Below are 72,089 nucleotides of genomic sequence, written 5' to 3'. Positions count from 1 at the left end.
CAGAGGCCAACTTTGACATTAAAATGTGCAAAAACAAGTACAATATATTTACAATAAGCAGACCTCAGTGCAAGAAAGAGTCTTTCCAAAACTGAAAAAGCACAGAGGCCAACTTTGACATTAAAAGGTGTTCAAACAAGTACAAGATATTTACAATAAGCAGACCTCAGTGCAAGAAAGACTCTTTCCAACACTGAAAAAGCACAAAGGCCAACTTTGACATTAAAACAAGTACAAGATATTTACAATAAGCAGACCTCAGTGCAAGAAAGAGTCTTTCCAAAACTGAAAAAGCACAGAGGCCAACTTTGACATTAAAAGCTGTTCAAACAAGTACAAGATATTTACAATAAGCAGACCTCAGTGCAAGAAAGACTCTTTCCAACACTGAAAAGCACAAAGACCAACTTTGACATTAAAATGTGCAAAACAAGTACAAGATATTTACAATAAGTAGACCTCAGTGCAAGAAAGAGTCTTTCCAACACTGAAAAGCACAAAGGCCAACTTTGACATTAAAAGGTGTTCAAACAAGTACAAGATATTTACAATAAGCAGACCTTAGTGCAAGAAAGACTCTTTCCAACACTGAAAAAGCACAGAGGCCAACTTTGACATTAAAAGGTGCAAAAACAAGTACAAGATATTTACAATAAGCAGACCTCAGTGCAAGTAAGAGTCTTTCCAAAACTGAAAAAGCACAAAGGCCAACTTTGACATTAAAATGTGCAAAAACAAGTACAAGATATTTACAATAAGTAGACCTCAGTGCAAGAAAGAGTCTTTCCAACACTGAAAAGCACAAAGGCCAACTTTGACATTAAAAGCTGTTCAAACAAGTACAAGATATTTACAATAAGCAGACCTCAGTGCAAGAAAGACTCTTTCCAACACTGAAAAGCACAAAGACCAACTTTGACATTAAAATGTGCAAAACAAGTACAAGATATTTACAATAAGTAGACCTCAGTGCAAGAAAGAGTCTTTCCAACACTGAAAAGCACAAAGGCCAACTTTGACATGAAAAGGTGTTCAAACAAGTACAAGATATTTACAATAAGCAGACCTCAGTGCAAGAAAGAGTCTTTCCAACACTGAAAAAGCACAAAGGCCAACTTTGACATTAAAATGTGCAAAAACAAGTACAAGATATTTACAATAAGCAGACCTCAGTGCAAGAAAGAGTCTTTCCAACACTGAAAAAGCACAGAGGCCAACTTTGACATTAAAAGGTGTAAAAACAAGTACAAGATGTCTACAATAAGCAGACCTCAGTGCAAGAAAGAGTCTTTCCAACACTGAAAAAGCACAGAGGCCAACTTTGACATTAAAAGGTGTAAAAACAAGTAGAAGATATTTACAATAAGCAGACCTCAGTGCAAGAAAGACTCTTTCCAACACTGAAAAAGCACAGAGGCCAACTTTGACATTAAAATGTGCAAAAACAAGTACAAGATATTTACAATAAGCAGCCCTCAGTGCAAGAAAGAGTCTTTCCAACACTGAAAAAGCACAAAGGCCAACTTTGACATTAAAATGTGCAAAAACAAGTACAAGATATTTACAATAAGCAGACCTCAGTGCAAGAAAGAGTCTTTCCAAAACTGAAAAAGCACAGAGGCCAACTTTGACATTAAAAGGTGTTCAAACAAGTACAAGATATTTACAATAAGCAGACCTCAGTGCAAGAAAGAATCTTTCCAACACTGAAAAAGCACAAAGGCCAACTTTGACATTAAAACAAGTACAAGATATTTACAATAAGCAGACCTCAGTGCAAGAAAGACTCTTTCCAACACTGAAAAAGCACAAAGGCCAACTTTGACATTAAAACAAGTACAAGATATTTACAATAAGCAGACCTCAGTGCAAGAAAGACTCTTTCCAACACTGAAAAAGCACAAAGGCCAACTTTGACATTAAAACAAGTACAAGATATTTACAATAAGCAGACCTCAGTGCAAGAAAGACTCTTTCCAACACTGAAAAGCACAGAGGCCAACTTTGACATTAAAATGTGCAAAAACAAGTACAAGATATTTACAATAAGCAGACCTCAGTGCAAGAAAGAGTCTTTCCAACACCGAAAAAGCACAAAGGCCAACTTTGACATTAAAAGGTGTTCAAACAAGTACAAGATATTTACAATAAGCAGCCCTCAGTGCAAGAAAGACTCTTTCCAACACTGAAAAAGCACAAAGGCCAACTTTGACATTAAAATGTGCAAAAACAAGTACAAGATATTTACAATAAGCAGACCTCAGTGCAAGAAAGAGTCTTTCCAACACTGAAAAAGCACAGAGGCCAACTTTGACATTAAAAGGTGTAAAAACAAGTACAAGATATTTACAATAAGCAGCCCTCCGTGCAAGAAAGAGTCTTTCCAACACTGAAAAGCACAGAGGCCAACTTTGACATTAAAAGGTGTTCAAACAAGTACAAGATATTTACAATAAGCAGCCCTCAGTGCAAGAAAGACTCTTTCCAACACTGAAAAAGCACAAAGGCCAACTTTGACATTAAAAGGTGTAAAAACAAGTACAAGATATTTACAATAAGCAGACATCAGTGCAAGAAAGACTCTTTCCAACACTGAAAAAGCACAGAGGCCAACTTTGACATAAAAATGTGCAAAAACAAGTACAAGATATTTACAATAAGCAGACCTCAGTGCAAGAAAGAGTCTTTCCAACACTGAAAAAGCACAAAGGACAACTTTGACATTAAAACAAGTACAAGATATTTACAATAAGCAGACCTCAGTGCAAGAAAGACTCTTTCCAACACTGAAAAAGCACAAAGGCCAACTTTGACATTAAAATGTGTAAAAACAAGTACAAGATATTTACAATAAGCAGACCTCGGTGATAGAAAGACTCTTTCCAACAATGAAAAAGCACAAAGGCCAACTTTGACATTAAAATGTGTTCAAACAAGTACAAGATATTTACAATAAGCAGACCTCAGTGCAAGAAAGAGTCTTTCCAACAATGAAAAGCACAAAGACCAACTTTGACATTAAAATGTGCAAAAACAAGTACAAGATATTTACAATAAGCAGCCCTCAGTGCAAGAAAGAGTCTTTCCAACACTGAAAAAGCACAAAGGCCAACTTTGACATTAAAATGTGCAAAAACAAGTACAAGATATTTACAATAAGCAGACCTCAGTGCAAGAAAGACTCTTTCCAACACTGAAAAAGCACAGAGGCCAACTTTGACATTAAAACAAGTACAAGATATTTACAATAAGCAGACCTCAGTGCAAGAAAGAGTCTTTCCAACACTGAAAAAGCACAGAGGCCAACTTTGACATTAAAAGGTGTTCAAACAAGTACAAGATATTTACAATAAGCAGACCTCAGTGATAGAAAGACTCTTTCCAACAATGAAAAAGCACAAAGGCCAACTTTGACATTAAAATGTGTTCAAACAAGTACAAGATATTTACAATAAGCAGACCTCAGTGCAAGAAAGAGTCTTTCCAACAATGAAAAGCACAAAGACCAACTTTGACATTAAAATGTGCAAAAACAAGTACAAGATATTTACAATAAGCAGCCCTCAGTGCAAGAAAGAGTCTTTCCAACACTGAAAAAGCACAAAGGCCAACTTTGACATTAAAATGTGCAAAAACAAGTACAAGATATTTACAATAAGCAGACCTCAGTGCAAGAAAGACTCTTTCCAACACTGAAAAAGCACAGAGGCCAACTTTGACATTAAAACAAGTACAAGATATTTACAATAAGCAGACCTCAGTGCAAGAAAGACTCTTTCCAACACTGAAAAGCACAAAGGCCAACTTTGACATTAAAATGTGCAAAAACAAGTACAAGATATTTACAATAAGCAGACCTCAGTGCAAGAAAGAGTCTTTCCAACACTGAAAAAGCACAAAGGCCAACTTTGACATTAAAAGGTGTTCAAACAAGTACAAGATATTTACAATAAGCAGCCCTCAGTGCAAGAAAGACTCTTTCCAACACTGAAAAAGCACAAAGGCCAACTTTGACATTAAAATGTGCAAAAACAAGTACAAGATATTTACAATAAGCAGACCTCAGTGCAAGAAAGAGTCTTTCCAACACTGAAAAAGCACAGAGGCCAACTTTGACATTAAAAGGTGTAAAAACAAGTAAAAGATATTTACAATAAGCAGCCCTCCGTGCAAGGAAGAGTCTTTCCAACACTGAAAAGCACAAAGGCCAACTTTGACATTAAAAGGTGTTCAAACAAGTACAAGATATTTACAATAAGCAGCCCTCAGTGCAAGAAAGACTCTTTCCAACACTGAAAAAGCACAAAGGCCAACTTTGACATTAAAAGGTGTTCAAACAAGTACAAGATATTTACAATAAGCAGCCCTCAGTGCAAGAAAGACTCTTTCCAACACTGAAAAAGCACAAAGGCCAACTTTGACATTAAAATGTGCAAAAACAACTACAAGATATTTACAATAAGCAGACCTCAGTGCAAGAAAGAGTCTTTCCAACACTGAAAAAGCACAGAGGCCAACTTTGACATTAAAAGGTGTAAAAACAAGTACAAGATATTTACAATAAGCAGCCCTCCGTGCAAGAAAGAGTCTTTCCAACACTGAAAAGCACAAAGGCCAACTTTGACATTAAAAGGTGTTCAAACAAGTACAAGATATTTACAATAAGCAGCCCTCAGTGCAAGAAAGACTCTTTCCAACACTGAAAAAGCACAGAGGCCAACTTTGACATTAAAACAAGTACAAGATATTTACAATAAGCAGACCTCAGTGCAAGAAAGAGTCTTTCCAACACTGAAAAGCACAAAGGACAACTTTGACATTAAAACAAGTACAAGATATTTACAATAAGCAGACCTCAATGCAAGAAAGAGTCTTTCCAACAATAAAAAAGCACAAAGGCCAACTTTGACATTAAAATGTGTTCAAACAAGTACAAGATATTTACAATAAGCAGACCTCAGTGCAAGAAAGAGTCTTTCCAACAATGAAAAGCACAAAGGCCAACTTTGACATTAAAATGTGCAAAAACAAGTACAAGATATTTACAATAAGCAGACCTCAGTGCAAGAAAGACTCTTTCCAACACTGAAAAAGCACAGAGGCCAACTTTGACATTAAAACAAGTACAAGATATTTACAATAAGCAGACCTCAGTGCAAGAGAGAGTCTTTCCAACACTGAAAAAGCACAGAGGCCAACTTTGACATTAAAAGGTGTTCAAACAAGTACAAGATATTTACAATAAGCAGACCTCAGTGCAAGAAAGACTCTTTCCAACACTGAAAAGCACAGAGGCCAACTTTGACATTAAAACAAGTACAAGATATTTACAATAAGCAGACATCAGTGCAAGAAAGACTCTTTCCAACACTGAAAAAGCACAAAGGCCAACTTTGACATTAAAACAAGTACAAGATATTTACAATAAGCAGACCTCAGTGCAAGAAAGAGTCTTTCCAACACTGAAAAGCACAAAGGCCAACTTTGACATTAAAATGTGCAAAAACAAGTACAAGATATTTACAATAAGCAGACCTCAGTGCAAGAAAGAGTCTTTCCAACACTGAAAAAGCACAAAGGCCAACTTTGACATTAAAAGGTGTTCAAACAAGTACAAGATATTTACAATAAGCAGCCCTCAGTGCAAGAAAGACTCTTTCCAACACTGAAAAAGCACAAAGGCCAACTTTGACATTAAAATGTGCAAAAACAAGTACAAGATATTTACAGTAAGCAGACCTCAGTGCAAGAAAGAGTCTTTCCAACACTGAAAAGCACAAAGGCCAACTTTGACATTAAAAGGTGTTCAAACAAGTACAAGATATTTACAATAAGCAGACATCAGTGCAAGAAAGAGACTTTCCAACACTGAAAAAGCACAAAGGCCAACTGTGACATTAAAATGTGCAAAAACAAGTACAAGATATTTACAATAAGCAGACCTCAGTGCAAGAAAGACTCTTTCTAACACTGAAAAAGCACAAAGGCCAACTTTGACATTAAAACAAGTACAAGATATTTACAATAAGCAGACCTCAGTGCAAGAAAGACTCTTTCTAACACTGAAAAAGCACAGAGGCCAACTTTGACATTAAAACAAGTACAAGATATTTACAATAAGCAGACCTCAGTGCAAGAAAGAGTCTTTCCAACACTGAAAAGCACAAAGGCCAACTTTGACATTAAAAGGTGTTCAAACAAGTACAAGATATTTACAATAAGCAGACCTCAGTGCAAGAAAGACTCTTTCCAACACTGAAAAAGCACAAAGGCCAACTTTGACATTAAAACAAGTACAAGATATTTACAATAAGCAGACATCAGTGCAAGAAAGACTCTTTCCAACACTGAAAAAGCACAAAGGCCAACTTTGACATTAAAACAAGTACAAGATATTTACAATAAGCAGACCTCAGTGCAAGAAAGACTCTTTCCAACACTGAAAAAGCACAAAGGCCAACTTTGACATTAAAATGTGCAAAAACAAGTACAAGATATTTACAATAAGCAGACCTCAGTGCAAGAAAGAGTCTTTCCAACACTGAAAAAGCACAGAGGCCAACTTTGACATTAAAAGGTGTAAAAACAAGTACAAGATATTTACAATAAGCAGCCCTCCGTGCAAGAAAGAGTCTTTCCAACACTGAAAAGCACAAAGGCCAACTTTGACATTAAAAGGTGTTCAAACAAGTACAAGATATTTACAATAAGCAGACCTCAGTGCAAGAAAGAGTCTTTCCAACACTGAAAAGCACAAAGACCAACTTTGACATTAAAAGGTGTTCAAACAAGTACAAGATATTTACAATAAGCAGCCCTCAGTGCAAGAAAGACTCTTTCCAACACTGAAAAAGCACAAAGGCCAACTTTGACATTAAAAGGTGTAAAAACAAGTACAAGATATTTACAATAAGCAGCCCTCCATGCAAGAAAGAGTCTTTCCAACACTGAAAAGCACAAAGACCAACTTTGACATTAAAAGGTGTTCAAACAAGTACAAGATATTTACAATAAGCAGCCCTCAGTGCAAGAAAGACTCTTTCCAACACTGAAAAAGCACAAAGGCCAACTTTGACATTAAAATGTGCAAAAACAAGTACAAGATATTTACAATAAGCAGCCCTCAGTGCAAGAAAGAGTCTTTCCAACACTGAAAAAGCACAAAGGCCAACTTTGACATTAAAATGTGCAAAAACAAGTACAAGATATTTACAATAAGCAGACCTCAGTGCAAGAAAGACTCTTTCCAACACTGAAAAAGCACAGAGGCCAACTTTGACATTAAAACAAGTACAAGATATTTACAATAAGCAGACCTCAGTGCAAGAAAGAGTCTTTCCAACACTGAAAAAGCACAGAGGCCAACTTTGACATTAAAAGGTGTTCAAACAAGTACAAGATATTTACAATAAGCAGACCTCAGTGATAGAAAGACTCTTTCCAACAATGAAAAAGCACAAAGGCCAACTTTGACATTAAAATGTGTTCAAACAAGTACAAGATATTTACAATAAGCAGACCTCAGTGCAAGAAAGAGTCTTTCCAACAATGAAAAGCACAAAGACCAACTTTGACATTAAAATGTGCAAAAACAAGTACAAGATATTTACAATAAGCAGCCCTCAGTGCAAGAAAGAGTCTTTCCAACACTGAAAAAGCACAAAGGCCAACTTTGACATTAAAATGTGCAAAAACAAGTACAAGATATTTACAATAAGCAGACCTCAGTGCAAGAAAGACTCTTTCCAACACTGAAAAAGCACAGAGGCCAACTTTGACATTAAAACAAGTACAAGATATTTACAATAAGCAGACCTCAGTGCAAGAGAGAGTCTTTCCAACACTGAAAAAGCACAGAGGCCAACTTTGACATTAAAAGGTGTTCAAACAAGTACAAGATATTTACAATAAGCAGACCTCAGTGCAAGAAAGACTCTTTCCAACACTGAAAAGCACAGAGGCCAACTTTGACATTAAAACAAGTACAAGATATTTACAATAAGCAGACATCAGTGCAAGAAAGACTCTTTCCAACACTGAAAAAGCACAAAGGCCAACTTTGACATTAAAACAAGTACAAGATATTTACAATAAGCAGACCTCAGTGCAAGAAAGAGTCTTTCCAACACTGAAAAGCACAAAGGCCAACTTTGACATTAAAATGTGCAAAAACAAGTACAAGATATTTACAATAAGCAGACCTCAGTGCAAGAAAGAGTCTTTCCAACACTGAAAAAGCACAAAGGCCAACTTTGACATTAAAAGGTGTTCAAACAAGTACAAGATATTTACAATAAGCAGCCCTCAGTGCAAGAAAGACTCTTTCCAACACTGAAAAAGCACAAAGGCCAACTTTGACATTAAAATGTGCAAAAACAAGTACAAGATATTTACAGTAAGCAGACCTCAGTGCAAGAAAGAGTCTTTCCAACACTGAAAAGCACAAAGGCCAACTTTGACATTAAAAGGTGTTCAAACAAGTACAAGATATTTACAATAAGCAGACATCAGTGCAAGAAAGAGACTTTCCAACACTGAAAAAGCACAAAGGCCAACTGTGACATTAAAATGTGCAAAAACAAGTACAAGATATTTACAATAAGCAGACCTCAGTGCAAGAAAGACTCTTTCTAACACTGAAAAAGCACAAAGGCCAACTTTGACATTAAAACAAGTACAAGATATTTACAATAAGCAGACCTCAGTGCAAGAAAGACTCTTTCTAACACTGAAAAAGCACAGAGGCCAACTTTGACATTAAAACAAGTACAAGATATTTACAATAAGCAGACCTCAGTGCAAGAAAGAGTCTTTCCAACACTGAAAAGCACAAAGGCCAACTTTGACATTAAAAGGTGTTCAAACAAGTACAAGATATTTACAATAAGCAGACCTCAGTGCAAGAAAGACTCTTTCCAACACTGAAAAAGCACAAAGGCCAACTTTGACATTAAAACAAGTACAAGATATTTACAATAAGCAGACATCAGTGCAAGAAAGACTCTTTCCAACACTGAAAAAGCACAAAGGCCAACTTTGACATTAAAACAAGTACAAGATATTTACAATAAGCAGACCTCAGTGCAAGAAAGACTCTTTCCAACACTGAAAAAGCACAAAGGCCAACTTTGACATTAAAATGTGCAAAAACAAGTACAAGATATTTACAATAAGCAGACCTCAGTGCAAGAAAGAGTCTTTCCAACACTGAAAAAGCACAGAGGCCAACTTTGACATTAAAAGGTGTAAAAACAAGTACAAGATATTTACAATAAGCAGCCCTCCGTGCAAGAAAGAGTCTTTCCAACACTGAAAAGCACAAAGGCCAACTTTGACATTAAAAGGTGTTCAAACAAGTACAAGATATTTACAATAAGCAGACCTCAGTGCAAGAAAGAGTCTTTCCAACACTGAAAAGCACAAAGACCAACTTTGACATTAAAAGGTGTTCAAACAAGTACAAGATATTTACAATAAGCAGCCCTCAGTGCAAGAAAGACTCTTTCCAACACTGAAAAAGCACAAAGGCCAACTTTGACATTAAAAGGTGTAAAAACAAGTACAAGATATTTACAATAAGCAGCCCTCCATGCAAGAAAGAGTCTTTCCAACACTGAAAAGCACAAAGACCAACTTTGACATTAAAAGGTGTTCAAACAAGTACAAGATATTTACAATAAGCAGCCCTCAGTGCAAGAAAGACTCTTTCCAACACTGAAAAAGCACAAAGGCCAACTTTGACATTAAAATGTGCAAAAACAAGTACAAGATATTTACAATAAGCAGCCCTCAGTGCAAGAAAGAGTCTTTCCAACACTGAAAAAGCACAAAGGCCAACTTTGACATTAAAATGTGCAAAAACAAGTACAAGATATTTACAATAAGCAGACCTCAGTGCAAGAAAGACTCTTTCCAACACTGAAAAAGCACAGAGGCCAACTTTGACATTAAAACAAGTACAAGATATTTACAATAAGCAGACCTCAGTGCAAGAAAGAGTCTTTCCAACACTGAAAAAGCACAGAGGCCAACTTTGACATTAAAAGGTGTTCAAACAAGTACAAGATATTTACAATAAGCAGACCTCAGTGATAGAAAGACTCTTTCCAACAATGAAAAAGCACAAAGGCCAACTTTGACATTAAAATGTGTTCAAACAAGTACAAGATATTTACAATAAGCAGACCTCAGTGCAAGAAAGAGTCTTTCCAACAATGAAAAGCACAAAGACCAACTTTGACATTAAAATGTGCAAAAACAAGTACAAGATATTTACAATAAGCAGCCCTCAGTGCAAGAAAGAGTCTTTCCAACACTGAAAAAGCACAAAGGCCAACTTTGACATTAAAATGTGCAAAAACAAGTACAAGATATTTACAATAAGCAGACCTCAGTGCAAGAAAGACTCTTTCCAACACTGAAAAAGCACAGAGGCCAACTTTGACATTAAAACAAGTACAAGATATTTACAATAAGCAGACCTCAGTGCAAGAGAGAGTCTTTCCAACACTGAAAAAGCACAGAGGCCAACTTTGACATTAAAAGGTGTTAAAACAAGTACAAGATATTTACAATAAGCAGACCTCAGTGCAAGAAAGAGTCTTTCCAACACTGAAAAAGCACAAAGGCCAACTTTGACATTAAAACAAGTACAAGATATTTACAATAAGCAGACCTCAGTGCAAGAAAGAATCTTTCCAACACTGAAAAAGCACAAAGGCCAACTTTGACATTAAAACAAGTACAAGATATTTACAATAAGCAGACCTCAGTGCAAGAAAGACTCTTTCTAACACTGAAAAAGCACAAAGACCAACTTTGACAATAAAAGGTGTAAAAACAAGTACAAGATATTTACAATAAGCAGACCTCAGTGCAAGAAAGAGTCTTTCCAACACTGAAAAGCACAAAGGCCAACTTTGACATTAAAAGGTGTTCAAACAAGTACAAGATATTTACAATAAGCAGACCTCAGTGCAAGAAAGAGTCTTTCCAACACTGAAAAAGCACAAAGGCCAACTTTGACATTAAAACAAGTACAAGATATTTACAATAAGCAGACCTCAGTGCAAGAAAGAGTCTTACCAACACTGAAAAGCACAAAGGCCAACTTTGACATTAAAAGGTGTTCAAACAAGTACAAGATATTTACAATAAGCAGACCTCAGTGCAAGAAAGAGTCTTTCCAACACTGAAAAGCACAGAGGCCAACTTTGACATTAAAATGTGCAAAAACAAGTACAAGATATTTACAATAAGCAGACCTCAGTGCAAGAAAGACTCTTTCCAACACTGAAAAAGCACAAAGGCCAACTTTGACATTAAAAGGTGTTCAAACAAGTACAAGATATTTACAATAAGCAGCCCTCAGTGCAAGAAAGACTCTTTCTACCACTGAAAAAGCACAGAGGCCAACTTTGACATTAAAAGGTGTAAAAACAAGTAGAAGATATTTACAATAAGCAGACCTCAGTGCAAGAAAGACTCTTTCCAACACTGAAAAAGCACAGAGGCCAACTTTGACATTAAAATGTGCAAAAACAAGTACAAGATATTTACAATAAGCAGACCTCAGTGCAAGAAAGAGTCTTTCCAACACTGAAAAGCACAAAGACCAACTTTGACATTAAAATGTGCAAAACAAGTACAAGATATTTACAATAAGCAGACCTCAGTGCAAGAAAGACTCTTTCCAACACTGAAAAAGCACAAAGGCCAACTTTGACATTAAAACAAGTACAAGATATTTACAATAAGCAGCCCTCAGTGCAAGAAAGACTCTTTCCAACACTGAAAAGCACAGAGGCCAACTTTGACATTAAAATGTGCAAAACAAGTACAAGATATTTACAATAAGCAGACCTCAGTGCAAGAAAGACTCTTTCCAACACTGAAAAGCACAAAGGCCAACTTTGACATTAAAAGGTGTTCAAACAAGTACAAGATATTTACAATAAGCAGCCCTCAGTGCAAGAAAGACTCTTTCCAACACTGAAAAAGCACAAAGGCCAACTTTGACATTAAAACAAGTACAAGATATTTACAATAAGCAGCCCTCAGTGCAAGAAAGACTCTTTCCAACACTGAAAAGCACAGAGGCCAACTTTGACATTAAAAGGTGTTCAAACAAGTACAAGATATTTACAATAAGCAGCCCTCAGTGCAAGAAAGACTCTTTCCAACACTGAAAAAGCACAAAGGCCAACTTTGACATTAAAACAAGTACAAGATATTTACAATAAGCAGCCCTCAGTGCAAGAAAGACTCTTTCCAACACTGAAAAAGCACAAAGGCCAACTTTGACATTAAAACAAGTACAAGATATTTACAATAAGCAGACCTCCGTGCAAGAAAGAGTCTTTCCAACACTGAAAAGCACAAAGGCCAACTTTGACATTAAAAGGTGTTCAAACAAGTACAAGATATTTACAATAAGCAGCCCTCAGTGCAAGAAAGACTCTTTCCAACACTGAAAAAGCACAAAGGCCAACTTTGACATTAAAACAAGTACAAGATATTTACAATAAGCAGCCCTCAGTGCAAGAAAGACTCTTTCCAACACTGAAAAGCACAGAGGCCAACTTTGACATTAAAATGTGCAAAACAAGTACAACATATTTACAATAAGCAGACCTCAGTGCAAGAAAGACTCTTTCCAACACTGAAAAAGCACAAAGGCCAACGTTGACATTAAAACAAGTACAAGATATTTACAATAAGCAGACCTCAGTGCAAGAAAGACTCTTTCCACCACTGAAAAAGCACAGAGGCCAACTTTGACATTAAAAGGTGTAAAAACAAGTAGAAGATATTTACAATAAGCAGCCCTCCGTGCAAGAAAGAGTCTTTCCAACACTGAAAAAGCACAAAGGCCAACTTTGACATTAAAAGGTGTTCAAACAAGTACAAGATATTTACAATAAGCAGCCCTCAGTGCAAGAAAGACTCTTTCCAACACTGAAAAAGCACAAAGGCCAACTTTGACATTAAAACAAGTACAAGATATTTACAATAAGCAGACCTCAGTGCAAGAAAGAGTCTTACCAACACTGAAAAGCACAAAGGCCAACTTTGACATTAAAAGGTGTTCAAACAAGTACAAGATATTTACAATAAGCAGACCTCAGTGCAAGAAAGAGTCTTTCCAACACTGAAAAGCACAGAGGCCAACTTTGACATTAAAATGTGCAAAAACAAGTACAAGATATTTACAATAAGCAGACCTCAGTGCAAGAAAGACTCTTTCCAACACTGAAAAAGCACAAAGGCCAACTTTGACATTAAAAGGTGTTCAAACAAGTACAAGATATTTACAATAAGCAGCCCTCAGTGCAAGAAAGACTCTTTCTACCACTGAAAAAGCACAGAGGCCAACTTTGACATTAAAAGGTGTAAAAACAAGTAGAAGATATTTACAATAAGCAGACCTCAGTGCAAGAAAGACTCTTTCCAACACTGAAAAAGCACAGAGGCCAACTTTGACATTAAAATGTGCAAAAACAAGTACAAGATATTTACAATAAGCAGACCTCAGTGCAAGAAAGAGTCTTTCCAACACTGAAAAGCACAAAGACCAACTTTGACATTAAAATGTGCAAAACAAGTACAAGATATTTACAATAAGCAGACCTCAGTGCAAGAAAGACTCTTTCCAACACTGAAAAAGCACAAAGGCCAACTTTGACATTAAAACAAGTACAAGATATTTACAATAAGCAGCCCTCAGTGCAAGAAAGACTCTTTCCAACACTGAAAAGCACAGAGGCCAACTTTGACATTAAAATGTGCAAAACAAGTACAAGATATTTACAATAAGCAGACCTCAGTGCAAGAAAGACTCTTTCCAACACTGAAAAGCACAAAGGCCAACTTTGACATTAAAAGGTGTTCAAACAAGTACAAGATATTTACAATAAGCAGCCCTCAGTGCAAGAAAGACTCTTTCCAACACTGAAAAAGCACAAAGGCCAACTTTGACATTAAAACAAGTACAAGATATTTACAATAAGCAGACCTCAGTGCAAGAAAGACTCTTTCCAACACTGAAAAGCACAAAGGCCAACTTTGACATTAAAAGGTGTTCAAACAAGTACAAGATATTTACAATAAGCAGCCCTCAGTGCAAGAAAGACTCTTTCCAACACTGAAAAGCACAGAGGCCAACTTTGACATTAAAATGTGCAAAACAAGTACAACATATTTACAATAAGCAGACCTCAGTGCAAGAAAGACTCTTTCCAACACTGAAAAAGCACAAAGGCCAACGTTGACATTAAAACAAGTACAAGATATTTACAATAAGCAGACCTCAGTGCAAGAAAGACTCTTTCCACCACTGAAAAAGCACAGAGGCCAACTTTGACATTAAAAGGTGTAAAAACAAGTAGAAGATATTTACAATAAGCAGCCCTCAGTGCAAGAAAGACTCTTTCCAACACTGAAAAAGCACAAAGGCCAACTTTGACATTAAAACAAGTACAAGATATTTACAATAAGCAGACCTCAGTGCAAGAAAGAGTCTTACCAACACTGAAAAGCACAAAGGCCAACTTTGACATTAAAAGGTGTTCAAACAAGTACAAGATATTTACAATAAGCAGACCTCAGTGCAAGAAAGAGTCTTTCCAACACTGAAAAGCACAGAGGCCAACTTTGACATTAAAATGTGCAAAAACAAGTACAAGATATTTACAATAAGCAGACCTCAGTGCAAGAAAGACTCTTTCCAACACTGAAAAAGCACAAAGGCCAACTTTGACATTAAAAGGTGTTCAAACAAGTACAAGATATTTACAATAAGCAGCCCTCAGTGCAAGAAAGACTCTTTCTACCACTGAAAAAGCACAGAGGCCAACTTTGACATTAAAAGGTGTAAAAACAAGTAGAAGATATTTACAATAAGCAGACCTCAGTGCAAGAAAGACTCTTTCCAACACTGAAAAAGCACAGAGGCCAACTTTGACATTAAAATGTGCAAAAACAAGTACAAGATATTTACAATAAGCAGACCTCAGTGCAAGAAAGAGTCTTTCCAACACTGAAAAGCACAAAGACCAACTTTGACATTAAAATGTGCAAAACAAGTACAAGATATTTACAATAAGCAGACCTCAGTGCAAGAAAGACTCTTTCCAACACTGAAAAAGCACAAAGGCCAACTTTGACATTAAAACAAGTACAAGATATTTACAATAAGCAGCCCTCAGTGCAAGAAAGACTCTTTCCAACACTGAAAAGCACAGAGGCCAACTTTGACATTAAAATGTGCAAAACAAGTACAAGATATTTACAATAAGCAGACCTCAGTGCAAGAAAGACTCTTTCCAACACTGAAAAGCACAAAGGCCAACTTTGACATTAAAAGGTGTTCAAACAAGTACAAGATATTTACAATAAGCAGCCCTCAGTGCAAGAAAGACTCTTTCCAACACTGAAAAAGCACAAAGGCCAACTTTGACATTAAAACAAGTACAAGATATTTACAATAAGCAGCCCTCAGTGCAAGAAAGACTCTTTCCAACACTGAAAAGCACAGAGGCCAACTTTGACATTAAAAGGTGTTCAAACAAGTACAAGATATTTACAATAAGCAGCCCTCAGTGCAAGAAAGACTCTTTCCAACACTGAAAAAGCACAAAGGCCAACTTTGACATTAAAACAAGTACAAGATATTTACAATAAGCAGCCCTCAGTGCAAGAAAGACTCTTTCCAACACTGAAAAAGCACAAAGGCCAACTTTGACATTAAAACAAGTACAAGATATTTACAATAAGCAGACCTCCGTGCAAGAAAGAGTCTTTCCAACACTGAAAAGCACAAAGGCCAACTTTGACATTAAAAGGTGTTCAAACAAGTACAAGATATTTACAATAAGCAGCCCTCAGTGCAAGAAAGACTCTTTCCAACACTGAAAAAGCACAAAGGCCAACTTTGACATTAAAACAAGTACAAGATATTTACAATAAGCAGCCCTCAGTGCAAGAAAGACTCTTTCCAACACTGAAAAGCACAGAGGCCAACTTTGACATTAAAATGTGCAAAACAAGTACAACATATTTACAATAAGCAGCCCTCAGTGCAAGAAAGACTCTTTCCAACACTGAAAAAGCACAAAGGCCAACTTTGACATTAAAACAAGTACAAGATATTTACAATAAGCAGCCCTCAGTGCAAGAAAGACTCTTTCCAACACTGAAAAGCACAGAGGCCAACTTTGACATTAAAATGTGCAAAACAAGTACAACATATTTACAATAAGCAGACCTCCGTGCAAGAAAGAGTCTTTCCAACACTGAAAAGCACAAAGGCCAACTTTGACATTAAAAGGTGTTCAAACAAGTACAAGATATTTACAATAAGCAGCCCTCAGTGCAAGAAAGACTCTTTCCAACACTGAAAAAGCACAAAGGCCAACGTTGACATTAAAACAAGTACAAGATATTTACAATAAGCAGACCTCAGTGCAAGAAAGACTCTTTCCACCACTGAAAAAGCACAGAGGCCAACTTTGACATTAAAAGGTGTAAAAACAAGTAGAAGATATTTACAATAAGCAGCCCTCCGTGCAAGAAAGAGTCTTTCCAACACTGAAAAAGCACAAAGGCCAACTTTGACATTAAAAGGTGTTCAAACAAGTACAAGATATTTACAATAAGCAGCCCTCAGTGCAAGAAAGACTCTTTCCAACACTGAAAAAGCACAAAGGCCAACTTTGACATTAAAATGTGCAAAAACAAGTACAAGATATTTACAATAAGCAGACCTCAGTGCAAGAAAGAGTCTTTCCAACACTGAAAAAGCACAGAGGCCAACTTTGACATTAAAAGGTGTAAAAACAAGTACAAGATATTTACAATAAGCAGCCCTCCGTGCAAGAAAGAGTCTTTCCAACACTGAAAAGCACAAAGGCCAACTTTGACATTAAAAGGTGTTCAAACAAGTACAAGATATTTACAATAAGCAGCCCTCAGTGCAAGAAAGACTCTTTCCAACACTGAAAAAGCACAAAGGCCAACTTTGACATTAAAACAAGTACAAGATATTTACAATAAGCAGACCTCAGTGCAAGAAAGAGTCTTTCCAACACTGAAAAGCACAAAGGACAACTTTGACATTAAAACAAGTACAAGATATTTACAATAAGCAGACCTCAATGCAAGAAAGAGTCTTTCCAACAATAAAAAAGCACAAAGGCCAACTTTGACATTAAAATGTGCAAAAACAAGTACAAGATATTTACAGTAAGCAGACCTCAGTGCAAGAAAGAGTCTTTCCAACACTGAAAAAGAACAGAGGCCAACTTTGACATTAAAAGGTGTAAAAACAAGTACAAGATATTTACAATAAGCAGCCCTCCGTGCAAGAAAGAGTCTTTCCAACACTGAAAAGCACAAAGGCCAACTTTGACATTAAAAGGTGTTCAAACAAGTACAAGATATTTACAATAAGCAGCCCTCAGTGCAAGAAAGACTCTTTCCAACACTGAAAAAGCACAAAGGCCAACTTTGACATTAAAAGGTGTTCAAACAAGTACAAGATATTTACAATAAGCAGCCCTCAGTGCAAGAAAGAGTCTTTCCAACAATGAAAAAGCACAAAGGCCAACTTTGACATTAAAATGTGCAAAAACAAGTACAAGATATTTACAATAAGCAGACCTCAGTGCAAGAAAGAGTCTTTCCAACACTGAAAAGCACAAAGGCCAACTTTGACATTAAAAGGTGTTCAAACAAGTACAAGATATTTACAATAAGCAGCCCTCAGTGCAAGAAAGACTCTTTCTACCACTGAAAAAGCACAGAGGCCAACTTTGACATTAAAAGGTGTAAAAACAAGTAGAAGATATTTACAATAAGCAGACCTCAGTGCAAGAAAGACTCTTTCCAACACTGAAAAAGCACAGAGGCCAACTTTGACATTAAAATGTGCAAAAACAAGTACAAGATATTTACAATAAGCAGACCTCAGTGCAAGAAAGAGTCTTTCCAACACTGAAAAGCACAAAGACCAACTTTGACATTAAAATGTGCAAAACAAGTACAAGATATTTACAATAAGCAGACCTCAGTGCAAGAAAGACTCTTTCCAACACTGAAAAAGCACAAAGGCCAACTTTGACATTAAAACAAGTACAAGATATTTACAATAAGCAGCCCTCAGTGCAAGAAAGACTCTTTCCAACACTGAAAAGCACAGAGGCCAACTTTGACATTAAAATGTGCAAAACAAGTACAAGATATTTACAATAAGCAGACCTCAGTGCAAGAAAGACTCTTTCCAACACTGAAAAGCACAAAGGCCAACTTTGACATTAAAAGGTGTTCAAACAAGTACAAGATATTTACAATAAGCAGCCCTCAGTGCAAGAAAGACTCTTTCCAACACTGAAAAAGCACAAAGGCCAACTTTGACATTAAAACAAGTACAAGATATTTACAATAAGCAGCCCTCAGTGCAAGAAAGACTCTTTCCAACACTGAAAAGCACAGAGGCCAACTTTGACATTAAAAGGTGTTCAAACAAGTACAAGATATTTACAATAAGCAGCCCTCAGTGCAAGAAAGACTCTTTCCAACACTGAAAAAGCACAAAGGCCAACTTTGACATTAAAACAAGTACAAGATATTTACAATAAGCAGCCCTCAGTGCAAGAAAGACTCTTTCCAACACTGAAAAAGCACAAAGGCCAACTTTGACATTAAAACAAGTACAAGATATTTACAATAAGCAGACCTCCGTGCAAGAAAGAGTCTTTCCAACACTGAAAAGCACAAAGGCCAACTTTGACATTAAAAGGTGTTCAAACAAGTACAAGATATTTACAATAAGCAGCCCTCAGTGCAAGAAAGACTCTTTCCAACACTGAAAAAGCACAAAGGCCAACTTTGACATTAAAACAAGTACAAGATATTTACAATAAGCAGCCCTCAGTGCAAGAAAGACTCTTTCCAACACTGAAAAGCACAGAGGCCAACTTTGACATTAAAATGTGCAAAACAAGTACAACATATTTACAATAAGCAGACCTCAGTGCAAGAAAGACTCTTTCCAACACTGAAAAAGCACAAAGGCCAACGTTGACATTAAAACAAGTACAAGATATTTACAATAAGCAGACCTCAGTGCAAGAAAGACTCTTTCCACCACTGAAAAAGCACAGAGGCCAACTTTGACATTAAAAGGTGTAAAAACAAGTAGAAGATATTTACAATAAGCAGCCCTCCGTGCAAGAAAGAGTCTTTCCAACACTGAAAAAGCACAAAGGCCAACTTTGACATTAAAAGGTGTTCAAACAAGTACAAGATATTTACAATAAGCAGCCCTCAGTGCAAGAAAGACTCTTTCCAACACTGAAAAAGCACAAAGGCCAACTTTGACATTAAAACAAGTACAAGATATTTACAATAAGCAGACCTCAGTGCAAGAAAGAGTCTTACCAACACTGAAAAGCACAAAGGCCAACTTTGACATTAAAAGGTGTTCAAACAAGTACAAGATATTTACAATAAGCAGACCTCAGTGCAAGAAAGAGTCTTTCCAACACTGAAAAGCACAGAGGCCAACTTTGACATTAAAATGTGCAAAAACAAGTACAAGATATTTACAATAAGCAGACCTCAGTGCAAGAAAGACTCTTTCCAACACTGAAAAAGCACAAAGGCCAACTTTGACATTAAAAGGTGTTCAAACAAGTACAAGATATTTACAATAAGCAGCCCTCAGTGCAAGAAAGACTCTTTCTACCACTGAAAAAGCACAGAGGCCAACTTTGACATTAAAAGGTGTAAAAACAAGTAGAAGATATTTACAATAAGCAGACCTCAGTGCAAGAAAGACTCTTTCCAACACTGAAAAAGCACAGAGGCCAACTTTGACATTAAAATGTGCAAAAACAAGTACAAGATATTTACAATAAGCAGACCTCAGTGCAAGAAAGAGTCTTTCCAACACTGAAAAGCACAAAGACCAACTTTGACATTAAAATGTGCAAAACAAGTACAAGATATTTACAATAAGCAGACCTCAGTGCAAGAAAGACTCTTTCCAACACTGAAAAAGCACAAAGGCCAACTTTGACATTAAAACAAGTACAAGATATTTACAATAAGCAGCCCTCAGTGCAAGAAAGACTCTTTCCAACACTGAAAAGCACAGAGGCCAACTTTGACATTAAAATGTGCAAAACAAGTACAAGATATTTACAATAAGCAGACCTCAGTGCAAGAAAGACTCTTTCCAACACTGAAAAGCACAAAGGCCAACTTTGACATTAAAAGGTGTTCAAACAAGTACAAGATATTTACAATAAGCAGCCCTCAGTGCAAGAAAGACTCTTTCCAACACTGAAAAAGCACAAAGGCCAACTTTGACATTAAAACAAGTACAAGATATTTACAATAAGCAGACCTCAGTGCAAGAAAGACTCTTTCCAACACTGAAAAGCACAAAGGCCAACTTTGACATTAAAAGGTGTTCAAACAAGTACAAGATATTTACAATAAGCAGCCCTCAGTGCAAGAAAGACTCTTTCCAACACTGAAAAGCACAGAGGCCAACTTTGACATTAAAATGTGCAAAACAAGTACAACATATTTACAATAAGCAGACCTCAGTGCAAGAAAGACTCTTTCCAACACTGAAAAAGCACAAAGGCCAACGTTGACATTAAAACAAGTACAAGATATTTACAATAAGCAGACCTCAGTGCAAGAAAGACTCTTTCCACCACTGAAAAAGCACAGAGGCCAACTTTGACATTAAAAGGTGTAAAAACAAGTAGAAGATATTTACAATAAGCAGCCCTCAGTGCAAGAAAGACTCTTTCCAACACTGAAAAAGCACAAAGGCCAACTTTGACATTAAAACAAGTACAAGATATTTACAATAAGCAGACCTCAGTGCAAGAAAGAGTCTTACCAACACTGAAAAGCACAAAGGCCAACTTTGACATTAAAAGGTGTTCAAACAAGTACAAGATATTTACAATAAGCAGACCTCAGTGCAAGAAAGAGTCTTTCCAACACTGAAAAGCACAGAGGCCAACTTTGACATTAAAATGTGCAAAAACAAGTACAAGATATTTACAATAAGCAGACCTCAGTGCAAGAAAGACTCTTTCCAACACTGAAAAAGCACAAAGGCCAACTTTGACATTAAAAGGTGTTCAAACAAGTACAAGATATTTACAATAAGCAGCCCTCAGTGCAAGAAAGACTCTTTCTACCACTGAAAAAGCACAGAGGCCAACTTTGACATTAAAAGGTGTAAAAACAAGTAGAAGATATTTACAATAAGCAGACCTCAGTGCAAGAAAGACTCTTTCCAACACTGAAAAAGCACAGAGGCCAACTTTGACATTAAAATGTGCAAAAACAAGTACAAGATATTTACAATAAGCAGACCTCAGTGCAAGAAAGAGTCTTTCCAACACTGAAAAGCACAAAGACCAACTTTGACATTAAAATGTGCAAAACAAGTACAAGATATTTACAATAAGCAGACCTCAGTGCAAGAAAGACTCTTTCCAACACTGAAAAAGCACAAAGGCCAACTTTGACATTAAAACAAGTACAAGATATTTACAATAAGCAGCCCTCAGTGCAAGAAAGACTCTTTCCAACACTGAAAAGCACAGAGGCCAACTTTGACATTAAAATGTGCAAAACAAGTACAAGATATTTACAATAAGCAGACCTCAGTGCAAGAAAGACTCTTTCCAACACTGAAAAGCACAAAGGCCAACTTTGACATTAAAAGGTGTTCAAACAAGTACAAGATATTTACAATAAGCAGCCCTCAGTGCAAGAAAGACTCTTTCCAACACTGAAAAAGCACAAAGGCCAACTTTGACATTAAAACAAGTACAAGATATTTACAATAAGCAGCCCTCAGTGCAAGAAAGACTCTTTCCAACACTGAAAAGCACAGAGGCCAACTTTGACATTAAAAGGTGTTCAAACAAGTACAAGATATTTACAATAAGCAGCCCTCAGTGCAAGAAAGACTCTTTCCAACACTGAAAAAGCACAAAGGCCAACTTTGACATTAAAACAAGTACAAGATATTTACAATAAGCAGCCCTCAGTGCAAGAAAGACTCTTTCCAACACTGAAAAAGCACAAAGGCCAACTTTGACATTAAAACAAGTACAAGATATTTACAATAAGCAGACCTCCGTGCAAGAAAGAGTCTTTCCAACACTGAAAAGCACAAAGGCCAACTTTGACATTAAAAGGTGTTCAAACAAGTACAAGATATTTACAATAAGCAGCCCTCAGTGCAAGAAAGACTCTTTCCAACACTGAAAAAGCACAAAGGCCAACTTTGACATTAAAACAAGTACAAGATATTTACAATAAGCAGCCCTCAGTGCAAGAAAGACTCTTTCCAACACTGAAAAGCACAGAGGCCAACTTTGACATTAAAATGTGCAAAACAAGTACAACATATTTACAATAAGCAGCCCTCAGTGCAAGAAAGACTCTTTCCAACACTGAAAAAGCACAAAGGCCAACTTTGACATTAAAACAAGTACAAGATATTTACAATAAGCAGCCCTCAGTGCAAGAAAGACTCTTTCCAACACTGAAAAGCACAGAGGCCAACTTTGACATTAAAATGTGCAAAACAAGTACAACATATTTACAATAAGCAGACCTCCGTGCAAGAAAGAGTCTTTCCAACACTGAAAAGCACAAAGGCCAACTTTGACATTAAAAGGTGTTCAAACAAGTACAAGATATTTACAATAAGCAGCCCTCAGTGCAAGAAAGACTCTTTCCAACACTGAAAAAGCACAAAGGCCAACGTTGACATTAAAACAAGTACAAGATATTTACAATAAGCAGACCTCAGTGCAAGAAAGACTCTTTCCACCACTGAAAAAGCACAGAGGCCAACTTTGACATTAAAAGGTGTAAAAACAAGTAGAAGATATTTACAATAAGCAGCCCTCCGTGCAAGAAAGAGTCTTTCCAACACTGAAAAAGCACAAAGGCCAACTTTGACATTAAAAGGTGTTCAAACAAGTACAAGATATTTACAATAAGCAGCCCTCAGTGCAAGAAAGACTCTTTCCAACACTGAAAAAGCACAAAGGCCAACTTTGACATTAAAATGTGCAAAAACAAGTACAAGATATTTACAATAAGCAGACCTCAGTGCAAGAAAGAGTCTTTCCAACACTGAAAAAGCACAGAGGCCAACTTTGACATTAAAAGGTGTAAAAACAAGTACAAGATATTTACAATAAGCAGCCCTCCGTGCAAGAAAGAGTCTTTCCAACACTGAAAAGCACAAAGGCCAACTTTGACATTAAAAGGTGTTCAAACAAGTACAAGATATTTACAATAAGCAGCCCTCAGTGCAAGAAAGACTCTTTCCAACACTGAAAAAGCACAAAGGCCAACTTTGACATTAAAACAAGTACAAGATATTTACAATAAGCAGACCTCAGTGCAAGAAAGAGTCTTTCCAACACTGAAAAGCACAAAGGACAACTTTGACATTAAAACAAGTACAAGATATTTACAATAAGCAGACCTCAATGCAAGAAAGAGTCTTTCCAACAATAAAAAAGCACAAAGGCCAACTTTGACATTAAAATGTGCAAAAACAAGTACAAGATATTTACAGTAAGCAGACCTCAGTGCAAGAAAGAGTCTTTCCAACACTGAAAAAGAACAGAGGCCAACTTTGACATTAAAAGGTGTAAAAACAAGTACAAGATATTTACAATAAGCAGCCCTCCGTGCAAGAAAGAGTCTTTCCAACACTGAAAAGCACAAAGGCCAACTTTGACATTAAAAGGTGTTCAAACAAGTACAAGATATTTACAATAAGCAGCCCTCAGTGCAAGAAAGACTCTTTCCAACACTGAAAAAGCACAAAGGCCAACTTTGACATTAAAAGGTGTTCAAACAAGTACAAGATATTTACAATAAGCAGCCCTCAGTGCAAGAAAGAGTCTTTCCAACAATGAAAAAGCACAAAGGCCAACTTTGACATTAAAATGTGCAAAAACAAGTACAAGATATTTACAATAAGCAGACCTCAGTGCAAGAAAGAGTCTTTCCAACACTGAAAAGCACAAAGGCCAACTTTGACATTAAAAGGTGTTCAAACAAGTACAAGATATTTACAATAAGCAGCCCTCAGTGCAAGAAAGACTCTTTCTACCACTGAAAAAGCACAGAGGCCAACTTTGACATTAAAAGGTGTAAAAACAAGTAGAAGATATTTACAATAAGCAGACCTCAGTGCAAGAAAGACTCTTTCCAACACTGAAAAAGCACAGAGGCCAACTTTGACATTAAAATGTGCAAAAACAAGTACAAGATATTTACAATAAGCAGACCTCAGTGCAAGAAAGAGTCTTTCCAACACTGAAAAGCACAAAGACCAACTTTGACATTAAAATGTGCAAAACAAGTACAAGATATTTACAATAAGCAGACCTCAGTGCAAGAAAGACTCTTTCCAACACTGAAAAAGCACAAAGGCCAACTTTGACATTAAAACAAGTACAAGATATTTACAATAAGCAGCCCTCAGTGCAAGAAAGACTCTTTCCAACACTGAAAAGCACAGAGGCCAACTTTGACATTAAAATGTGCAAAACAAGTACAAGATATTTACAATAAGCAGACCTCAGTGCAAGAAAGACTCTTTCCAACACTGAAAAGCACAAAGGCCAACTTTGACATTAAAAGGTGTTCAAACAAGTACAAGATATTTACAATAAGCAGCCCTCAGTGCAAGAAAGACTCTTTCCAACACTGAAAAAGCACAAAGGCCAACTTTGACATTAAAACAAGTACAAGATATTTACAATAAGCAGCCCTCAGTGCAAGAAAGACTCTTTCCAACACTGAAAAGCACAGAGGCCAACTTTGACATTAAAAGGTGTTCAAACAAGTACAAGATATTTACAATAAGCAGCCCTCAGTGCAAGAAAGACTCTTTCCAACACTGAAAAAGCACAAAGGCCAACTTTGACATTAAAACAAGTACAAGATATTTACAATAAGCAGCCCTCAGTGCAAGAAAGACTCTTTCCAACACTGAAAAAGCACAAAGGCCAACTTTGACATTAAAACAAGTACAAGATATTTACAATAAGCAGACCTCCGTGCAAGAAAGAGTCTTTCCAACACTGAAAAGCACAAAGGCCAACTTTGACATTAAAAGGTGTTCAAACAAGTACAAGATATTTACAATAAGCAGCCCTCAGTGCAAGAAAGACTCTTTCCAACACTGAAAAAGCACAAAGGCCAACTTTGACATTAAAACAAGTACAAGATATTTACAATAAGCAGCCCTCAGTGCAAGAAAGACTCTTTCCAACACTGAAAAGCACAGAGGCCAACTTTGACATTAAAATGTGCAAAACAAGTACAACATATTTACAATAAGCAGACCTCAGTGCAAGAAAGACTCTTTCCAACACTGAAAAAGCACAAAGGCCAACTTTGACATTAAAACAAGTACAAGATATTTACAATAAGCAGACCTCAGTGCAAGAAAGACTCTTTCCACCACTGAAAAAGCACAGAGGCCAACTTTGACATTAAAAGGTGTAAAAACAAGTAGAAGATATTTACAATAAGCAGCCCTCCGTGCAAGAAAGAGTCTTTCCAACACTGAAAAAGCACAAAGGCCAACTTTGACATTAAAAGGTGTTCAAACAAGTACAAGATATTTACAATAAGCAGCCCTCAGTGCAAGAAAGACTCTTTCCAACACTGAAAAAGCACAAAGGCCAACTTTGACATTAAAATGTGCAAAAACAAGTACAAGATATTTACAATAAGCAGACCTCAGTGCAAGAAAGAGTCTTTCCAACACTGAAAAAGCACAGAGGCCAACTTTGACATTAAAAGGTGTAAAAACAAGTACAAGATATTTACAATAAGCAGCCCTCCGTGCAAGAAAGAGTCTTTCCAACACTGAAAAGCACAAAGGCCAACTTTGACATTAAAAGGTGTTCAAACAAGTACAAGATATTTACAATAAGCAGCCCTCAGTGCAAGAAAGACTCTTTCCAACACTGAAAAAGCACAAAGGCCAACTTTGACATTAAAACAAGTACAAGATATTTACAATAAGCAGACCTCAGTGCAAGAAAGAGTCTTTCCAACACTGAAAAGCACAAAGGACAACTTTGACATTAAAACAAGTACAAGATATTTACAATAAGCAGACCTCAATGCAAGAAAGAGTCTTTCCAACAATAAAAAAGCACAAAGGCCAACTTTGACATTAAAATGTGCAAAAACAAGTACAAGATATTTACAGTAAGCAGACCTCAGTGCAAGAAAGAGTCTTTCCAACACTGAAAAAGAACAGAGGCCAACTTTGACATTAAAAGGTGTAAAAACAAGTACAAGATATTTACAATAAGCAGCCCTCCGTGCAAGAAAGAGTCTTTCCAACACTGAAAAGCACAAAGGCCAACTTTGACATTAAAAGGTGTTCAAACAAGTACAAGATATTTACAATAAGCAGCCCTCAGTGCAAGAAAGACTCTTTCCAACACTGAAAAAGCACAAAGGCCAACTTTGACATTAAAAGGTGTTCAAACAAGTACAAGATATTTACAATAAGCAGCCCTCAGTGCAAGAAAGAGTCTTTCCAACAATGAAAAAGCACAAAGGCCAACTTTGACATTAAAATGTGCAAAAACAAGTACAAGATATTTACAATAAGCAGACCTCAGTGCAAGAAAGAGTCTTTCCAACACTGAAAAGCACAAAGGCCAACTTTGACATTAAAAGGTGTTCAAACAAGTACAAGATATTTACAATAAGCAGACCTCAGTGCAAGAAAGAGTCTTTCCAACACTGAAAAGCACAAAGGCCAACTTTGACATTAAAAGGTGTTCAAACAAGTACAAGATATTTACAATAAGCAGACATCAGTGCAAGAAAGAGACTTTCCAACACTGAAAAAGCACAAAGGCCAACTGTGACATTAAAATGTGCAAAAACAAGTACAAGATATTTACAATAAGCAGACCTCAGTGCAAGAAAGACTCTTTCTAACACTGAAAAAGCACAAAGGCCAACTTTGACATTAAAACAAGTACAAGATATTTACAATAAGCAGACCTCAGTGCAAGAAAGACTCTTTCTAACACTGAAAAAGCACAGAGGCCAACTTTGACATTAAAACAAGTACAAGATATTTACAATAAGCAGACCTCAGTGCAAGAAAGAGTCTTTCCAACACTGAAAAGCACAGAGGCCAACTTTGACATTAAAAGGTGTTCAAACAAGTACAAGATATTTACAATAAGCAGACCTCAGTGCAAGAAAGACTCTTTCCAACACTGAAAAAGCACAAAGGCCAACTTTGACATTAAAACAAGTACAAGATATTTACAATAAGCAGACATCAGTGCAAGAAAGACTCTTTCCAACACTGAAAAAGCACAAAGGCCAACTTTGACATTAAAACAAGTACAAGATATTTACAATAAGCAGACCTCAGTGCAAGAAAGACTCTTTCCAACACTGAAAAAGCACAAAGGCCAACTTTGACATTAAAATGTGCAAAAACAAGTACAAGATATTTACAATAAGCAGACCTCAGTGCAAGAAAGAGTCTTTCCAACACTGAAAAAGCACAGAGGCAAACTTTGACATTAAAAGGTGTAAAAACAAGTACAAGATATTTACAATAAGCAGCCCTCCGTGCAAGAAAGACTCTTTCCAACACTGAAAAGCACAAAGGCCAACTTTGACATTAAAAGGTGTTCAAACAAGTACAAGATATTTACAATAAGCAGCCCTCAGTGCAAGAAAGAGTCTTTCCAACACTGAAAAGCACAAAGACCAACTTTGACATTAAAAGGTGTTCAAACAAGTACAAGATATTTACAATAAGCAGCCCTCAGTGCAAGAAAGACTCTTTCCAACACTGAAAAAGCACAAAGGCCAACTTTGACATTAAAATGTGCAAAAACAAGTACAAGATATTTACAATAAGCAGACATCAGTGCAAGAAAGACTCTTTCCAACACTGAAAAAGCACAAAGGCCAACTTTGACATTAAAATGTGCAAAAACAAGTACAAGATATTTACAATAAGCAGACCTCAGTGCAAGAAAGAGTCTTTCCAACACTGAAAAGCACAAAGGCCAACTTTGACATTAAAAGGTGTTCAAACAAGTACAAGATATTTACAATAAGCAGACCTCAGTGCAAGAAAGAGTCTTTCCAACACTGAAAAGCACAAAGGCCAACTTTGACATTAAAAGGTGTTCAAACAAGTACAAGATATTTACAATAAGCAGACATCAGTGCAAGAAAGAGACTTTCCAACACTGAAAAAGCACAAAGGCCAACTGTGACATTAAAATGTGCAAAAACAAGTACAAGATATTTACAATAAGCAGACCTCAGTGCAAGAAAGACTCTTTCTAACACTGAAAAAGCACAAAGGCCAACTTTGACATTAAAACAAGTACAAGATATTTACAATAAGCAGACCTCAGTGCAAGAAAGAGTCTTTCCAACACTGAAAAAGTAAAAAGGCCAACTTTGACATTAAAAGGTGTTCAAACAAGTACAAGATATTTACAATAAGCAGACCTCAGTGCAAGAAAGAGTCTTTCCAACACTGAAAAGCACAAAGGCCAACTTTGACATTAAAAGGTGTTAAAACAAGTACAAGATATTTACAATAAGCAGACCTCAGTGCAAGAAAGAGTCTTTCCAACACTGAAAAAGCACAAAGGCCAACTTTGACATTAAAACAAGTACAAGATATTTACAATAAGCAGACCTCAGTGCAAGAAAGAATCTTTCCAACACTGAAAAAGCACAAAGGCCAACTTTGACATTAAAACAAGTACAAGATATTTACAATAAGCAGACCTCAGTGCAAGAAAGACTCTTTCTAACACTGAAAAAGCACAAAGACCAACTTTGACATTAAAAGGTGTAAAAACAAGTACAAGATATTTACAATAAGCAGACCTCAGTGCAAGAAAGAGTCTTTCCAACACTGAAAAGCACAAAGGCCAACTTTGACATTAAAAGGTGTTCAAACAAGTACAAGATATTTACAATAAGCAGACCTCAGTGCAAGAAAGAGTCTTTCCAACACTGAAAAAGCACAAAGGCCAACTTTGACATTAAAACAAGTACAAGATATTTACAATAAGCAGACCTCAGTGCAAGAAAGAGTCTTACCAACACTGAAAAGCACAAAGGCCAACTTTGACATTAAAAGGTGTTCAAACAAGTACAAGATATTTACAATAAGCAGACCTCAGTGCAAGAAAGAGTCTTTCCAACACTGAAAAGCACAGAGGCCAACTTTGACATTAAAATGTGCAAAAACAAGTACAAGATATTTACAATAAGCAGACCTCAGTGCAAGAAAGACTCTTTCCAACACTGAAAAAGCACAAAGGCCAACTTTGACATTAAAAGGTGTTCAAACAAGTACAAGATATTTACAATAAGCAGCCCTCAGTGCAAGAAAGACTCTTTCTACCACTGAAAAAGCACAGAGGCCAACTTTGACATTAAAAGGTGTAAAAACAAGTAGAAGATATTTACAATAAGCAGACCTCAGTGCAAGAAAGACTCTTTCCAACACTGAAAAAGCACAGAGGCCAACTTTGACATTAAAATGTGCAAAAACAAGTACAAGATATTTACAATAAGCAGACCTCAGTGCAAGAAAGAGTCTTTCCAACACTGAAAAGCACAAAGACCAACTTTGACATTAAAATGTGCAAAACAAGTACAAGATATTTACAATAAGCAGACCTCAGTGCAAGAAAGACTCTTTCCAACACTGAAAAAGCACAAAGGCCAACTTTGACATTAAAACAAGTACAAGATATTTACAATAAGCAGCCCTCAGTGCAAGAAAGACTCTTTCCAACACTGAAAAGCACAGAGGCCAACTTTGACATTAAAATGTGCAAAACAAGTACAAGATATTTACAATAAGCAGACCTCCGTGCAAGAAAGACTCTTTCCAACACTGAAAAGCACAAAGGCCAACTTTGACATTAAAAGGTGTTCAAACAAGTACAAGATATTTACAATAAGCAGCCCTCAGTGCAAGAAAGACTCTTTCCAACACTGAAAAGCACAGAGGCCAACTTTGACATTAAAAGGTGTTCAAACAAGTACAAGATATTTACAAAAAGCAGCCCTCAGTGCAAGAAAGACTCTTTCCAACACTGAAAAAGCACAAAGGCCAACTTTGACATTAAAACAAGTACAAGATATTTACAATAAGCAGCCCTCAGTGCAAGAAAGACTCTTTCCAACACTGAAAAAGCACAAAGGCCAACTTTGACATTAAAACAAGTACAAGATATTTACAATAAGCAGACCTCCGTGCAAGAAAGAGTCTTTCCAACACTGAAAAGCACAAAGGCCAACTTTGACATTAAAAGGTGTTCAAACAAGTACAAGATATTTACAATAAGCAGCCCTCAGTGCAAGAAAGACTCTTTCCAACACTGAAAAAGCACAAAGGCCAACTTTGACATTAAAACAAGTACAAGATATTTACAATAAGCAGCCCTCAGTGCAAGAAAGACTCTTTCCAACACTGAAAAGCACAGAGGCCAACTTTGACATTAAAATGTGCAAAACAAGTACAAGATATTTACAATAAGCAGACCTCAGTGCAAGAAAGAGTCTTTCCAACACTGAAAAAGCACAAAGGCCAACTTTGACATTAAAACAAGTACAAGATATTTACAATAAGCAGACCTCAGTGCAAGAAAGAGTCTTACCAACACTGAAAAGCACAAAGGCCAACTTTGACATTAAAAGGTGTTCAAACAAGTACAAGATATTTACAATAAGCAGACCTCAGTGCAAGAAAGAGTCTTTCCAACACTGAAAAGCACAGAGGCCAACTTTGACATTAAAATGTGCAAAAACAAGTACAAGATATTTACAATAAGCAGACCTCAGTGCAAGAAAGACTCTTTCCAACACTGAAAAAGCACAAAGGCCAACTTTGACATTAAAAGGTGTTCAAACAAGTACAAGATATTTACAATAAGCAGCCCTCAGTGCAAGAAAGACTCTTTCTACCACTGAAAAAGCACAGAGGCCAACTTTGACATTAAAAGGTGTAAAAACAAGTAGAAGATATTTACAATAAGCAGACCTCAGTGCAAGAAAGACTCTTTCCAACACTGAAAAAGCACAGAGGCCAACTTTGACATTAAAATGTGCAAAAACAAGTACAAGATATTTACAATAAGCAGACCTCAGTGCAAGAAAGAGTCTTTCCAACACTGAAAAGCACAAAGACCAACTTTGACATTAAAATGTGCAAAACAAGTACAAGATATTTACAATAAGCAGACCTCAGTGCAAGAAAGACTCTTTCCAACACTGAAAAAGCACAAAGGCCAACTTTGACATTAAAACAAGTACAAGATATTTACAATAAGCAGCCCTCAGTGCAAGAAAGACTCTTTCCAACACTGAAAAGCACAGAGGCCAACTTTGACATTAAAATGTGCAAAACAAGTACAAGATATTTACAATAAGCAGACCTCCGTGCAAGAAAGACTCTTTCCAACACTGAAAAGCACAAAGGCCAACTTTGACATTAAAAGGTGTTCAAACAAGTACAAGATATTTACAATAAGCAGCCCTCAGTGCAAGAAAGACTCTTTCCAACACTGAAAAGCACAGAGGCCAACTTTGACATTAAAAGGTGTTCAAACAAGTACAAGATATTTACAAAAAGCAGCCCTCAGTGCAAGAAAGACTCTTTCCAACACTGAAAAAGCACAAAGGCCAACTTTGACATTAAAACAAGTACAAGATATTTACAATAAGCAGCCCTCAGTGCAAGAAAGACTCTTTCCAACACTGAAAAAGCACAAAGGCCAACTTTGACATTAAAACAAGTACAAGATATTTACAATAAGCAGACCTCCGTGCAAGAAAGAGTCTTTCCAACACTGAAAAGCACAAAGGCCAACTTTGACATTAAAAGGTGTTCAAACAAGTACAAGATATTTACAATAAGCAGCCCTCAGTGCAAGAAAGACTCTTTCCAACACTGAAAAAGCACAAAGGCCAACTTTGACATTAAAACAAGTACAAGATATTTACAATAAGCAGCCCTCAGTGCAAGAAAGACTCTTTCCAACACTGAAAAGCACAGAGGCCAACTTTGACATTAAAATGTGCAAAACAAGTACAACATATTTACAATAAGCAGACCTCAGTGCAAGAAAGACTCTTTCCAACACTGAAAAAGCACAAAGGCCAACGTTGACATTAAAACAAGTACAAGATATTTACAATAAGCAGACCTCAGTGCAAAAAAGACTCTTTCCACCACTGAAAAAGCACAGAGGCCAACTTTGACATTAAAAGGTGTAAAAACAAGTAGAAGATATTTACAATAAGCAGCCCTCCGTGCAAGAAAGAGTCTTTCCAACACTGAAAAAGCACAGAGGCCAACTTTGACATTAAAATGTGCAAAAACAAGTACAAGATATTTACAATAAGCAGACCTCAGTGCAAGAAAGAGTCTTTCCAACACTGAAAAGCACAAAGACCAACTTTGACATTAAAATGTGCAAAACAAGTACAAGATATTTACAATAAGCAGACCTCAGTGCAAGAAAGAGTCTTTCCAACACTGAAAAGCACAAAGGCCAACTTTGACATTAAAACAAGTACAAGATATTTACAATAAGCAGACCTCCGTGCAAGAAAGAGTCTTTCCAACACTGAAAAGCACAAAGGCCAACTTTGACATTAAAAGGTGTTCAAACAAGTACAAGATATTTACAATAAGCAGACCTCAGTGCAAGAAAGACTCTTTCCAACACTGAAAAAGCACAAAGGACAACTTTGACATTAAAACAAGTACAAGATATTTACAATAAGCAGCCCTCAGTGCAAGAAAGACTCTTTCCAACACTGAAAAGCACAGAGGCCAACTTTGACATTAAAATGTGCAAAACAAGTACAAGATATTTACAATAAGCAGACCTCAGTGCAAGAAAGACTCTTTCCAACACTGAAAAGCACAAAGGCCAACTTTGACATTAAAAGGTGTTCAAACAAGTACAAGATATTTACAATAAGCAGCCCTCAGTGCAAGAAAGACTCTTTCCAACACTGAAAAGCACAGAGGCCAACTTTGACATTAAAAGGTGTTCAAACAAGTACAAGATATTTACAATAAGCAGCCCTCAGTGCAAGAAAGACTCTTTCCAACACTGAAAAAGCACAAAGGCCAACTTTGACATTAAAACAAGTACAAGATATTTACAATAAGCAGCCCTCAGTGCAAGAAAGACTCTTTCCAACACTGAAAAAGCACAAAGGCCAACTTTGACATTAAAACAAGTACAAGATATTTACAATAAGCAGACCTCCGTGCAAGAAAGAGTCTTTCCAACACTGAAAAGCACAAAGGCCAACTTTGACATTAAAAGGTGTTCAAACAAGTACAAGATATTTACAATAAGCAGCCCTCAGTGCAAGAAAGACTCTTTCCAACACTGAAAAAGCACAAAGGCCAACTTTGACATTAAAACAAGTACAAGATATTTACAATAAGCAGCCCTCAGTGCAAGAAAGACTCTTTCCAACACTGAAAAGCACAGAGGCCAACTTTGACATTAAAATGTGCAAAACAAGTACAAGATATTTACAATAAGCAGACCTCAGTGCAAGAAAGACTCTTTCCAACACTGAAAAAGCACAAAGGCCAACGTTGACATTAAAACAAGTACAAGATATTTACAATAAGCAGACCTCAGTGCAAGAAAGACTCTTTCCACCACTGAAAAAGCACAGAGGCCAACTTTGACATTAAAAGGTGTAAAAACAAGTAGAAGATATTTACAATAAGCAGCCCTCCGTGCAAGAAAGAGTCTTTCCAACACTGAAAAAGCACAGAGGCCAACTTTGACATTAAAATGTGCAAAAACAAGTACAAGATATTTACAATAAGCAGACCTCAGTGCAAGAAAGAGTCTTTCCAACACTGAAAAGCACAAAGACCAACTTTGACATTAAAATGTGCAAAACAAGTACAAGATATTTACAATAAGCAGACCTCAGTGCAAGAAAGAGTCTTTCCAACACTGAAAAGCACAAAGGCCAACTTTGACATTAAAAGGTGTTCAAACAAGTACAAGATATTTACAATAAGCAGACCTCAGTGCAAGAAAGACTCTTTCCAACACTGAAAAGCACAAAGGCCAACTTTGACATTAAAAGGTGTTCAAACAAGTACAAGATATTTACAATAAGCAGACATCAGTGCAAGAAAGAGACTTTCCAACACTGAAAAAGCACAAAGGCCAACTGTGACATTAAAATGTGCAAAAACAAGTACAAGATATTTACAATAAGCAGACCTCAGTGCAAGAAAGACTCTTTCTAACACTGAAAAAGCACAAAGGCCAACTTTGACATTAAAACAAGTACAAGATATTTACAATAAGCAGACCTCAGTGCAAGAAAGAGTCTTTCCAACACTGAAAAAGTAAAAAGGCCAACTTTGACATTAAAAGGTGTTCAAACAAGTACAAGATATTTACAATAAGCAGACCTCAGTGCAAGAAAGAGTCTTTCCAACACTGAAAAGCACAAAGGCCAACTTTGACATTAAAACAAGTACAAGATATTTACAATAAGCAGACCTCAGTGCAAGAAAGAGTCTTACCAACACTGAAAAGCACAAAGGCCAACTTTGACATTAAAAGGTGTTCAAACAAGTACAAGATATTTACAATAAGCAGACCTCAGTGCAAGAAAGAGTCTTTCCAACACTGAAAAGCACAAAGGACAACTTTGACATTAAAATGTGCAAAAACAAGTACAAGATATTTACAATAAGCAGACCTCAGTGCAAGAAAGACTCTTTCCAACACTGAAAAAGCACAAAGGCCAACTTTGACATTAAAATGTGCAAAAACAAGTACAAGATATTTACAATAAGCAGACCTCAGTGCAAGAAAGACTCTTTCCAACACTGAAAAAGCACAAAGGCCAACTTTGACATTAAAAGGTGTTCAAACAAGTACAAGATATTTACAATAAGCAGCCCTCAGTGCAAGAAAGACTCTTTCTACCACTGAAAAAGCACAGAGGCCAACTTTGACATTAAAAGGTGTAAAAACAAGTAGAAGATATTTACAATAAGCAGACCTCAGTGCAAGAAAGACTCTTTCCAACACTGAAAAAGCACAGAGGCCAACTTTGACATTAAAATGTGCAAAAACAAGTACAAGATATTTACAATAAGCAGACCTCAGTGCAAGAAAGAGTCTTTCCAACACTGAAAAGCACAAAGACCAACTTTGACATTAAAATGTGCAAAACAAGTACAAGATATTTACAATAAGCAGACCTCAGTGCAAGAAAGACTCTTTCCAACACTGAAAAACCACAAAGGCCAACTTTGACATTAAAACAAGTACAAGATATTTACAATAAGCAGCCCTCAGTGCAAGAAAGACTCTTTCCAACACTGAAAAGCACAGAGGCCAACTTTGACATTAAAATGTGCAAAACAAGTACAAGATATTTACAATAAGCAGACCTCCGTGCAAGAAAGAGTCTTTCCAACACTGAAAAGCACAAAGGCCAACTTTGACATTAAAAGGTGTTCAAACAAGTACAAGATATTTACAATAAGCAGCCCTCAGTGCAAGAAAGACTCTTTCCAACACTGAAAAAGCACAAAGGCCAACTTTGACATTAAAACAAGTACAAGATATTTACAATAAGCAGCCCTCAGTGCAAGAAAGACTCTTTCCAACACTGAAAAAGCACAAAGGCCAACTTTGACATTAAAACAAGTACAAGATATTTACAATAAGCAGACCTCAGTGCAAGAAAGACTCTTTCCACCACTAAAAAAGCACAGAGGCCAACTTTGACATTAAAAGGTGTAAAAACAAGTACAAGATATTTACAATAAGCAGACCTCCGTGCAAGAAAGAGTCTTTCCAACACTGAAAAAGCACAGAGGCCAACTTTGACATTAAAATGTGCAAAAACAAGTACAAGATATTTACAATAAGCAGACCTCAGTGCAAGAAAGAGTCTTTCCAACACTGAAAAGCACAAAGACCAACTTTGACATTAAAATGTGCAAAACAAGTACAAGATATTTACAATAAGCAGACCTCAGTGCAAGAAAGAGTCTTTCCAACACTGAAAAGCACAAAGACCAACTTTGACATTAAAATGTGCAAAACAAGTACAAGATATTTACAATAAGCAGACCTCAGTGCAAGAAAGAGTCTTTCCAACACTGAAAAGCACAAAGACCAACTTTGACATTAAAATGTGCAAAACAAGTACAAGATATTTACAATAAGCAGACCTCAGTGCAAGAAAGACTCTTTCCAACACTGAAAAAGCACAAAGGCCAACTTTGACATTAAAACAAGTACAAGATATTTACAATAAGCAGCCCTCAGTGCAAGAAAGACTCTTTCCAACACTGAAAAGCACAGAGGCCAACTTTGACATTAAAACAAGTACAAGATATTTACAATAAGCAGACCTCAGTGCAAGAAAGACTCTTTCTAACACTGAAAAAGCACAAAGACCAACTTTGACATTAAAAGGTGTAAAAATAAGTACAAGATATTTACAATAAGCAGACCTCAGTGCAAGAAAGAGTCTTTCCAACACTGAAAAGCACAAAGGCCAACTTTGACATTAAAAGGTGTTCAAACAAGTACAAGATATTTACAATAAGCAGACCTCAGTGCAAGAAAGAGTCTTTCCAACACTGACAAAAGCACAAAGGCCAACTTTGACATTAAAACAAGTACAAGATATTTACAATAAGCAGACCTCAGTGCAAGAAAGAGTCTTACCAACACTGAAAAGCACAAAGGCCAACTTTGACATTAAAAGGTGTTCAAACAAGTACAAGATATTTACAATAAGCAGACCTCAGTGCAAGAAAGAGTCTTTCCAACACTGAAAAGCACAGAGGCCAACTTTGACATTAAAATGTGCAAAAACAAGTACAAGATATTTACAATAAGCAGACCTCAGTGCAAGAAAGACTCTTTCCAACACTGAAAAAGCACAAAGGCCAACTTTGACATTAAAACAAGTACAAGATATTTACAATAAGCAGACCTCAGTGCAAGAAAGAGTCTTTCCAACACTGAAAAAGTAAAAAGGCCAACTTTGACATTAAAAGGTGTTCAAACAAGTACAAGATATTTACAATAAGCAGACCTCAGTGCAAGAAAGAGTCTTTCCAACACTGAAAAGCACAGAGGCCAACTTTGACATTAAAATGTGCAAAAACAAGTACAAGATATTTACAATAAGCAGACCTCAGTGCAAGAAAGACTCTTTCCAACACTGAAAAAGCACAAAGGCCAACTTTGACATTAAAAGGTGTTCAAACAAGTACAAGATATTTACAATAAGCAGCCCTCAGTGCAAGAAAGACTCTTTCTACCACTGAAAAAGCACAGAGGCCAACTTTGACATTAAAAGGTGTAAAAACAAGTAGAAGATATTTACAATAAGCAGACCTCAGTGCAAGAAAGACTCTTTCCAACACTGAAAAAGCACAGAGGCCAACTTTGACATTAAAATGTGCAAAAACAAGTACAAGATATTTACAATAAGCAGACCTCAGTGCAAGAAAGAGTCTTTCCAACACTGAAAAGCACAAAGACCAACTTTGACATTAAAATGTGCAAAACAAGTACAAGATATTTACAATAAGCAGACCTCAGTGCAAGAAAGACTCTTTCCAACACTGAAAAAGCACAAAGGCCAACTTTGACATTAAAACAAGTACAAGATATTTACAATAAGCAGCCCTCAGTGCAAGAAAGACTCTTTCCAACACTGAAAAGCACAGAGGCCAACTTTGACATTAAAATGTGCAAAACAAGTACAAGATATTTACAATAAGCAGACCTCCGTGCAAGAAAGACTCTTTCCAACACTGAAAAGCACAAAGGCCAACTTTGACATTAAAAGGTGTTCAAACAAGTACAAGATATTTACAATAAGCAGCCCTCAGTGCAAGAAAGACTCTTTCCAACACTGAAAAGCACAGAGGCCAACTTTGACATTAAAACAAGTACAAGATATTTACAATAAGCAGCCCTCAGTGCAAGAAAGACTCTTTCCAACACTGAAAAAGCACAAAGGCCAACTTTGACATTAAAACAAGTACAAGATACTTACAATAAGCAGACCTCCGTGCAAGAAAGAGTCTTTCCAACACTGAAAAGCACAAAGGCCAACTTTGACATTAAAAGGTGTTCAAACAAGTACAAGATATTTACAATAAGCAGCCCTCAGTGCAAGAAAGACTCTTTCCAACACTGAAAAAGCACAAAGGCCAACTTTGACATTAAAACAAGTACAAGATATTTACAATAAGCAGCCCTCAGTGCAAGAAAGACTCTTTCCAACACTGAAAAGCACAGAGGCCAACTTTGACATTAAAATGTGCAAAACAAGTACAACATATTTACAATAAGCAGACCTCAGTGCAAGAAAGACTCTTTCCAACACTGAAAAAGCACAAAGGCCAACGTTGACATTAAAACAAGTACAAGATATTTACAATAAGCAGACCTCAGTGCAAGAAAGACTCTTTCCACCACTGAAAAAGCACAGAGGCCAACTTTGACATTAAAAGGTGTAAAAACAAGTAGAAGATATTTACAATAAGCAGCCCTCCGTGCAAGAAAGAGTCTTTCCAACACTGAAAAAGCACAGAGGCCAACTTTGACATTAAAATGTGCAAAAACAAGTACAAGATATTTACAATAAGCAGACCTCAGTGCAAGAAAGAGTCTTTCCAACACTGAAAAGCACAAAGACCAACTTTGACATTAAAATGTGCAAAACAAGTACAAGATATTTACAATAAGCAGACCTCAGTGCAAGAAAGAGTCTTTCCAACACTGAAAAGCACAAAGGCCAACTTTGACATTAAAACAAGTACAAGATATTTACAATAAGCAGACCTCCGTGCAAGAAAGAGTCTTTCCAACACTGAAAAGCACAAAGGCCAACTTTGACATTAAAAGGTGTTCAAACAAGTACAAGATATTTACAATAAGCAGACCTCAGTGCAAGAAAGACTCTTTCCAACACTGAAAAAGCACAAAGGACAACTTTGACATTAAAACAAGTACAAGATATTTACAATAAGCAGCCCTCAGTGCAAGAAAGACTCTTTCCAACACTGAAAAGCACAGAGGCCAACTTTGACATTAAAATGTGCAAAACAAGTACAAGATATTTACAATAAGCAGACCTCAGTGCAAGAAAGACTCTTTCCAACACTGAAAAGCACAAAGGCCAACTTTGACATTAAAAGGTGTTCAAACAAGTACAAGATATTTACAATAAGCAGCCCTCAGTGCAAGAAAGACTCTTTCCAACACTGAAAAAGCACAAAGGCCAACTTTGACATTAAAACAAGTACAAGATATTTACAATAAGCAGCCCTCAGTGCAAGAAAGACTCTTTCCAACACTGAAAAGCACAGAGGCCAACTTTGACATTAAAAGGTGTTCAAACAAGTACAAGATATTTACAATAAGCAGCCCTCAGTGCAAGAAAGACTCTTTCCAACACTGAAAAAGCACAAAGGCCAACTTTGACATTAAAACAAGTACAAGATATTTACAATAAGCAGCCCTCAGTGCAAGAAAGACTCTTTCCAACACTGAAAAAGCACAAAGGCCAACTTTGACATTAAAACAAGTACAAGATATTTACAATAAGCAGACCTCCGTGCAAGAAAGAGTCTTTCCAACACTGAAAAGCACAAAGGCCAACTTTGACATTAAAAGGTGTTCAAACAAGTACAAGATATTTACAATAAGCAGCCCTCAGTGCAAGAAAGACTCTTTCCAACACTGAAAAAGCACAAAGGCCAACTTTGACATTAAAACAAGTACAAGATATTTACAATAAGCAGCCCTCAGTGCAAGAAAGACTCTTTCCAACACTGAAAAGCACAGAGGCCAACTTTGACATTAAAATGTGCAAAACAAGTACAAGATATTTACAATAAGCAGACCTCAGTGCAAGAAAGACTCTTTCCAACACTGAAAAAGCACAAAGGCCAACGTTGACATTAAAACAAGTACAAGATATTTACAATAAGCAGACCTCAGTGCAAGAAAGACTCTTTCCACCACTGAAAAAGCACAGAGGCCAACTTTGACATTAAAAGGTGTAAAAACAAGTAGAAGATATTTACAATAAGCAGCCCTCCGTGCAAGAAAGAGTCTTTCCAACACTGAAAAAGCACAGAGGCCAACTTTGACATTAAAATGTGCAAAAACAAGTACAAGATATTTACAATAAGCAGACCTCAGTGCAAGAAAGAGTCTTTCCAACACTGAAAAGCACAAAGACCAACTTTGACATTAAAATGTGCAAAACAAGTACAAGATATTTACAATAAGCAGACCTCAGTGCAAGAAAGAGTCTTTCCAACACTGAAAAGCACAAAGGCCAACTTTGACATTAAAAGGTGTTCAAACAAGTACAAGATATTTACAATAAGCAGACCTCAGTGCAAGAAAGAGTCTTTCCAACACTGAAAAGCACAAAGGCCAACTTTGACATTAAAAGGTGTTCAAACAAGTACAAGATATTTACAATAAGCAGACCTCAGTGCAAGAAAGAGACTTTCCAACACTGAAAAAGCACAAAGGCCAACTGTGACATTAAAATGTGCAAAAACAAGTACAAGATATTTACAATAAGCAGACCTCAGTGCAAGAAAGACTCTTTCTAACACTGAAAAAGCACAAAGGCCAACTTTGACATTAAAACAAGTACAAGATATTTACAATAAGCAGACCTCAGTGCAAGAAAGAGTCTTTCCAACACTGAAAAAGTAAAAAGGCCAACTTTGACATTAAAAGGTGTTCAAACAAGTACAAGATATTTACAATAAGCAGACCTCAGTGCAAGAAAGAGTCTTTCCAACACTGAAAAGCACAAAGGCCAACTTTGACATTAAAAGGTGTTAAAACAAGTACAAGATATTTACAATAAGCAGACCTCAGTGCAAGAAAGAGTCTTTCCAACACTGAAAAAGCACAAAGGCCAACTTTGACATTAAAACAAGTACAAGATATTTACAATAAGCAGACCTCAGTGCAAGAAAGAATCTTTCCAACACTGAAAAAGCACAAAGGCCAACTTTGACATTAAAACAAGTACAAGATATTTACAATAAGCAGACCTCAGTGCAAGAAAGACTCTTTCTAACACTGAAAAAGCACAAAGACCAACTTTGACATTAAAAGGTGTAAAAACAAGTACAAGATATTTACAATAAGCAGACCTCAGTGCAAGAAAGAGTCTTTCCAACACTGAAAAGCACAAAGGCCAACTTTGACATTAAAAGGTGTTCAAACAAGTACAAGATATTTACAATAAGCAGACCTCAGTGCAAGAAAGAGTCTTTCCAACACTGAAAAAGCACAAAGGCCAACTTTGACATTAAAACAAGTACAAGATATTTACAATAAGCAGACCTCAGTGCAAGAAAGAGTCTTACCAACACTGAAAAGCACAAAGGCCAACTTTGACATTAAAAGGTGTTCAAACAAGTACAAGATATTTACAATAAGCAGACCTCAGTGCAAGAAAGAGTCTTTCCAACACTGAAAAGCACAGAGGCCAACTTTGACATTAAAATGTGCAAAAACAAGTACAAGATATTTACAATAAGCAGACCTCAGTGCAAGAAAGACTCTTTCCAACACTGAAAAAGCACAAAGGCCAACTTTGACATTAAAATGTGCAAAAACAAGTACAAGATATTTACAATAAGCAGACCTCAGTGCAAGAAAGACTCTTTCCAACACTGAAAAAGCACAAAGGCCAACTTTGACATTAAAAGGTGTTCAAACAAGTACAAGATATTTACAATAAGCAGCCCTCAGTGCAAGAAAGACTCTTTCTACCACTGAAAAAGCACAGAGGCCAACTTTGACATTAAAAGGTGTAAAAACAAGTAGAAGATATTTACAATAAGCAGACCTCAGTGCAAGAAAGACTCTTTCCAACACTGAAAAAGCACAGAGGCCAACTTTGACATTAAAATGTGCAAAAACAAGTACAAGATATTTACAATAAGCAGACCTCAGTGCAAGAAAGAGTCTTTCCAACACTGAAAAGCACAAAGACCAACTTTGACATTAAAATGTGCAAAACAAGTACAAGATATTTACAATAAGCAGACCTCAGTGCAAGAAAGACTCTTTCCAACACTGAAAAAGCACAAAGGCCAACTTTGACATTAAAACAAGTACAAGATATTTACAATAAGCAGCCCTCAGTGCAAGAAAGACTCTTTCCAACACTGAAAAGCACAGAGGCCAACTTTGACATTAAAATGTGCAAAACAAGTACAAGATATTTACAATAAGCAGACCTCCGTGCAAGAAAGAGTCTTTCCAACACTGAAAAGCACAAAGGCCAACTTTGACATTAAAAGGTGTTCAAACAAGTACAAGATATTTACAATAAGCAGCCCTCAGTGCAAGAAAGACTCTTTCCAACACTGAAAAAGCACAAAGGCCAACTTTGACATTAAAACAAGTACAAGATATTTACAATAAGCAGCCCTCAGTGCAAGAAAGACTCTTTCCAACACTGAAAAGCACAGAGGCCAACTTTGACATTAAAATGTGCAAAACAAGTACAAGATATTTACAATAAGCAGACCTCAGTGCAAGAAAGACTCTTTCCAACACTGAAAAAGCACAAAGGCCAACGTTGACATTAAAACAAGTACAAGATATTTACAATAAGCAGACCTCAGTGCAAGAAAGACTCTTTCCACCACTGAAAAAGCACAGAGGCCAACTTTGACATTAAAAGGTGTAAAAACAAGTAGAAGATATTTACAATAAGCAGCCCTCCGTGCAAGAAAGAGTCTTTCCAACACTGAAAAAGCACAGAGGCCAACTTTGACATTAAAATGTGCAAAAACAAGTACAAGATATTTACAATAAGCAGACCTCAGTGCAAGAAAGAGTCTTTCCAACACTGAAAAGCACAAAGACCAACTTTGACATTAAAATGTGCAAAACAAGTACAAGATATTTACAATAAGCAGACCTCAGTGCAAGAAAGAGTCTTTCCAACACTGAAAAGCACAAAGGCCAACTTTGACATTAAAAGGTGTTCAAACAAGTACAAGATATTTACAATAAGCAGACCTCAGTGCAAGAAAGAGTCTTTCCAACACTGAAAAGCACAAAGGCCAACTTTGACATTAAAAGGTGTTCAAACAAGTACAAGATATTTACAATAAGCAGACATCAGTGCAAGAAAGAGACTTTCCAACACTGAAAAAGCACAAAGGCCAACTGTGCCATTAAAATGTGCAAAAACAAGTACAAGATATTTACAATAAGCAGACCTCAGTGCAAGAAAGAGTCTTTCCAACACTGAAAAAGTAAAAAGGCCAACTTTGACATTAAAAGGTGTTCAAACAAGTACAAGATATTTACAATAAGCAGACCTCAGTGCAAGAAAGAGTCTTTCCAACACTGAAAAGCACAAAGGCCAACTTTGACATTAAAACAAGTACAAGATATTTACAATAAGCAGACCTCAGTGCAAGAAAGACTCTTTCTAACACTGAAAAAGCACAAAGGCCAACTTTGACATTAAAACAAGTACAAGATATTTACAATAAGCAGACCTCAGTGCAAGAAAGAGTCTTTCCAACACTGAAAAAGTAAAAAGGCCAACTTTGACATTAAAAGGTGTTCAAACAAGTACAAGATATTTACAATAAGCAGACCTCAGTGCAAGAAAGAGTCTTTCCAACACTGAAAAGCACAAAGGCCAACTTTGACATTAAAAGGTGTTAAAACAAGTACAAGATATTTACAATAAGCAGACCTCAGTGCAAGAAAGAGTCTTTCCAACACTGAAAAAGCACAAAGGCCAACTTTGACATTAAAACAAGTACAAGATATTTACAATAAGCAGACCTCAGTGCAAGAAAGAATCTTTCCAACACTGAAAAAGCACAAAGGCCAACTTTGACATTAAAACAAGTACAAGATATTTACAATAAGCAGACCTCAGTGCAAGAAAGACTCTTTCTAACACTGAAAAAGCACAAAGACCAACTTTGACATTAAAAGGTGTAAAAACAAGTACAAGATATTTACAATAAGCAGACCTCAGTGCAAGAAAGAGTCTTTCCAACACTGAAAAGCACAAAGGCCACCTTTGACATTAAAAGGTGTTCAAACAAGTACAAGATATTTACAATAAGCAGACCTCAGTGCAAGAAAGAGTCTTTCCAACACTGACAAAAGCACAAAGGCCAACTTTGACATTAAAACAAGTACAAGATATTTACAATAAGCAGACCTCAGTGCAAGAAAGAGTCTTACCAACACTGAAAAGCACAAAGGCCAACTTTGACATTAAAAGGTGTTCAAACAAGTACAAGATATTTACAATAAGCAGACCTCAGTGTAAGAAAGAGTCTTTCCAACACTGAAAAGCACAGAGGCCAACTTTGACATTAAAATGTGCAAAAACAAGTACAAGATATTTACAATAAGCAGACCTCAGTGCAAGAAAGACTCTTTCCAACACTGAAAAAGCACAAAGGCCAACTTTGACATTAAAACAAGTACAAGATATTTACAATAAGCAGACCTCAGTGCAAGAAAGAGTCTTTCCAACACTGAAAAAGTAAAAAGGCCAACTTTGACATTAAAAGGTGTTCAAACAAGTACAAGATATTTACAATAAGCAGACCTCAGTGCAAGAAAGAGTCTTTCCAACACTGAAAAGCACAAAGGCCAACTTTGACATTAAAAGGTGTTAAAACAAGTACAAGATATTTACAATAAGCAGACCTCAGTGCAAGAAAGAGTTTTTCCAACACTGAAAAAGCACAAAGGCCAACTTTGACATTAAAACAAGTACAAGATATTTACAATAAGCAGACCTCAGTGCAAGAAAGAATCTTTCCAACACTGAAAAAGCACAAAGGCCAACTTTGACATTAAAACAAGTACAAGATATTTACAATGAGCAGACCTCAGTGCAAGAAAGACTCTTTCTAACACTGAAAAAGCACAAAGACCAACTTTGACATTAAAAGGTGTAAAAACAAGTACAAGATATTTACAATAAGCAGACCTCAGTGCAAGAAAGAGTCTTTCCAACACTGAAAAGCACAAAGGCCAACTTTGACATTAAAAGGTGTTCAAACAAGTACAAGATATTTACAATAAGCAGACCTCAGTGCAAGAAAGAGTCTTTCCAACACTGAAAAAGCACAAAGGCCAACTTTGACATTAAAAGGTGTTCAAACAAGTACAAGATATTTACAATAAGCAGACCTCAGTGCAAGAAAGAGTCTTTCCAACACTGAAAAGCACAAAGGCCAACTTTGACATTAAAACAAGTACAAGATATTTACAATAAGCAGACCTCAGTGCAAGAAAGACTCTTTCCAACACTGAAAAGCACAGAGGCCAACTTTGACATTAAAAGGTGTTCAAACAAGTACAAGATATTTACAATAAGCAGACCTCAGTGCAAGAAAGAGTCTTTCCAACACTGAAAAGCACAAAGGCCAACTTTGACATTAAAAGGTGTTCAAACAAGTACAAGATATTTACAATAAGCAGACCTCAGTGCAAGAAAGAGTCTTTCCAACACTGAAAAGCACAAAGGCCAACTTTGACATTAAAACAAGTACAAGATATTTACAATAAGCAGACCTCAGTGCAAGAAAGAGTCTTACCAACACTGAAAAGCACAAAGGCCAACTTTGACATTAAAAGGTGTTCAAACAAGTACAAGATATTTACAATAAGCAGACCTCAGTGCAAGAAAGAGTCTTTCCAACACTGAAAAGCACAAAGGACAACTTTGACATTAAAATGTGCAAAAACAAGTACAAGATATTTACAATAAGCAGACCTCAGTGCAAGAAAGACTCTTTCCAACACTGAAAAAGCACAAAGGCCAACTTTGACATTAAAATGTGCAAAAACAAGTACAAGATATTTACAATAAGCAGACCTCAGTGCAAGAAAGACTCTTTCCAACACTGAAAAAGCACAAAGGCCAACTTTGACATTAAAAGGTGTTCAAACAAGTACAAGATATTTACAATAAGCAGCCCTCAGTGCAAGAAAGACTCTTTCTACCACTGAAAAAGCACAGAGGCCAACTTTGACATTAAAAGGTGTAAAAACAAGTAGAAGATATTTACAATAAGCAGACCTCAGTGCAAGAAAGACTCTTTCCAACACTGAAAAAGCACAGAGGCCAACTTTGACATTAAAATGTGCAAAAACAAGTACAAGATATTTACAATAAGCAGACCTCAGTGCAAGAAAGAGTCTTTCCAACACTGAAAAGCACAAAGACCAACTTTGACATTAAAATGTGCAAAACAAGTACAAGATATTTACAATAAGCAGACCTCAGTGCAAGAAAGACTCTTTCCAACACTGAAAAACCACAAAGGCCAACTTTGACATTAAAACAAGTACAAGATATTTACAATAAGCAGCCCTCAGTGCAAGAAAGACTCTTTCCAACACTGAAAAGCACAGAGGCCAACTTTGACATTAAAATGTGTTCAAACAAGTACAAGATATTTACAATAAGCAGCCCTCAGTGCAAGAAAGACTCTTTCCAACACTGAAAAAGCACAAAGGCCAACTTTGACATTAAAACAAGTACAAGATATTTACAATAAGCAGCCCTCAGTGCAAGAAAGACTCTTTCCAACACTGAAAAGCACAGAGGCCAACTTTGACATTAAAATGTGCAAAACAAGTACAAGATATTTACAATAAGCAGACCTCAGTGCAAGAAAGACTCTTTCCAACACTGAAAAAGCACAAAGGCCAACGTTGACATTAAAACAAGTACAAGATATTTACAATAAGCAGACCTCAGTGCAAGAAAGACTCTTTCCACCACTAAAAAAGCACAGAGGCCAACTTTGACATTAAAAGGTGTAAAAACAAGTAGAAGATATTTACAATAAGCAGACCTCCGTGCAAGAAAGAGTCTTTCCAACACTGAAAAAGCACAGAGGCCAACTTTGACATTAAAATGTGCAAAAACAAGTACAAGATATTTACAATAAGCAGACCTCAGTGCAAGAAAGAGTCTTTCCAACACTGAAAAGCACAAAGACCAACTTTGACATTAAAATGTGCAAAACAAGTACAAGATATTTACAATAAGCAGACCTCAGTGCAAGAAAGAGTCTTTCCAACACTGAAAAGCACAAAGACCAACTTTGACATTAAAATGTGCAAAACAAGTACAAGATATTTACAATAAGCAGACCTCAGTGCAAGAAAGAGTCTTTCCAACACTGAAAAGCACAAAGACCAACTTTGACATTAAAATGTGCAAAACAAGTACAAGATATTTACAATAAGCAGACCTCAGTGCAAGAAAGACTCTTTCCAACACTGAAAAAGCACAAAGGCCAACTTTGACATTAAAACAAGTACAAGATATTTACAATAAGCAGCCCTCAGTGCAAGAAAGACTCTTTCCAACACTGAAAAGCACAGAGGCCAACTTTGACATTAAAACAAGTACAAGATATTTACAATAAGCAGACCTCAGTGCAAGAAAGACTCTTTCTAACACTGAAAAAGCACAAAGACCAACTTTGACATTAAAAGGTGTAAAAATAAGTACAAGATATTTACAATAAGCAGACCTCAGTGCAAGAAAGAGTCTTTCCAACACTGAAAAGCACAAAGGCCAACTTTGACATTAAAAGGTGTTCAAACAAGTACAAGATATTTACAATAAGCAGACCTCAGTGCAAGAAAGAGTCTTTCCAACACTGACAAAAGCACAAAGGCCAACTTTGACATTAAAACAAGTACAAGATATTTACAATAAGCAGACCTCAGTGCAAGAAAGAGTCTTACCAACACTGAAAAGCACAAAGGCCAACTTTGACATTAAAAGGTGTTCAAACAAGTACAAGATATTTACAATAAGCAGACCTCAGTGCAAGAAAGAGTCTTTCCAACACTGAAAAGCACAGAGGCCAACTTTGACATTAAAATGTGCAAAAACAAGTACAAGATATTTACAATAAGCAGACCTCAGTGCAAGAAAGACTCTTTCCAACACTGAAAAAGCACAAAGGCCAACTTTGACATTAAAACAAGTACAAGATATTTACAATAAGCAGACCTCAGTGCAAGAAAGAGTCTTTCCAACACTGAAAAAGTAAAAAGGCCAACTTTGACATTAAAAGGTGTTCAAACAAGTACAAGATATTTACAATAAGCAGACCTCAGTGCAAGAAAGAGTCTTTCCAACACTGAAAAGCACAAAGGCCAACTTTGACATTAAAAGGTGTTAAAACAAGTACAAGATATTTACAATAAGCAGACCTCAGTGCAAGAAAGAGTCTTTCCAACACTGAAAAAGCACAAAGGCCAACTTTGACATTAAAACAAGTACAAGATATTTACAATAAGCAGACCTCAGTGCAAGAAAGAGTTTTTCCAACACTGAAAAAGCACAAAGGCCAACTTTGACATTAAAACAAGTACAAGATATTTACAATAAGCAGACCTCAGTGCAAGAAAGAGTTTTTCCAACACTGAAAAAGCACAAAGGCCAACTTTGACATTAAAACAAGTACAAGATATTTACAATAAGCAGACCTCAGTGCAAGAAAGAATCTTTCCAACACTGAAAAAGCACAAAGGCCAACTTTGACATTAAAACAAGTACAAGATATTTACAATAAGCAGACCTCAGTGCAAGAAAGACTCTTTCTAACACTGAAAAAGCACAAAGACCAACTTTGACATTAAAAGGTGTAAAAACAAGTACAAGATATTTACAATAAGCAGACCTCAGTGCAAGAAAGAGTCTTTCCAACACTGAAAAGCACAAAGGCCAACTTTGACATTAAAAGGTGTTCAAACAAGTACAAGATATTTACAATAAGCAGACCTCAGTGCAAGAAAGACTCTTTCCAACACTGAAAAAGCACAAAGGCCAACTTTGACATTAAAAGGTGTTCAAACAAGTACAAGATATTTACAATAAGCAGACCTCAGTGCAAGAAAGAGTCTTTCCAACACTGAAAAGCACAAAGGCCAACTTTGACATTAAAACAAGTACAAGATATTTACAATAAGCAGACCTCAGTGCAAGAAAGAGTCTTACCAACACTGAAAAGCACAAAGGCCAACTTTGACATTAAAAGGTGTTCAAACAAGTACAAGATATTTACAATAAGCAGACCTCAGTGCAAGAAAGAGTCTTTCCAACACTGAAAAGCACAGAGGCCAACTTTGACATTAAAATGTGCAAAAACAAGTACAAGATATTTACAATAAGCAGACCTCAGTGCAAGAAAGACTCTTTCCAACACTGAAAAAGCACAAAGGCCAACTTTGACATTAAAATGTGCAAAAACAAGTACAAGATATTTACAATAAGCAGACCTCAGTGCAAGAAAGACTCTTTCCAACACTGAAAAAGCACAAAGGCCAACTTTGACATTAAAAGGTGTTCAAACAAGTACAAGATATTTACAATAAGCAGCCCTCAGTGCAAGAAAGACTCTTTCTACCACTGAAAAAGCACAGAGGCCAACTTTGACATTAAAAGGTGTAAAAACAAGTAGAAGATATTTACAATAAGCAGACCTCAGTGCAAGAAAGACTCTTTCCAACACTGAAAAAGCACAGAGGCCAACTTTGACATTAAAATGTGCAAAAACAAGTACAAGATATTTACAATAAGCAGACCTCAGTGCAAGAAAGAGTCTTTCCAACACTGAAAAGCACAAAGACCAACTTTGACATTAAAATGTGTAAAACAAGTACAAGATATTTACAATAAGCAGACCTCAGTGCAAGAAAGACTCTTTCCAACACTGAAAAAGCACAAAGGCCAACTTTGACATTAAAACAAGTACAAGATATTTACAATAAGCAGCCCTCAGTGCAAAAAAGACTCTTTCCAACACTGAAAAGCACAGAGGCCAACTTTGACATTAAAATGTGCAAAACAAGTACAAGATATTTACAATAAGCAGACCTCCGTGCAAGAAAGAGTCTTTCCAACACTGAAAAGCACAAAGGCCAACTTTGACATTAAAAGGTGTTCAAACAAGTACAAGATATTTACAATAAGCAGCCCTCAGTGCAAGAAAGACTCTTTCCAACACTGAAAAAGCACAAAGGCCAACTTTGACATTAAAACAAGTACAAGATATTTACAATAAGCAGCCCTCAGTGCAAGAAAGACTCTTTCCAACACTGAAAAGCACAGAGGCCAACTTTGACATTAAAATGTGCAAAACAAGTACAAGATATTTACAATAAGCAGACCTCAGTGCAAGAAAGACTCTTTCCAACACTGAAAAAGCACAAAGGCCAACGTTGACATTAAAACAAGTACAAGATATTTACAATAAGCAGACCTCAGTGCAAGAAAGACTCTTTCCACCACTAAAAAAGCACAGAGGCCAACTTTGACATTAAAAGGTGTAAAAACAAGTAGAAGATATTTACAATAAGCAGACCTCAGTGCAAGAAAGAGTCTTTCCAACACTGAAAAGCACAAAGACCAACTTTGACATTAAAATGTGCAAAACAAGTACAAGATATTTACAATAAGCAGACCTCAGTGCAAGAAAGAGTCTTTCCAACACTGAAAAGCACAAAGACCAACTTTGACATTAAAATGTGCAAAACAAGTACAAGATATTTACAATAAGCAGACCTCAGTGCAAGAAAGAGTCTTTCCAACACTGAAAAGCACAAAGACCAACTTTGACATTAAAACAAGTACAAGATATTTACAATAAGCAGCCCTCAGTGCAAGAAAGACTCTTTCCAACACTGAAAAGCACAGAGGCCAACTTTGACATTAAAATGTGCAAAACAAGTACAAGATATTTACAATGAGCAGACCTCCGTGCAAGAAAGAGTCTTTCCAACACTGAAAAGCACAAAGGCCAACTTTGACATTAAAAGGTGTTCAAACAAGTACAAGATATTTACAATAAGCAGCCCTCAGTGCAAGAAAGACTCTTTCCAACACTGAAAAAGCACAAAGGCCAACTTTGACATTAAAACAAGTACAAGATATTTACAATAAGCAGCCCTCAGTGCAAGAAAGACTCTTTCCAACACTGAAAAGCACAGAGGCCAACTTTGACATTAAAATGTGCAAAACAAGTACAAGATATTTACAATAAGCAGACCTCCGTGCAAGAAAGAGTCTTTCCAACACTGAAAAGCACAAAGGCCAACTTTGACATTAAAAGGTGTTCAAACAAGTACAAGATATTTACAATAAGCAGCCCTCAGTGCAAGAAAGACTCTTTCCAACACTGAAAAGCACAAAGGCCAACTTTGACATTAAAATGTGCAAAACAAGTACAAGATATTTACAATAAGCAGACCTCAGTGCAAGAAAGACTCTTTCCAACACTGAAAAAGCACAAAGGCCAACGTTGACATTGAAACAAGTACAAGATATTTACAATAAGCAGACCTCAGTGCAAGAAAGACTCTTTCCAACACTGAAAAGCAAAAAGACCAACTTTGACATTAAAATGTGCAAAACAAGTACAAGATATTTACAATAAGCAGACCTCAGTGCAAGAAAGAGTCTTTCCAACACTGAAAAAGCACAGAGGCCAACTTTGACATTAAAATGTGCAAAAACAAGTACAAGATATTTACAATAAGCAGACCTCAGTGCAAGAAAGAGTCTTTCCAACACTGAAAAAGCACAAAGGACAACTTTGACATTAAAAGGTGTTAAAACAAGTACAAGATATTTACAATAAGCAGACCTCAGTGCAAGAAAGAGTCTTTCCAACACTGAAAAAGCACAAAGGACAACTTTGACATTAAAAGGTATTAAAACAAGTACAAGATATTTACAATAAGCAGACCTCAGTGCAAGAAAGACTCTTTCCACCACTGAAAAAGCACAGAGGCCAACTTTGACATTAAAAGGTGTAAAAACAAGTAGAAGATATTTACAATAAGCAGACCTCAGTGCAAGAAAGAGTCTTTCCAACACTGAAAAAGCACAAAGGCCAACTTTGACATTAAAATGTGCAAAAACAAGTACAAGATATTTACAATAAGCAGACCTCAGTGCAAGAAAGACTCTTTCCAACACTGAAAAAGCACAAAGGCCAACTTTGACATTAAAATGTGCAAAAACAAGTACAAGATATTTACAATAAGCAGACCTCAGTGCAAGAAAGAGTCTTTCCAACACTGAAAAAGTAAAAAGGACAACTTTGACATTAAAAGGTGTTAAAACAAGTACAAGATATTTACAATAAGCAGCCCTCAGTGCAAGAAAGACTCTTTCCAACACTGAAAAAGCACAAAGGCCAACTTTGACATTAAAAGGTGTTAAAACAAGTACAAGATATTTACAATAAGCAGCCCTCAGTGCAAGAAAGACTCTTTCCAACACTGAAAAAGCACAAAGGCCAACTTTGACATTAAAATGTGCAAAAACAAGTACAAGATATTTACAATAAGCAGACCTCAGTGCAAGAAAGAGTCTTTCCAACACTGAAAAAGTAAAAAGGCCAACTTTGACATTAAAATGTGCAAAAACAAGTACAAGATATTTACAATAAGCAGACCTCAGTGCAAGAAAGAGTCTTTCCAACACTGAAAAGCACAAAGGCCAACTTTGACATTAAAAGGTGCAAAAACAAGTACAAGATATTTACAATAAGCAGACCTCAGTGCAAGAAAGAGTCTTTCCAACACTGAAAAGCACAGAGGCCAACTTTGACATTAAAATGTGCAAAACAAGTACAAGATATTTACAATAAGCAGCCCTCAGTGCAAGAAAGACTCTTTCCAACACTGAAAAAGCACAAATGCCAACGTTGACATTAAAACAAGTACAAGATATTTACAATAAGCAGACCTCAGTGCAAGAAAGACTCTTTCCAACACTGAAAAGCAAAAAGACCAACTTTGACATTAAAATGTGCAAAACAAGTACAAGATATTTACAATAAGCAGACCTCAGTGCAAGAAAGACTCTTTCCACCACTGAAAAAGCACAGAGGCCAACTTTGACATTAAAAGGTGTAAAAACAAGTAGAAGATATTTACAATAAGCAGACCTCAGTGCAAGAAAGAGTCTTTCCAACACTGAAAAAGCACAGAGGCCAACTTTGACATTAAAATGTGCAAAAACAAGTACAAGATATTTACAATAAGCAGACCTCAGTGCAAGAAAGAGTCTTTCCAACACTGAAAAGCACAAAGACCAACTTTGACATTAAAATGTGCAAAACAAGTACAAGATATTTACAATAAGCAGACCTCAGTGCAAGAAAGAGTCTTTCCAACACTGAAAAGCACAAAGGCCAACTTTGACATTAAAACAAGTACAAGATATTTACAATAAGCAGACCTCAGTGCAAGAAAGAGTCTTTCCAACACTGAAAAGCACAAAGACCAACTTTGACATTAAAATGTGCAAAACAAGTACAAGATATTTACAATAAGCAGACCTCAGTGCAAGAAAGACTCTTTCCAACACTGAAAAAGTAAAAAGGCCAACTTTGACATTAAAATGTGCAAAAACAAGTACAAGATATTTACAATAAGCAGACCTCAGTGCAAGAAAGAGTCTTTCCAACACTGAAAAGCACAAAGGCCAACTTTGACATTAAAAGGTGTTCAAACAAGTACAAGATATTTACAATAAGCAGACATCAGTGCAAGAAAGAGTCTTTCCAACACTGAAAAGCACAAAGGCCAACTTTGACATTAAAAGGTGTTCAAACAAGTACAAGATATTTACAATAAGCAGACATCAGTGCAAGAAAGACTCTTTCCAACACTGAAAAAGCACAAAGGCCAACTTTGACATTAGAATGTGCAAAAACAAGTACAAGATATTTACAATAAGCAGACCTCAGTGCAAGAAAGAATCTTTCCAACACTGAAAAAGCACAAAGGCCAACTTTGACATTAAAACAAGTACAAGATATTTACAATAAGCAGACCTCAGTGCAAGAAAGAGTCTTTCCAACACTGAAAAAGCACAAAGGCCAACTTTGACATTAAAATGTGCAAAAACAAGTACAAGATATTTACAATAAGCAGACCTCAGTGCAAGAAAGACTCTTTCCAACACTGAAAAAGCACAAAGGCCAACTTTGACATTAAAATGTGCAAAAACAAGTACAAGATATTTACAATAAGCAGACCTCAGTGCAAGAAAGAGTCTTTCCACCACTGAAAAAGCACAGAGGCCAACTTTGACATTAAAAAGTGTAAAAACAAGTACAAGATATTTACAATAAGCAGACCTCAGTGCAAGAAAGAGTCTTTCCAACACTGAAAAAGCAAAAAGGCCAACTTTGACATTAAAATGTGCAAAAACAAGTACAAGATATTTACAATAAGCAGACCTCAGTGCAAGAAAGAGTCTTTCCAACACTGAAAAAGTAAAAAGGCCAACTTTGACATTAAAATGTGCAAAAACAAGTACAAGATATTTACAATAAGCAGACCTCAGTGCAAGAAAGAGTCTTTCCAACACTGAAAAAGCACAGAGGCCAACTTTGACATTAAAATGTGCAAAACAAGTACAAGATATTTACAATAAGCAGCCCTCAGTGCAAGAAAGACTCTTTCCAACACTGAAAAAGCACAAAGGCCAACGTTGACATTAAAACAAGTACAAGATATTTACAATAAGCAGACCTCAGTGCAAGAAAGACTCTTTCCAACACTGAAAAGCAAAAAGACCAACTTTGACATTAAAATGTGCAAAACAAGTACAAGATATTTACAATAAGCAGACCTCAGTGCAAGAAAGACTCAGTCCACCACTGAAAAAGCACAGAGGCCAACTTTGACATTAAAAGGTGTAAAAACAAGTAGAAGATATTTACAATAAGCAGACCTCAGTGCAAGAAAGAGTCTTTCCAACACTGAAAAAGCACAGAGGCCAACTTTGACATTAAAATGTGCAAAAACAAGTACAAGATATTTACAATAAGCAGACCTCAGTGCAAGAAAGAGTCTTTCCAACACTGAAAAGCACAAAGACCAACTTTGACATTAAAATGTGCAAAACAAGTACAAGATATTTACAATAAGCAGACCTCAGTGCAAGAAAGAGTCTTTCCAACACTGAAAAGCACAAAGGCCAACTTTGACATTAAAATGTGCAAAAACAAGTACAAGATATTTACAATAAGCAGACCTCAGTGCAAGAAAGAGTCTTTCCAACACTGAAAAAGCACAAAGGACAACTTTGACATTAAAAGGTGTTCAAACAAGTACAAGATATTTACAATAAGCAGACCTCAGTGCAAGAAAGAGTCTTTCCAACACTGAAAAGCACAAAGGCCAACTTTGACATTAAAACAAGTACAAGATATTTACAATAAGCAGACCTCAGTGCAAGAAAGAGTCTTTCCAACACTGAAAAGCACAAAGACCAACTTTGACATTAAAATGTGCAAAACAAGTACAAGATATTTACAATAAGCAGACCTCAGTGCAAGAAAGAGTCTTTCCAACACTGAAAAGCACAAAGGCCAACTTTGACATTAAAATGTGCAAAAACAAGTACAAGATATTTACAATAAGCAGACCTCAGTGCAAGAAAGAGTCTTTCCAACACTGAAAAAGCACAAAGGACAACTTTGACATTAAAAGGTGTTCAAACAAGTACAAGATATTTACAATAAGCAGACCTCAGTGCAAGAAAGAGTCTTTCCAACACTGAAAAGCACAAAGGCCAACTTTGACATTAAAACAAGTACAAGATATTTACAATAAGCAGACCTCAGTGCAAGAAAGACTCTTTCCAACACTGAAAAAGTAAAAAGACCAACTTTGACATTAAAATGTGCAAAAACAAGTACAAGATATTTACAATAAGCAGACCTCAGTGCAAGAAAGAGTCTTTCCAACACTGAAAAGCACAAAGGCCAACTTTGACATTAAAAGGTGTTCAAACAAGTACAAGATATTTACAATAAGCAGACATCAGTGCAAGAAAGACTCTTTCCAACACTGAAAAAGCACAAAGGCCAACTTTGACATTAAAATGTGCAAAAACAAGTACAAGATATTTACAATAAGCAGACCTCAGTGCAAGAAAGAATCTTTCCAACACTGAAAAAGCACAGAGGCCAACTTTGACATTAAAACAAGTACAAGATATTTACAATAAGCAGACCTCAGTGCAAGAAAGAGTCTTTCCAACACTGAAAAAGCACAAAGGCCAACTTTGACATTAAAATGTGCAAAAACAAGTACAAGATATTTACAATAAGCAGACCTCAGTGCAAGAAAGACTCTTTCCAACACTGAAAAAGCACAAAGGCCAACTTTGACATTAAAATGTGCAAAAACAAGTACAAGATATTTACAATAAGCAGACCTCAGTGCAAGAAAGAGTCTTTCCACCACTGAAAAAGCACAGAGGCCAACTTTGACATTAAAAAGTGTAAAAACAAGTAGAAGATATTTACAATAAGCAGACCTCAGTGCAAGAAAGAGTCTTTCCAACACTGAAAAAGCAAAAAGGCCAACTTTGACATTAAAATGTGCAAAAACAAGTACAAGATATTTACAATAAGCAGACCTCAGTGCAAGAAAGAGTCTTTCCAACACTGAAAAGCACAAAGGCCAACTTTGACATTAAAAGGTGCAAAAACAAGTACAAGATATTTACAATAAGCAGACCTCAGTGCAAGAAAGAGTCTTTCCAACACTGAAAAGCACAGAGGCCAACTTTGACATTAAAATGTGCAAAACAAGTACAAGATATTTACAATAAGCAGACCTCAGTGCAAGAAAGAGTCTTTCCAACACTGAAAAGCACAAAGACCAACTTTGACATTAAAATGTGCAAAACAAGTACAAGATATTTACAATAAGCAGACCTCAGTGCAAGAAAGACTCTTTCCAACACTGAAAAGCACAAAGACCAACTTTGACATTAAAATGTGCAAAACAAGTACAAGATATTTACAATAAGCAGACCTCAGTGCAAGAAAGACTCTTTCCAACACTGAAAAAGCACAGAGGCCAACTTTGACATTAAAAGGTGTAAAAACAAGTACAAGATATTTACAATAAGCAGACCTCAGTGCAAGAAAGAGTCTTTCCAACACTGAAAAAGCACAGAGGCCAACTTTGACATTAAAATGTGCAAAAACAAGTACAAGATATTTACAATAAGCAGACCTCAGTGCAAGAAAGAGTCTTTCCAACACTGAAAAGCACAAAGACCAACTTTGACATTAAAATGTGCAAAACAAGTACAAGATATTTACAATAAGCAGGCCTCAGTGCAAGAAAGAGTCTTTCCACCACTGAAAAGCACAAAGACCAACTTTGACATTAAAATGTGCAAAAACAAGTACAAGATATTTACAATAAGCAGACCTCAGTGCAAGAAAGACTCTTTCCAACACTGAAAAAGTAAAAAGGCCAACTTTGACATTAAAATGTGCAAAAACAAGTACAAGATATTTACAATAAGCAGACCTCAGTGCAAGAAAGAGTCTTTCCAACACTGAAAAGCACAAAGGCCAACTTTGACATTAAAAGGTGTTCAAACAAGTACAAGATATTTACAATAAGCAGACATCAGTGCAAGAAAGACTCTTTCCAACACTGAAAAAGCACAAAGGCCAACTTTGACATTAAAATGTGCAAAAACAAGTACAAGATATTTACAATAAGCAGACCTCAGTGCAAGAAAGAATCTTTCCAACACTGAAAAAGCACAAAGGCCAACTTTGACATTAAAACAAGTACAAGATATTTACAATAAGCAGACCTCAGTGCAAGAAAGAGTCTTTCCAACACTGAAAAAGCACAAAGGCCAACTTTGACATTAAAATGTGCAAAAACAAGTACAAGATATTTACAATAAGCAGACCTCAGTGCAAGAAAGACTCTTTCCAACACTGAAAAAGCACAAAGGCCAACTTTGACATTAAAATGTGCAAAAACAAGTACAAGATATTTACAATAAGCAGACCTCAGTGCAAGAAAGAGTCTTTCCACCACTGAAAAAGCACAGAGGCCAACTTTGACATTAAAAAGTGTAAAAACAAGTACAAGATATTTACAATAAGCAGACCTCAGTGCAAGAAAGAGTCTTTCCAACACTGAAAAAGCAAAAAGGCCAACTTTGACATTAAAATGTGCAAAAACAAGTACAAGATATTTACAATAAGCAGACCTCAGTGCAAGAAAGAGTCTTTCCAACACTGAAAAGCACAAAGGCCAACTTTGACATTAAAAGGTGCAAAAACAAGTACAAGATATTTACAATAAGCAGACCTCAGTGCAAGAAAGAGTCTTTCCAACACTGAAAAGCACAGAGGCCAACTTTGACATTAAAATGTGCAAAACAAGTACAAGATATTTACAATAAGCAGCCCTCAGTGCAAGAAAGACTCTTTCCAACACTGAAAAAGCACAAAGGCCAACGTTGACATTAAAACAAGTACAAGATATTTACAATAAGCAGACCTCAGTGCAAGAAAGACTCTTTCCAACACTGAAAAGCAAAAAGACCAACTTTGACATTAAAATGTGCAAAACAAGTACAAGATATTTACAATAAGCAGACCTCAGTGCAAGAAAGACTCTTTCCACCACTGAAAAAGCACAGAGGCCAACTTTGACATTAAAAGGTGTAAAAACAAGTACAAGATATTTACAATAAGCAGACCTCAGTGCAAGAAAGAGTCTTTCCAACACTGAAAAAGCACAAAGACCAACTTTGACATTAAAATGTGCAAAACAAGTACAAGATATTTACAATAAGCAGACCTCAGTGCAAGAAAGACTCTTTCCAACACTGAAAAAGCACAAAGGCCAACGTTGACATTAAAACAAGTACAAGATATTTACAATAAGCAGACCTCAGTGCAAGAAAGACTCTTTCCAACACTGAAAAGCAAAAAGACCAACTTTGACATTAAAATGTGCAAAACAAGTACAAGATATTTACAATAAGCAGACCTCAGTGCAAGAAAGACTCTTTCCACCACTGAAAAAGCACAGAGGCCAACTTTGACATTAAAAGGTGTAAAAACAAGTACAAGATATTTACAATAAGCAGACCTCAGTGCAAGAAAGACTCTTTCCAACACTGAAAAGCAAAAAGACCAACTTTGACATTAAAATGTGCAAAACAAGTACAAGATATTTACAATAAGCAGACCTCAGTGCAAGAAAGACTCTTTCCACCACTGAAAAAGCACAGAGGCCAACTTTGACATTAAAATGTGCAAAAACAAGTACAAGATATTTACAATAAGCAGACCTCAGTGCAAGAAAGAGTCTTTCCAACACTGAAAAGCACAAAGACCAACTTTGACATTAAAATGTGCAAAACAAGTACAAGATATTTACAATAAGCAGGCCTCAGTGCAAGAAAGAGTCTTTCCACCACTGAAAAGCACAAAGACCAACTTTGACATTAAAATGTGCAAAAACAAGTACAAGATATTTACAATAAGCAGACCTCAGTGCAAGAAAGACTCTTTCCAACACTGAAAAAGTAAAAAGGCCAACTTTGACATTAAAATGTGCAAAAACAAGTACAAGATATTTACAATAAGCAGACCTCAGTGCAAGAAAGAGTCTTTCCAACACTGAAAAGCACAAAGGCCAACTTTGACATTAAAAGGTGCAAAAACAAGTACAAGATATTTACAATAAGCAGACCTCAGTGCAAGAAAGAGTCTTTCCAACACTGAAAAGCACAGAGGCCAACTTTGACATTAAAATGTGCAAAACAAGTACAAGATATTTACAATAAGCAGACCTCAGTGCAAGAAAGAGTCTTTCCAACACTGAAAAGCACAAAGACCAACTTTGACATTAAAATGTGCAAAACAAGTACAAGATATTTACAATAAGCAGACCTCAGTGCAAGAAAGACTCTTTCCAACACTGAAAAGCAAAAAGACCAACTTTGACATTAAAATGTGCAAAACAAGTACAAGATATTTACAATAAGCAGACCTCAGTGCAAGAAAGACTCTTTCCACCACTGAAAAAGCACAGAGGCCAACTTTGACATTAAAAGGTGTAAAAACAAGTACAAGATATTTACAATAAGCAGACCTCAGTGCAAGAAAGAGTCTTTCCAACACTGAAAAAGCACAGAGGCCAACTTTGACATTAAAATGTGCAAAAACAAGTACAAGATATTTACAATAAGCAGACCTCAGTGCAAGAAAGAGTCTTTCCAACACTGAAAAGCACAAAGACCAACTTTGACATTAAAATGTGCAAAACAAGTACAAGATATTTACAATAAGCAGGCCTCAGTGCAAGAAAGAGTCTTTCCACCACTGAAAAGCACAAAGACCAACTTTGACATTAAAATGTGCAAAAACAAGTACAAGATATTTACAATAAGCAGACCTCAGTGCAAGAAAGACTCTTTCCAACACTGAAAAAGTAAAAAGGCCAACTTTGACATTAAAATGTGCAAAAACAAGTACAAGATATTTACAATAAGCAGACCTCAGTGCAAGAAAGAGTCTTTCCAACACTGAAAAGCACAAAGGCCAACTTTGACATTAAAAGGTGTTCAAACAAGTACAAGATATTTACAATAAGCAGACATCAGTGCAAGAAAGACTCTTTCCAACACTGAAAAAGCACAAAGGCCAACTTTGACATTAAAATGTGCAAAAACAAGTACAAGATATTTACAATAAGCAGACCTCAGTGCAAGAAAGAATCTTTCCAACACTGAAAAAGCACAAAGGCCAACTTTGACATTAAAACAAGTACAAGATATTTACAATAAGCAGACCTCAGTGCAAGAAAGAGTCTTTCCAACACTGAAAAAGCACAAAGGCCAACTTTGACATTAAAATGTGCAAAAACAAGTACAAGATATTTACAATAAGCAGACCTCAGTGCAAGAAAGACTCTTTCCAACACTGAAAAAGCACAAAGGCCAACTTTGACATTAAAATGTGCAAAAACAAGTACAAGATATTTACAATAAGCAGACCTCAGTGCAAGAAAGAGTCTTTCCACCACTGAAAAAGCACAGAGGCCAACTTTGACATTAAAAAGTGTAAAAACAAGTACAAGATATTTACAATAAGCAGACCTCAGTGCAAGAAAGAGTCTTTCCAACACTGAAAAAGCAAAAAGGCCAACTTTGACATTAAAATGTGCAAAAACAAGTACAAGATATTTACAATAAGCAGACCTCAGTGCAAGAAAGAGTCTTTCCAACACTGAAAAGCACAAAGGCCAACTTTGACATTAAAAGGTGCAAAAACAAGTACAAGATATTTACAATAAGCAGACCTCAGTGCAAGAAAGAGTCTTTCCAACACTGAAAAGCACAGAGGCCAACTTTGACATTAAAATGTGCAAAAAAGGGAAAAGATATTTACAATAAGCAGCCCTCAGTGCAAGAAAGACTCTTTCCAACACTGAAAAAGCACAAAGGCCAACGTTGACATTAAAACAAGTACAAGATATTTACAATAAGCAGACCTCAGTGCAAGAAAGACTCTTTCCAACACTGAAAAGCAAAAAGACCAACTTTGACATTAAAATGTGCAAAACAAGTACAAGATATTTACAATAAGCAGACCTCAGTGCAAGAAAGACTCTTTCCACCACTGAAAAAGCACAGAGGCCAACTTTGACATTAAAAGGTGTAAAAACAAGTACAAGATATTTACAATAAGCAGACCTCAGTGCAAGAAAGAGTCTTTCCAACACTGAAAAAGCACAGAGGCCAACTTTGACATTAAAATGTGCAAAAACAAGTACAAGATATTTACAATAAGCAGACCTCAGTGCAAGAAAGAGTCTTTCCAACACTGAAAAGCACAAAGACCAACTTTGACATTAAAATGTGCAAAACAAGTACAAGATATTTACAATAAGCAGGCCTCAGTGCAAGAAAGAGTCTTTCCACCACTGAAAAGCACAAAGACCAACTTTGACATTAAAATGTGCAAAAACAAGTACAAGATATTTACAATAAGCAGACCTCAGTGCAAGAAAGAATCTTTCCAACACTGAAAAGCACAAAGGCCAACTTTGACATTAAAACAAGTACAAGATATTTACAATAAGCAGCCCTCAGTGCAAGAAAGACTCTTTCCAACACTGAAAAAGCACAAAGGCCAACTTTGACATTAAAATGTGCAAAAACAAGTACAAGATATTTACAATAAGCAGACCTCAGTGCAAGAAAGAGTCTTTCCAACACTGAAAAAGTAAAAAGGCCAACTTTGACATTAAAATGTGCAAAAACAAGTACAAGATATTTACAATAAGCAGACCTCAGTGCAAGAAAGAGTCTTTCCAACACTGAAAAGCACAAAGGCCAACTTTGACATTAAAAGGTGTTCAAACAAGTACAAGATATTTACAATAAGCAGACATCAGTGCAAGAAAGACTCTTTCCAACACTGAAAAAGCACAAAGGCCAACTTTGACATTAAAATGTGCAAAAACAAGTACAAGATATTTACAATAAGCAGACCTCAGTGCAAGAAAGAGTCTTTCCAACACTGAAAAAGCACAAAGACCAACTTTGACATTAAAACAAGTACAAGATATTTACAATAAGCAGACCTCAGTGCAAGAAAGAGTCTTTCCAACACTGAAAAAGCACAAAGACCAACTTTGACATTAAAACAAGTACAAGATATTTACAATAAGCAGACCTCAGTGCAAGAAAGAGTCTTTCCAACACTGAAAAAGCACAAAGACCAACTTTGACATTAAAACAAGTACAAGATATTTACAATAAGCAGACCTCAGTGCAAGAAAGAGTCTTTCCAACACTGAAAAAGCACAAAGGCCAACTTTGACATTAAAACAAGTACAAGATATTTACAATAAGCAGACCTCAGTGCAAGAAAGAGTCTTTCCAACACTGAAAAAGCACAAAGACCAACTTTGACATTAAAAGGTGTAAAAACAAGTACAAGATATTTACAATAAGCAGACCTCAGTGCAAGAAAGAGTCTTTCCAACACTGAAAAAGCACAAAGGCCAACTTTGACATTAAAAGGTGTAAAAACAAGTACAAGATATTTACAATAAGCAGACCTCAGTGCAAGAAAGAGTCTTTCCAACACTGAAAAAGCACAAAGGCCAACTTTGACATTAAAACAAGTACAAGATATTTACAATAAGCAGCCCTCAGTGCAAGAAAGACTCTTTCCAACACTGAAAAGCACAAAGACCAACTTTGACATTAAAATGTGCAAAACAAGTACAAGATATTTACAATAAGCAGACCTCAGTGCAAGAAAGACTCTTTCCAACACTGAAAAAGCACAAAGGCCAACTTTGACATTAAAACAAGTACAAGATATTTACAATAAGCAGACCTCAGTGCAAGAAAGAGTCTTTCCAACACTGAAAAAGCACAAAGGCCAACTTTGACATTAAAATGTGCAAAAACAAGTACAAGATATTTACAATAAGCAGACCTCAGTGCAAGAAAGAGTCTTTCCAACACTGAAAAAGCACAAAGGCCAACTTTGACATTAAAACAAGTACAAGATATTTACAATAAGCAGACCTCAGTGCAAGAAAGACTCTTTCCAACACTGAAAAAGCACAAAGGCCAACTTTGACATTAAAACAAGTACAAGATATTTACAATAAGCAGACCTCAGTGCAAGAAAGAGTCTTTCCAACACTGAAAAAGCACAAAGGCCAACTTTGACATTAAAACAAGTACAAGATATTTACAATAAGCAGACCTCAGTGCAAGAAAGACTCTTTCCAACACTGAAAAAGCACAAAGGCCAACTTTGACATTAAAACAAGTACAAGATATTTACAATAAGCAGACCTCAGTGCAAGAAAGAGTCTTTCCAACACTGAAAAAGCACAAAGGCCAACTTTGACATTAAAACAAGTACAAGATATTTACAATAAGCAGACCTCAGTGCAAGAAAGACTCTTTCCAACACTGAAAAAGCACAAAGGCCAACTTTGACATTAAAATGTGCAAAAACAAGTACAAGATATTTACAATAAGCAGACCTCAGTGTTGGAAAGACTCTTTCCACCACTGAAAAAGCACAGAGGCCAACTTTGACATTAAAAGGTGTAAAAACAAGTACAAGATATTTACAATAAGCAGACCTCAGTGCAAGAAAGAGTCTTTCCAACACTGAAAAAGCACAAAGGCCAACTTTGACATTAAAACAAGTACAAGATATTTACAATAAGCAGCCCTCAGTGCAAGAAAGAGTCTTTCCAACACTGAAAAAGCACAAAGGCCAACTTTGACATTAAAACAAGTACAAGATATTTACAATAAGCAGACCTCAGTGCAAGAAAGAGTCTTTCCAACACTGAAAAAGCACAAAGGACAACTTTGACATTAAAAGGTGTTCAAACAAGTACAAGATATTTACAATAAGCAGACCTCAGTGCAAGAAAGAGTCTTTCCAACACTGAAAAGCACAAAGGCCAACTTTGACATTAAAACAAGTACAAGATATTTACAATAAGCAGCCCTCAGTGCAAGAAAGACTCTTTCCAACACTGAAAAAGCACAAAGGCCAACTTTGACATTAAAATGTGCAAAAACAAGTACAAGATATTTACAATAAGCAGACCTCAGTGCAAGAAAGAGTCTTTCCAACACTGAAAAAGTAAAAAGGCCAACTTTGACATTAAAATGTGCAAAAACAAGTACAAGATATTTACAATAAGCAGACCTCAGTGCAAGAAAGAGTCTTTCCAACACTGAAAAGCACAAAGGCCAACTTTGACATTAAAAGGTGTTCAAACAAGTACAAGATATTTACAATAAGCAGACATCAGTGCAAGAAAGACTCTTTCCAACACTGAAAAAGCACAAAGGCCAACTTTGACATTAAAATGTGCAAAAACAAGTACAAGATATTTACAATAAGCAGACCTCAGTGCAAGAAAGAATCTTTCCAACACTGAAAAAGCACAAAGGCCAACTTTGACATTAAAACAAGTACAAGATATTTACAATAAGCAGACCTCAGTGCAAGAAAGACTCTTTCCAACACTGAAAAAGCACAAAGGCCAATTTTGACATTAAAATGTGCAAAAACAAGTACAAGATATTTACAATAAGGAGACCTCAGTGCAAGAAAGACTCTTTCCAACACTGAAAAAGTAAAAAGGCCAACTTTGACATTAAAATGTGCAAAAACAAGTACAAGATATTTACAATAAGCAGACCTCAGTGCAAGAAAGACTCTTTCCAACACTGAAAAGCACAAAGACCAACTTTGACATTAAAATGTGCAAAAACAAGTACAAGATATTTACAATAAGCAGACCTCAGTGCAAGAAAGACTCTTTCCAACACTGAAAAAGCACAAAGGCCAATTTTGACATTAAAATGTGCAAAAACAAGTACAAGATATTTACAATAAGGAGACCTCAGTGCAAGAAAGACTCTTTCCAACACTGAAAAAGCACAAAGGCCAACTTTGACATTAAAATGTGCAAAAACAAGTACAAGATATTTACAATAAGCAGACCTCAGTGCAAGAAAGACTCTTTCCAACACTGAAAAAGCACAAAGGACAACTTTGAGATTAAAATGTGCAAAAACAAGTACAAGATATTTACAATAAGCAGACCTCAGTGCAAGAAAGACTCTTTCCACCACTGAAAAAGCACAGAGGCCAACTTTGACATTAAAAGGTGTAAAAACAAGTACAAGATATTTACAATAAGCAGACCTCAGTGCAAGAAAGAGTCTTTCAAACACTGAAAAAGCACAAAGGCCAACTTTGACATTAAAACAAGTACAAGATATTTACAATAAGCAGCCCTCAGTGCCAGAAAGAGTCTTTCCAACACTGAAAAAGCACAAAGGCCAACCTTGACATTAAAACAAGTACAAGATATTTACAATAAGCAGACCTCAGTGCAAGAAAGAGTCTTTCCAACACTGAAAAAGCACAAAGGCCAACTTTGACATTAAAATGTGCAAAAACAAGTACAAGATATTTACAATAAGCAGACCTCAGTGCAAGAAAGACTCTTTCCAACACTGAAAAGCACAAAGACCAACTTTGACATTAAAATGTGCAAAAACAAGTACAAGATATTTACAATAAGCAGACCTCAGTGCAAGAAAGACTCTTTCCACCATTGAAAAAGCACAAAGGCCAACTTTGACATTAAAATGTGCAAAAACAAGTACAAGATATTTACAATAAGCAGACCTCAGTGCAAGAAAGACTCTTTCCAACACTGAAAAAGCACAAAGGACAACTTTGACATTAAAATGTGCAAAAACAAGTACAAGATATTTACAATAAGCAGACCTCAGTGCAAGAAAGACTCTTTCCACCACTGAAAAAGCACAGAGGCCAACTTTGACATTAAAAGGTGTAAAAACAAGTACAAGATATTTACAATAAGCAGACCTCAGTGCAAGAAAGAGTCTTTCCAACACTGAAAAAGCACAAAGGCCAACTTTGACATTAAAACAAGTACAAGATATTTACAATAAGCAGCCCTCAGTGCAAGAAAGAGTCTTTCCAACACTGAAAAAGCACAAAGGCCAACTTTGACATTAAAACAAGTACAAGATATTTACAGTAAGCAGCCCTCAGTGCAAGAAAGAGTCTTTCCAACACTGAAAAAGCACAAAGGCCAACTTTGACATTAAAACAAGTACAAGATATTTACAATAAGCAGCCCTCAGTGCAAGAAAGAGTCTTTCCAACACTGAAAAAGCACAAAGGCCAACTTTGACATTAAAACAAGTACAAGATATTTACAGTAAGCAGCCCTCAGTGCAAGAAAGAGTCTTTCCAACACTGAAAAAGCACAAAGGCCAACTTTGACATTAAAATGTGCAAAAACAAGTACAAGATATTTACAATAAGCAGACCTCAGTGCAAGAAAGACTCTTTCCAACACTGAAAAGCACAAATACCACCTTTGACATTAAAATGTGCAAAACAAGTACAAGATTTTTACAATAAGCAGACCTCAGTGCAAGAAAGAGTCTTTCCAACACTGAAAAAGCAAAAAGGCCAACTTTGACATTAAAATGTGCAAAAACAAGTACAAGATATTTACAATAAGCAGACCTCAGTGCAAGAAAGACTCTTTCAAACCCTTAAAAGCACAAAGACCAACTTTGACATTAAAATGTGTTCAAACAAGTACAAGATATTTACAATAAGCAGACCTCAGTGCAAGAAAGAGTCTTTCCAACACTGAAAAAGCACAAAGGCCAAATTTGACATTAAAACAAGTACAAGATATTTACAATAAGCAGACCTCAGTGCAAGAAACACTCTTTCCAACAATGAAAAAGCACAAAGGCCAACTTTGACATTAAAACAAGTACAAGATATTTACAATAAGCAGACCTCAGTGCAAGAAAGACTCTTTCCAAAAATGAAAAAGCACAAAGGCCAACTTTGACATTAAAACAAGTACAAGATATTTACAATAAGCAGCCCTCAGTGCAAGAAAGACTCTTTCCAACACTGAAAAAGCACAAAGGCCAACTTTGACATTAAAATGTGCAAAAACAAGTACAAGATATTTACAATAAGCAGCCCTCAGTGCAAGAAAGACTCTTTCCAACACTGAAAAAGCACAAAGGCCAACTTTGACATTAAAATGTGCAAAAACAAGTACAAGATATTTACAATAAGCAGCCCTCAGTGCAAGAAAGACTCTTTCCAACACTGAAAAGCACAAAGACCAACTTTGACATTAAAATGTGCAAAAACAAGTACAAGATATTTACAATAAGCAGACCTCAGTGCAAGAAAGACTCTTTCCACCACTGAAAAAGCACAAAGACCAACTTTGACATTAAAATGTGCAAAACAAGTACAAGATATTTACAATAAGCAGACCTCAGTGCAAGAAAGAGTCTTTCCAACACTGAAAAAGCACAAAGGCCAACTTTGACATTAAAACAAGTACAAGATATTTACAATAAGCAGACCTCAGTGCAAGAAACACTCTTTCCAACAATGAAAAAGCACAAAGGCCAACTTTGACATTAAAACAAGTACAAGATATTTACAATAAGCAGACCTCAGTGCAAGAAAGACTCTTTCCAAAAATGAAAAAGCACAAAGGCCAACTTTGACATTAAAACAAGTACAAGATATTTACAATAAGCAGCTCTCAGTGCAAGAAAGACTCTTTCCAACACTGAAAAAGCACAAAGGACAACTTTGACATTAAAATGTGCAAAAACAAGTACAAGATATTTACAATAAGCAGACCTCAGTGCAAGAAAGACTCTTTCCAACACTGAAAAAGCACAAAGGACAACTTTGACATTAAAATGTGCAAAAACAAGTACAAGATATTTACAATAAGCAGACCTCAGTGCAAGAAAGACTCTTTCCAACACTGAAAAAGCACAAAGGCCAACTTTGACATTAAAATGTGCAAAAACAAGTACAAGATATTTACAATAAGCAGACCTCAGTGCAAGAAAGACTCTTTCCAACACTGAAAAAGCACAAAGGACAACTTTGACATTAAAATGTGCAAAAACAAGTACAAGATATTTACAATAAGCAGACCTCAGTGCAAGAAAGACTCTTTCCAACACTGAAAAAGCACAGAGGCCAACTTTGACATTAAAAGGTGTAAAAACAAGTACAAGATATTTACAATAAGCAGACCTCAGTGCAAGAAAGACTCTTTCCAACACTGAAAAAGCACAAAGGCCAACTTTGACATTAAAATGTGCAAAAACAAGTACAAGATATTTACAATAAGCAGACCTCAGTGCAAGAAAGACTCTTTCCAACACTGAAAAAGCACAAAGGACAACTTTGACATTAAAATGTGCAAAAACAAGTACAAGATATTTACAATAAGCAGACCTCAGTGCAAGAAAGACTCTTTCCAACACTGAAAAAGCACAAAGGCCAACTTTGACATTAAAATGTGCAAAAACAAGTACAAGATATTTACAATAAGCAGACCTCAGTGCAAGAAAGACTCTTTCCAACACTGAAAAAGCACAAAGGACAACTTTGACATTAAAATGTGCAAAAACAAGTACAAGATATTTACAATAAGCAGACCTCAGTGCAAGAAAGACTCTTTCCACCACTGAAAAGCACAGAGGCCAACTTTGACATTAAAAGGTGTAAAAACAAGTACAAGATATTTACAATGAGCAGACCTCAGTGCAAGAAAGAGTCTTTCCAACACTGAAAAAGCACAAAGGCCAACTTTGACATTAAAACAAGTACAAGATATTTACAATAAGCAGCCCTCAGTGCAAGAAAGAGTCTTTCCAACACTGAAAAAACACAAAGGCCAACTTTGACATTAAAACAAGTACAAGATATTTACAATAAGCAGCCCTCAGTGCAAGAAAGACTTTTTCCAACACTGAAAAAGCACAAAGGCCAACTTTGACATTAAAACAAGTACAAGATATTTACAATAAGCAGACCTCAGTGCAAGAAAGACTCTTTCCAACACTGAAAAAGCACAAAGGACAACTTTGAGATTAAAATGTGCAAAAACAAGTACAAGATATTTACAATAAGCAGACCTCAGTGCAAGAAAGACTCTTTCCACCACTGAAAAAGCACAGAGGCCAACTTTGACATTAAAAGGTGTAAAAACAAGTACAAGATATTTACAATAAGCAGACCTCAGTGCAAGAAAGAGTCTTTCCAACACTGAAAAAGCACAAAGGCCAACTTTGACATTAAAACAAGTACAAGATATTTACAATAAGCAGCCCTCAGTGCCAGAAAGAGTCTTTCCAACACTGAAAAAGCACAAAGGCCAACCTTGACATTAAAACAAGTACAAGATATTTACAATAAGCAGACCTCAGTGCAAGAAAGAGTCTTTCCAACACTGAAAAAGCACAAAGGCCAACTTTGACATTAAAATGTGCAAAAACAAGTACAAGATATTTACAATAAGCAGACCTCAGTGCAAGAAAGACTCTTTCCAACACTGAAAAGCACAAAGACCAACTTTGACATTAAAATGTGCAAAAACAAGTACAAGATATTTACAATAAGCAGACCTCAGTGCAAGAAAGACTCTTTCCAACACTGAAAAAGCACAAAGGCCAATTTTGACATTAAAATGTGCAAAAACAAGTACAAGATATTTACAATAAGGAGACCTCAGTGCAAGAAAGACTCTTTCCAACACTGAAAAAGCACAAAGGCCAACTTTGACATTAAAATGTGCAAAAACAAGTACAAGATATTTAGAATAAGCAGACCTCAGTGCAAGAAAGACTCTTTCCAACACTGAAAAAGCACAAAGGACAACTTTGAGATTAAAATGTGCAAAAACAAGTACAAGATATTTACAATAAGCAGACCTCAGTGCAAGAAAGACTCTTTCCACCACTGAAAAAGCACAGAGGCCAACTTTGACATTAAAAGGTGTAAAAACAAGTACAAGATATTTACAATAAGCAGACCTCAGTGCAAGAAAGAGTCTTTCCAACACTGAAAAAGCACAAAGGCCAACTTTGACATTAAAACAAGTACAAGATATTTACAATAAGCAGCCCTCAGTGCCAGAAAGAGTCTTTCCAACACTGAAAAAGCACAAAGGCCAACCTTGACATTAAAACAAGTACAAGATATTTACAATAAGCAGACCTCAGTGCAAGAAAGAGTCTTTCCAACACTGAAAAAGCACAAAGGCCAACTTTGACATTAAAATGTGCAAAAACAAGTACAAGATATTTACAATAAGCAGACCTCAGTGCAAGAAAGACTCTTTCCAACACTGAAAAGCACAAAGACCAACTTTGACATTAAAATGTGCAAAAACAAGTACAAGATATTTACAATAAGCAGACCTCAGTGCAAGAAAGACTCTTTCCACCATTGAAAAAGCACAAAGGCCAACTTTGACATTAAAATGTGCAAAAACAAGTACAAGATATTTACAATAAGCAGACCTCAGTGCAAGAAAGACTCTTTCCAACACTGAAAAAGCACAAAGGACAACTTTGACATTAAAATGTGCAAAAACAAGTACAAGATATTTACAATAAGCAGACCTCAGTGCAAGAAAGACTCTTTCCACCACTGAAAAAGCACAGAGGCCAACTTTGACATTAAAAGGTGTAAAAACAAGTACAAGATATTTACAATAAGCAGACCTCAGTGCAAGAAAGAGTCTTTCCAACACTGAAAAAGCACAAAGGCCAACTTTGACATTAAAACAAGTACAAGATATTTACAATAAGCAGCCCTCAGTGCAAGAAAGAGTCTTTCCAACACTGAAAAAGCACAAAGGCCAACTTTGACATTAAAACAAGTACAAGATATTTACAGTAAGCAGCCCTCAGTGCAAGAAAGAGTCTTTCCAACACTGAAAAAGCACAAAGGCCAACTTTGACATTAAAACAAGTACAAGATATTTACAATAAGCAGCCCTCAGTGCAAGAAAGAGTCTTTCCAACACTGAAAAAGCACAAAGGCAAACTTTGACATTAAAACAAGTACAAGATATTTACAGTAAGCAGCCCTCAGTGCAAGAAAGAGTCTTTCCAACACTGAAAAAGCACAAAGGCCAACTTTGACATTAAAAGGTGCAAAAACAAGTACAAGATATTTACAATAAGCAGACCTCAGTGCAAGAAAGACTCTTTCCAACACTGAAAAGCACAAAGACCACCTTTGACATTAAAATGTGCAAAACAAGTACAAGATTTTTACAATAAGCAGACCTCAGTGCAAGAAAGAGTCTTTCCAACACTGAAAAAGCAAAAAGGCCAACTTTGACATTAAAATGTGCAAAAACAAGTACAAGATATTTACAATAAGCAGACCTCAGTGCAAGAAAGACTCTTTCAAACCCTTAAAAGCACAAAGACCAACTTTGACATTAAAATGTGTTCAAACAAGTACAAGATATTTACAATAAGCAGACCTCAGTGCAAGAAAGAGTCTTTCCAACACTGAAAAAGCACAAAGGCCAAATTTGACATTAAAACAAGTACAAGATATTTACAATAAGCAGACCTCAGTGCAAGAAACACTC

This window comes from Perissodus microlepis, unplaced genomic scaffold, assembly GCF_051167445.1.
Source record: "Perissodus microlepis isolate ML-2025 ecotype Zambia unplaced genomic scaffold, ASM5116744v1 scaffold_25, whole genome shotgun sequence".
Classification (NCBI taxonomy): Eukaryota; Metazoa; Chordata; class Actinopteri; order Cichliformes; family Cichlidae; genus Perissodus; species Perissodus microlepis.
Note: the sequence above shows the minus strand (reverse complement) of the source record.